This window comes from Gymnogyps californianus, chromosome Z, assembly GCF_018139145.2.
Source record: "Gymnogyps californianus isolate 813 chromosome Z, ASM1813914v2, whole genome shotgun sequence".
NCBI classification, from domain to species: domain Eukaryota; kingdom Metazoa; phylum Chordata; class Aves; order Accipitriformes; family Cathartidae; genus Gymnogyps; species Gymnogyps californianus.
The window spans coordinates 68,301,908-68,373,996 of record NC_059500.1 but is presented as its reverse complement, the minus strand read 5'-3'; the positions used below and the strand labels follow the sequence as shown (position 1 = coordinate 68,373,996).

The 72,089-nt window shown below is 39.4% G+C and overlaps 3 protein-coding genes across 6 annotated transcripts; all 3 read right to left on the bottom strand.

Moving 5' to 3' along the window:
* Window positions 1–10,074: 10,074 nt before the first annotated feature.
* Window positions 10,075–21,124, bottom strand: TMEM267 (transmembrane protein 267). The gene is made up of 3 exons (XM_050913148.1): window positions 21,017–21,124; window positions 18,621–19,008; window positions 10,075–11,406 (listed from the first exon to the last, which is right to left on the bottom strand). Exons 2-3 carry the CDS (start codon window positions 18,942–18,944, stop codon window positions 11,071–11,073), a joined length of 660 nt encoding a protein of 219 aa, XP_050769105.1. The 5' UTR covers window positions 18,945–19,008; window positions 21,017–21,124; the 3' UTR covers window positions 10,075–11,070.
* Window positions 21,125–24,515: 3,391 nt separating this feature from the next.
* Window positions 24,516–37,007, bottom strand: CZH5orf34 (chromosome Z C5orf34 homolog). Its single transcript, XM_050913134.1, is given in 13 exon segments — window positions 24,516–25,102; window positions 25,105–25,134; window positions 25,906–25,946; window positions 26,746–26,838; window positions 27,556–27,644; window positions 28,666–28,836; window positions 29,140–29,209; window positions 29,434–29,525; window positions 30,400–30,523; window positions 31,819–31,914; window positions 32,515–33,161; window positions 36,356–36,445; window positions 36,813–37,007. Coding segments are annotated over 13 exon segments (1,899 nt in total). The 3' UTR covers window positions 24,516–24,941.
* A 6,596-nt stretch (window positions 37,008–43,603) lies between these two features.
* PAIP1 (poly(A) binding protein interacting protein 1) lies at window positions 43,604–70,892 on the bottom strand. 4 transcript variants are annotated; one of them, XM_050913145.1, is made up of 13 exons: window positions 70,594–70,892; window positions 69,805–69,933; window positions 69,365–69,482; window positions 65,500–65,681; window positions 59,270–59,458; window positions 55,797–55,909; window positions 52,990–53,101; window positions 51,622–51,747; window positions 49,300–49,406; window positions 47,197–47,314; window positions 47,008–47,062; window positions 46,310–46,403; window positions 43,604–44,115 (listed from the first exon to the last, which is right to left on the bottom strand). In XM_050913145.1, exons 3-13 carry the CDS (start codon window positions 69,393–69,395, stop codon window positions 44,022–44,024), a joined length of 1,221 nt encoding a protein of 406 aa, XP_050769102.1. In that variant the 5' UTR covers window positions 69,396–69,482; window positions 69,805–69,933; window positions 70,594–70,892; the 3' UTR covers window positions 43,604–44,021. The 4 variants fall into 4 exon arrangements, with proteins under 4 accessions (XP_050769102.1, XP_050769101.1, XP_050769100.1 ...); XM_050913144.1 differs by having other exon boundaries at window positions 69,828–69,933; XM_050913143.1 differs by lacking the exon at window positions 69,805–69,933.
* Window positions 70,893–72,089: the final 1,197 nt, after the last annotated feature.

The following is a 72,089-nucleotide window of genomic DNA, read 5'->3' as shown; positions in this document are numbered from 1 at the left end:
AAGTCATTTATGTCGAAATCAACAAGCTGATTCATTGTCACCATTTAATTACAGTGAAAAATCTGTGTTAGAAAAGCTAAACCACCACGGCCAAAGCTAAGACAGCTCACAACACCTTTATTAACATGAACTTAAATAAGGACAAGACTATTAGCAGCATTAAAGTCCTTCAAAGTAGCATGAACAGGAACAAGCTAGATTAAAAGAAATACAGTGAGACAGGTGTTACTGGAGTAACATGTTAAAGAAACAGCTTCAGTCAGATTTTGTATTCCAGTGTCTGCTTGACACTGCAAAACAGGGTACTTTGTGTCCTTGCAGATAATTAACTAGTTTGTTCTGACAAATGCTTCACATGGGATCTCCAGATACAGTTTTAAAGGCCTGATACAGATTACAGAAGTCTCACCACAGTAAGAGTATGGAGTATGGGGAGCTGTAGCAGTGATGGGGATGGGGGAAGAACCAAAGCACTCCGTGTTTTTTAAGACTAGCTCCTGCAGTGACAAGTCCAAAGTGTTCCCAGGTGGTTGCTCAGACACACACACATGCTATGCTCTCAAAAACGCAGAGTAAATACAGGTATCTGCAGGTATTCATTTCTCTGCTGCTAGCAACAAAGTACAGCATACTGAATAAAATTTACTTTTTCAGTCACGTTACTCAGTTTGAGCCCAAGTTTTACATCTTACGTTCCCTCAGAGTTCATGGTGTCACTTATAGGTCCAAAATAAAGTAAATGTCTACTTACTTCAGTGGGAAAGTGTAGGAAGGAGACTATGATTATGTCAGACCCGGAACATGCTTTCCACTTTACGGAGGCTATATAACGTGTCAACAATTTAAAATGCTAAACCTATTAGAACAGGATGAAATGTAAACTGCGGCAACGACGCTGTTTTATGAGATTGAGAAATTAAAAATAAAAATAAAGCCAGGGAACAACAGCAAATATTGTGCTATGGCTCCACGTGAACGTGTGGGCAGCCATCCAGCTTACAAAGGAAGAACAAGTTAGCCAGAAATTCTTTTCCAAGAATTGCACTGACATAGTTGACAGTGCATTAGTTACAAGTACACCTAAAGGAAAGTTAAGAGTTTTATTGACATATTGACTTGGACTGTGTTCCAAGCTCAAGTGAAAGTGCAAAACTGCAGGCAGAAAGCGTTGCAAATGAGAAGGTAGTCATTACTCTATCCTGAGAAACAAAGCAAATCCTTGTTTTAATCTTTTTTGAAGTTCTACCTTTTATTTGTGAATGTAGGACTGCTGGAATGCCTAAAACTGACAGCTCTTTTAAACTGAGCCTTTAATTTTTGAGCAGAGGTTAATGATTGTAACTTCTTCTACATTAATATGCATTGTAATATAATACCTTTAGTTATATACCTTTCTCCAGTTACTCAAGCAGAGGCAAGAGTGAACTCCTTCCTTAACCCACTCCTTGCCCTCAGACAATCTTCTTTTGCAACAGGAGTGCTGATTACTGAAGAAGACTAAAACCACCAACTCAGTTTGTTAAAGCGGGGTAATTCACGTTAAAACAACTTTGGATCATTGCTGTCTCCAGCAAGACTTAATTTGATGAAGGTTTCTGACATACTGATAGATGCAATAGGCTTATCCGTTACTTCACTACATCCTATTACTCTGTAAATGATCATAATAATAACTCACAATAATTTTTTTTTTTTTTTCCTCGACTGGCTTAAATCATGAATGGACAGAGGACATAATTTACAATTATACTTGGGACTTCCTAGAAATGTCTCCAACTGTTTGTGTGGGTATCAAAATCCCAAACTGTAACCTCTTCAGATACCCCAATTTTAGACTGCATCAGCTGGCCCTGGGCCTACAATAAACCCCCAGACTTTAAAGTTCTCTGCATAACTCTGATTCAGCCTTCTGCATACCAGAAATTTATCTGTAGGCAGTTTCCTTTGGCCGGGGGCGGGTGCGGGGGGGGGGGGGGGGGGGGGGGGGGGGGGGGGGGGGGGGGGGGGGGGGGGGGGGGGGGGGGGAAGTCCAGCAGAAAAAATTGAGCTGTGAACATTTTAAATGGTTAATGCACTTGCTAAGAAGCAAGCCAGCCAGATTCAGTCCTCTGCCTGAGAGGGAGGGTATAGATACACCCACTTGTCAGGAAAGCTCCCCCGACAGCCAGCTAGGGCCTCAGGCGGGTACATTTTACATTCAGCACTACATCTTATTGATAAATAAAACAGAGAAGAAACGTGAGGAGGGACTGGAGCACCCATCTAATCTGATCTCCCTATCTTTTAAAACCAACATTGTGTGTACAGGGAGATAACAAAAAGCGACAAATGTTCAATGGAAACTCGTTAAATCAAGCTTAAAAAAAAGGTTGTTGCTCTTTTCTACCAACATAAATAAATACACAAATGTTCTGGTCTTACACTTGGGCTGAAAACATGTTTACAGTCGCAAGAAACTTACGCAGAGACAAGCGCAAACATAACTGCTACACGAGGTTATACTAACAGAAGGCTGTGTGGAGGACATGCAGCACTTTACATCAATGCATGAGGATCAACACCCTTGCACCAATTTTACAGGGAACAAATGTGATTCTCCCTCTTTCCTGACCCAAATTCACTCACTGTTACAGTGGCTTGTGAAGTCATTATTAACCCTGAACTATGATCTCTTGCAGCCCTTGTTTATACCAGGAAATTAAATTTTGTCTTATAAACCATCATGCCCATGTTACATTTTCATTATTTAGCTAGCACTGAGATTTTTATACAACTTCACATGATCTCATATCTGCCAGGTAACAGGTAGTCCCCTCACAGCTCTGAGGCTATGACATACTCTTTAGTCTCACATAGTATACTCAGTTTTTCATTCACACAGTTGAATTCACACTTTCTTTATGCCCAGCGTAGGTACGGAAGCTGGGAAAGAGGAAAAAGAGCTTCAAGACTTCTTTTATGCCTCTCATAGCCTGGGCTAAGAAATAAGAGGGTGGCTCTAACAAAGGATCTTTTTGAACGGGCCCCGTGGCCCACTGACCGCGAAACAAGAGTGGTGTGTTTTCACCCTGGGTCCTTGCATAAATTTCCTGTCAATGTCCATCCTGTTTCAGGAGCTGCCAGGTAGCTTGGCAGAAGTGGGGAAACTCACCATGTAAGGAGCGTTCATGCAGAACAGCTTCTTCCCCACACCTTTTTTAGTTCCTTTTTCCCAGAAGGGCACAAAAGAACTTCAGTATACAATTCCATCATGTGTTATGATGAGACACGGTAGGCAGGACTGCAGCTAGGTTAATTTCTACTGCCTTGTTTGTAGAAAATCTGATATGCCCTGCTTTTTAAAAAGGCTAGACTTTACCAACAATGGAAGAGATACATAGTAAATTTCTGAACAGTAAAATGATGCATGAGTTGGATATAGGTCCTCCTCATCCTCCTCCATGATGTCACTCTCTGTGGAAAATCTACTTAAGAATTTTTTTTAAAGAGAATTTAAAAAAAATAAAATGCGTGGGGCTATTCTTGGCAGCTATCTTTTTGCAATACCAGATGCATGAGTTTCACAAGTCCAAGGGGTATGAGAAATGCCAACATTTTGAAAACAGAAGTACTAATTTGCATTTATGAAGTCTGTTACTTGAAGTTAAACAAGATGAGAATCACTTCCTCTATTTTCATATTTTTATAGTTAAATGTTATCTATGTGATATAAAACAGATTATTTATATTGTAAGACTACTTGGGCAGGGACTGTCTTACTGTTACACAACACCTAACATAATGAGTGACTGAAACCTTCCTGCACTACCCAGAACAAATAAATTATTAATAAACATGTTGTTAATATGCCTGCTTCTGCAGTTCTCACTCACTAATACTGGGAAGGGCTCTGGTTGCTGAATTTGGCCTGCTTTTCTTTTGAATTCCACTTAAAGTAATGTGATGACCAAATATTCCTCATTTGCAATAAACGTTACGCTATGAAACTTGCATAGCGAAACAAGACCCTCTCTTGGCTAACAGATCGAGGCTGCACAGATGTAAGAGTAAAATTTGATCCAGGAAAATACACAGGATCGAATTTGCACTTAATCTCTTTTAGGTTATGTTAACCACTTGAAGCTGGGCAAGTAAATACTCCCTTTTGTTTCATCTCATCTACATTACCACTGACTGTGTGTTGCCAGTTAAAGATGGGCCACCCTGACTTGTCCACTCCTTCAGGGATCCAGTCTTTGAGTTGCAACAAAAACCAAACAGGAATAAGAGACACATCTTTGCAGTAAGTGCTGACTGTCCTTCCCAGGGATGGTTCCGTGCCCTCCAGAGGACGTTATGCACACTCTCTACCCGTAATCTCTTTCACTGCCTTTTTTTCAAATTATCCAATGGTTTCCAGTCCATCAAATACTTGGATGGAAGAAGAGTCCTGCACATTTGTATTTATTGACTAACTTGGGGCAGAGAGGCGATTTACTTTGGCAAGTCAATTTGGTATCTTAGTTCCTCATCACTATTCCAAAGCCTGTCTCCTGGCATTGGAAAGTTGTTTGCAATAACCTGCTCTCTTTTTGTAGTTTTAAAACCCAAACTATTTCATCACTTTAGGTCAGCTAGCAGGAAGTGACTGATACATATCATTTAACCATGAAACTCCAAGCTAGTAATTACACAGTTTGAAATGAGCTCCTCTCTAGAGCAGTCTTTTTCTTGAAAAAATACATTTCATCCTAACATTCCCCAGTCAGCTCTACTTCAGCTTTGAAGAATTTATCTTTGAACACACTTATCTGGCCCAGTTTCCCCACTTGTTCACATAAGACAATAAACCTTTTTTTTCCCCCGCGTAAACTAATTAGGGACCTAGTGAGATTGCATAATGCTTATAAAGCACTTTGGAGATAAACGTGAAATGCTACCACCTGGAGAGTCACGGAGATAGGAATACTAGAGGGAAGAAAACGAGTGTCAGTTAAGAAGTTTTACTTTGATAAATTATGAAGCGATATAACATTCGATAGCATTAAAATGTATTTTATGCATGTCACAGAACACTTCTGTTCAGCTGTTTTGATTTTGAAAGCCTATCAGTTACCTCCTCCAGAAAGCTGGTAAACCATTTTCTCCTGTAGGTACCTCTGCAAGTCCTTTCCTTCTCCATGAAGTAGACTATTCAATTATTCCTAAAGGCCTGCAAGTATAGGTTACTTTGGGATAGAAAGTAAGCAGAAATAGCAAATATTCTTTGTAAACATGACAGGAGAGTGTTTTCAAACAATGTCTTCAACACAAAGTATTCTGCTGCATTTTTTTTTCAAGTCTCGGTATAGTACAAACTCAGAAAATTTTAGTAGAAGCTGTTCTCATTACAGAGAAAAATCAATGTTCGTTACCTCTATAAATGTAATTATGTCAGTGTGCCAAATCAGCTGGAATCTCAACTGAAAACTAAAGCTTTTATCTCCATCAATAAAGTAACTCCTGCCAGGGAAACTGGAGTGATATCCCAGCATAAGGAAATATCACCAGTGCCAGGGAAATAACATGTTCTCTACCTTCAATCAATACTACTCCTTTGGAGAGATGCTTCCCCCCCGACTGGTATTGCATACCATCAACAAGTCAGGAACAGAGCATTCTGCTATAATTATGCAACTCACCTTCACCTGCGCACCTGAAACCTTTCATCTTTCATGTGAGCTTAGAGTATGTGTACACTATGTGGCAATGCGAACAAACTCACTAAAAGGCCAGTCCCTCATGCAAGCTAGGGAGGTAGAATAACCAGATGAAGAAAAAAGTAGAGCAAAGCAACTCTGTCTTCAATGATTTGTTTTTCAATAGCCTATTTTATGGTATCAGTTTCTTTCTTCCAGAGGAGATGCATCTACAGCCTGTTGTGTAAGCAGTTTGGACAGATTCTGATGAAATGCTCAGTGTATGCCTAGTCCGAAGCATTTTCCATCTTTTATTGAATACCTTTCGTAACCATGATAGGTGAATGTGAACATGTGCCAAAGGCAAAAAAGCTGTACTCAACGTTTCCAAACCTTTGTATCTGTTCACTATAAAGAGGGAAAATGTTCACACTCTTGATGACTAAGAAGACACTGCCTTTTTTGCAGAGCTAATCCAGGCAACAGAGAACCAAAGAAATGTGTCAATCCCTTTGAAATAGACAGCAAGAATGTACTTTGTTGTAAATCAAGTCACAGCCAAACTGGTTTTCTTACCTGAAACAAGTTTCCAAGAAATTTGATCATTCAACAGGACATTCAGTGGCAGAAATTCACTGGGAAAAAAAACTTTTTTTTTTTTTTTGAAACTCAGGATTTTGTTTTTAACAGAAGCAGGTTTTAACACCCACAGAAACTGCTGAAGCGTGGAGCCCCATACACCACATACTCAAGCCACGGTTTTCCTTAACTAACACTGCAGCACTCCTTCTTTGCACTGAGTGTGCAGATGGCAGCAGCAAGTAAAACCCACATCTCCTTGGTAGTGCTGGAGAATAATATCAGAGGTTTCTAACTGCAATAAACAGTTATCATGACAATAACTGGTGATCAGTTTTTATATATTGCCATTAAGACAGACTGACAGTACCTCGTCCAAGCTCTGCTGTAGGATACACAAGTAGAGCCTCTTCTAAGTCAACTTTCAAGGGAGGAAGAGGTGCAACACTTTAACAAATTCCATGTTCCTAGTACAAGTCCTCATACACTGGAGCTACAGCAAATTATGTTTTTCAAAGAAATGTAAACTGAAGCAAAGACTTAGCACTGAAAATTTCAGCCATGATAAATATACTAACTGCAATTGTTAAATCTTTTGAAAAGAAACTCCTGGCTTTGGACAGATTTTGATTTTGAGAAAGAAAATCACCTAATTTTACAATAAATGTTTGTTCTGTATTTTAAAAGTTACAATTCATTTAAGAAAGCTGATTATCCCTCTACTGAAATGTCAGTCTAGAAGTGATGTTAAGTGCCTTATGAGAAGTGCCTTCAGTTGTTTCACTTTTTCATGCTTCACATGTCAAAGAACCTCCTGGATAAATACTCCTTGGAGAGAGTTTCCTTCTCCAGCAACAGGAAATCATGGTGAATGATAGAAGGCAAGCCCAATCCAAAATCCCAATTTTAGTCAGCTACCATCTAGTTAGTAGAATCTGTGGTGACTAGAATGCAATTCAGTACACCAGAAGTAGACATCTTTTTTAGGAAGAGGTAAATCACATTTTAAGCACCACTGAACAGACTGACTAGCTACACACTGAATACAAAGGGACTCTGCGATGATTTGCTGTGAGACAGATGTCTACCATTTAGTCTGCTGAACCCAGCTGAGGTATCTGGGTCAGGTACATTGAAGCAGAAGCATACTTTTCATCCAACCTGAGGAAAGTCAAGCACCAAGAGAGTACATGAAACACTGCTGATGTCTCTGTAGCCATATAAAACTACTGCAATACCACTTGGTCAATATTTACATAGTCATGTAAATGCAAGATGCAAGATACAAGATGCAAGGGCACGTTAAATTGTTTTTACTTTGGGGAAAATAAATCATGTGCATACATTTTTATGGTATGAAGTTGTAAGCACATTTGCTTTGCTTATTTATGTTTGATGTAGAAGGCATATAGAACATTCACCCAAAAGACGCTGGCAAATCACTCAAACTTTCACATAAATAAAACATGCCTAGAAGAAGGGAAGATCTGTCTCTTCATGGCTGTTAAAATTAGTCCAGTTTAATTCAAACTCACCAGCATTTTCCTTGGAACACGGCATCATTTATGAATAATTCACTTATCAATAACCAATTAAAGGCACATGATACAATATACTTCACTGTAGAAAAAAGTAGTACCAGTAGTCATGTGAAAATACAGATTACATTTTAAACTAGAATATAAACTGATCAGAAATGTGTTCACTCTTTCTGTTAAGGCCACTACAGAATTAGGAGAAATTTTATCTTATTTCTAGAGGACTGGGGAGAAAAAAAAAAAATTCTAACATTTTTCTTTTAACTTGGTGATTATTAGTACCTACTTTTATGACAGCAATCCACTAAAGCAGGAAAAAAAGCAGCACAGTTCTAACAGAAAAGTCAGAAAAACCACACACTTTCTTCAACTTTGTAAGTAAAACTTAAAAATACGTGGAAAACATTTAGATTAGCATAGTAAATGAACCACTGAAATAACTAATATTTTAGTGATATGTATCACACATTGTGCATGAAATTATTAGCTTGAGTTTGTTAACAATTTTTTGTGTAAGTCACGTGCTTTTTTGTACTTCACATTTACTCTTTATTGTAATGCATGCAGTAAAGCAAAAATTCATTATGCTTTTAGTATCTTGGTTTATTTTTGCCATGGCTACACGTGGCAGGTATCAATGCATAGTTGGAAATATCAAGGAATTTGAAAAGTACATGAAAAACTGGTAAGGAATTGTTAAGCAATTCATTTGTAATAGGCAGGTGTATTTCCTAGGTGACATGGGTTGAAACAAATATTCAACCTCTCCTTTGTTCTTTAATCTGGCTACGCACAAATCACAGCATTACATGCAACATGTCTGTTTACCTTGAAAAGTTGTCAATGGCCTGAGCTAAAGTTGCCTAAATGTCAAGATGAGGCGTGAGACTACCATGTCTGTTTGGAGGGAAAGAGAAAGAAGTCACATGTCACAAGTGCTTGCTACTTTCCTAAATACATTTCTCAGTGGTGTTCACCTATTGCTGTGGTAGAACAGGTATAAGAACATGACCAGAAAAATAGTATTTTGAAATACAGCTGAAAATTATTGCAAAAACCCCACAAAAATCGCTAGAAATACAGAGAATGAAAATACGTGTTTCTAAACTACTGAAGATGTACCCTTAACTGATGCTTAAACATAGCTAGAACAGTACAGTACCAATCTTAAGGACTGTTGGTGGACATATAGTTACCAAAAATGCTACAGCTACAATCTAAGAATGAGAAAGTGTAATTCTCCACTTTGTTCCTATATAGATTTCCCTTTGCAACAAATCGGGATAAAGCACAAAATTATACAAATATGATACCATGAAACAAGAATGCAGAAAATTTTCCTCACACATTTAAGTGTTCACTTCTTGCACAAAATATATTCATTATTGGCATTTCATAGCCTACAGTTTAAAATACAGGTTAGAAGTAAATGAACAAGCAACACTCCTCCTCTACTAAACTATCATGCCTTTGGATAAAAGACAGTTCCTGCTCTGAGGGCTCTAAAGCAAGACATTTCTGATGTTGTTTCTGGGAAACTTTTACATACTATAAAAGACAGAAATCCACAGTATGAGGATAATCCTTTACGGAATCTTCTGCTTTTCCAATCTTCTTTCCAAGAAAAAACCTTTTATTCATTTTATAATAAAGGCTAAACAGGCCCACTGTACTGTCAGATAAGCTTCCATAAGCATACATTTCTAACATGAAGAACAAATAGGGCAGAGACTATTCTTTTTGTGGGAAGGCACATTTTAAAAGGGTGAAACACTTTCCATAATTAGCTTACTGTGCTGCAGAGAGCCTTTAGTACTTTGCAGCCATAGAACGTCTCTGGTACCCATCAAGCCAGCCATCCCAGTTAGTATTTTCCGTAATTTTTTTGTACTTTATACTAATACACATCTACTAACGCAAATGTGGTATGAACACATCCACTAATCTTTGCACCCTTTAATAACCTAAGTTCAGCACATGCTACCCTATATACGCTCTTCCATAAAAATAATCCCTTTTGACAGCTATTCATCACAAACTGGAATAATTAAGGCCCCATCTCCTTAATGGGCAATGGAGTTCAATGAATAGAAAAAAAAATCAACAAAACAATTATTAATAAATACTTCCCAGCTTGTACACTGTAAACTAGACAAAAGCTTAATTTTTACTTTGGGACTTTTTCTGAGAAATTTCTGTAAATGAAAACTGTTACTTTGAAGAGTTCACAGTGCAAATTACTACGTTATGAATCTGCAACATAATAACATTTTTCCTTAACGAACTTATTTATGAGGAAATTTCTATTCCGTATAATAATAATAATGCATTTTATTTTACAATAATAAGGCTGATATTGCACTTAATGGAAAATGCTGTTTACAAGTACAGTAGTAAGGTCTTTAAGCAAACTCACATTTTGAGCAATTTTGATTTTCTTATATCTTCCTGAATCTTCCCTAAAGCCTATGTTTTACTGTAATAAATAAGTTTGCCTTTACACAATCCTTAAATATTTACTAAAATTCCTTAGTTCCAAATTAAATAATATTCGTAATTAGTATATTTTTTAAATTAAACAATTTGGCCAACACACATAATACTGTAACCAAACTGTCTTCTCCTTTCTAACCACAAATAATAACTAGTAATTATCTGCAAATGGAGTACCAACCAACTACAGAGAAATAGAATTTAGTAGAAACACTATATGATAGCAGTGTTCAAAGAGGTGCAGATATACAGTTGCACATTGTCAAATACAAACAGCATTTCTTTTAAAACAGCTGAATACAAGAGTCCAACAGGAAAACAAATAAATTCAAAAGGATAACTGATGGTTTTTAGAAGGGCCATAGACTACTAAATTCTCATTAATACTTAGCATTTACATAGTACTTTACATTTTTAAAGTGCTATACAAATGCTACCTAAATGAAATGTATTATCTAAAGGCAAAATACAAATTCAAAGTGAATGGTGATCAGATGAACGGCACTGTGATAGTAAAATGTAATGTAATTACTACAGAGAGACTAAGTACTTTATAAATCAGCTAGCTATGCATGAACTATAATGGAAGACCACATATTTTACAAGGGAAATGTACAGATATAAAATTATTACCATTCATTAAATAGGTTTCTATGACCACAAGGAATTGACACAGGAGCTGTAACTGGCTCCACAGGCTTAAAATGCCTAACTTGAAGTCATAGGGAACATAAGGAAACCACTTCCGTGATAAGCAGCTTATTTCAAGTGCTAATACAACTAATCTTTAAGAGCCATCATTCTTACACATCAATGCGGATTCCATGTTTTATAGACATTAGTTCTCTAGTGCCTGTTAAATACATAATAAATGAACACAGATGAGGTAAAGATGCTGTAATTGCCACATACAGCCAATATGGCAAAGGAGGAGTTTTTCCAAACGGGCAGATCCAGAGGCCATGACGAATCCCATCACGGACGTGATGAGAAGTCCAGGATATGAACAACATCCAGGGAAGAAAGCACCATGAATCCTTAAGCCTGAAAAGGTGCATAATAAACTTTAATGTCAGAGCCACAACAGGAATCACAGTAGAACAATGAAGAAGTGGTCTCTGTGGAAGAGTCAGAGCAGCCTGCAGAAAAGAAAAATATAATTGGCAATGGCTACAATCGTGACAAGAAAAGAAATGTTTCATGGATGTTTACAGGTGTATTATCAAATGGCTAAGTGGAAGTGCAAAGAAAAACATACTGTTCCTTTCCACTGTAGTTGATCAAAATCAACAATATGACTATTTAGATGTATGAGAGCTGTGTGCTGCCCTGTCTCTCTATTGTATGATATGAATCATGCATCCTACTAAGCGTTACCGATGGCAAACAGCAAGGGAGAGGGATGAGGTATGCTATTTGTCATATGGTCATGTGGTATACAGGAACTTATATAGTCTGCTGCACTGATTATATGCATTTAATTTCAAGATAATTAAAAGGAAAACAACCATACCTGGTTGTTGAAATATTTAATATACTTTACTTGAAATATTTCATATGCTTTAAAACCATTTATTTTCAAAAATACATCCTGTATTATACTACAGTTAGCACCTGTGAAGTTGTTTTAGTTGGATTATATCTAAAACAGAACAGTAATTTCCAATACAACAAAAATATGATCTAAGTTACATGTATTTTGATTGCCTTGACACAGTATTCTTTATGGACAGGCAAAAGACAAGTTCAGAAGCCAATATCTGAATCATTTGTGACTGGGGTTTTTATATCAACAACTTGTTTAATGTTAACTCAGTTGAAAGCTTGATATTTGGTTTTAGTTAAGGTGAATGTCTAGCTAGTGAGATTAAATTTAGCCATTTTAAGAAGTGATAATTATCAATTTAATACACATACTTTAGAAAATATTCCGGGTGTACTTACTAGCAACAGCAAGAACTATCTCCACAAATTCAAAGATAGTAAAAAAAATTAAATAATAATATTTTGGATTTTTAAGCAACAAATAAGTAGATTCTTGTTTCTGTAAGCACAGAGGAAATGATAGCACATTACTAAAAGATCTATACAGGTGTTGATGTAATATTAATTGGCTCAATTCAGATACTGGTGAACACTTGAAAAGATTGTAATAGGCACCAGAGATGTACTCTTTGCACATGATGGTGCATCTGATTGTTATGTTGAACACATCCCTTGCTGCATCTACTGCAGAAAGCAAACAAAGCATCGCTACAAGACATCAGCCAGTAACCCGTTAATGCTTCAGTTGTGTTAATTGTTGCAGGATTCAACAGCTACGGTACCTGACAATGGGACTCTGGAATAGCTTCATCAAGTTTTCACAGACAATTTAGACAACTGCTTGGAACCCTGTCTTCTCTGTAAGGAAACTTTGATGTAGCCTTAGCCAAGAAATAGACAGATGGAAACTTACAGACTACCTTGGAATACAACAGCCTGTGCTTTAAACCAAAGCCAACATTAAAAGGCTTGCAGAAAGCTTTGCTCTAATAGCCTCCCACCACATGCTTGTCCATGACACTCTTGATCAGATGAGGGGATTAAAAAGCTCACAAACTTTTAACTGTAATGGTATGGATCCAATTCCTTAAAGTTGGTGCAAAGGGTGTATTTTCTGCAACTTCATTTCTGTTTCATACAAGCAGATTGTTCACAGATTAAAGTAGAAAAATCTTGTGATGGTGAAGTTGTTTATCACCTACCCTACAAAGAGTCAGATTTTTGTTACTGTCAGCAAGAGCCTAAAAAGTCCATACTAGCCTAATTTTGAAAAACCACCCTGGATGGTGATACATTTTGGCAGACATCCTATTGACTGGTCACTATTTCTGCACTTTGAAAAAAATCAGTGGCAAAGTCTAAATGAGTCTTTTCACTCTGCCCTATGGAGGTTAGGTGCCAACAGCAACATAGTGAGTAAGGAGAATTTGAATGTTAATTACATATGCAATTTATCAGTATTAGTGCCAGTCTTTATCCAGATTGGGGAGGTGATGCTTAAATTTTTTCATACAAATTTTAGATGGCAGGGTTATTCATACAGCAAACCTGAGCGCCCAATTTTACCAAAAGAAAACCCTATTTTGTAATTCCAGTACAGTCACTAGGCTTCTGAAATGCTGTTGCCCAAGTTCTGCGAGAAGAATAGTCTGTTTTCTCTTTTACATTCTGTAACTAGAGGAACACTTACATCCTTGAGTTTCCAAGCCCGAAACAGACAAGTAGTTCTATCTGGCAATATAAGCTGTTACACTCTTTCTCCTAACAGGCAAATTTGTTCGCCTTTAGAAATCACCAGATCTCAAAAAAAAAACCCCAAAAACGTAATACAAGCCTTTTCTGCCTTAAATCTCCTGGACAAAGATGATCATGGTTTGGGTAGATTTAGGGGACATCTACCATGAGAAAGATCAGGCTTCAGTTGCAAACAGAATTTACTCACAACACAAATTACCTTTCCATTTGCCTATGTGTTCAATCAGGTGCAAGATCTTCTTGAAGTTCCTGCTCCTCCAGCCCCTCTCACACACTACAATGAGCAACTGGAGACATGAGACAACAATCGCATGCAGAAGAACCCAAGCAAACTCTTGGCTTTAATGCTCAAAGCGACACCACGGAATTTGTGTAACAACATGGGCTCTCTCACTCATATTCCGTGACGCTTCACAAGCCTGAAGTCCTTAGTTTTGAGGTTGATCTATAAATTCAATGTTAAATTAATTGTGTGTGTGCAAAGCTTATTCTCCAATTCCAGAAATGCTCCTGTGCAGCCCAGGTTGGTCAGCAGTGGCACATTAACCAGCTGTGTTACATATGTTTGCCGGTACAATCTTGTTTGCCACCGACAGCATTCTCTACCCTTTTAGAAGCTGGTGAGTTAAGTAGCAAGCTAGCAATTTCTGCATGTCTGTTCTGCAACATGAGTGTTTGGGCTACAGTCCTGGGGGACACTGGGAGCAGCCCATCACGCTGTTCCTGTTTATCAGCAATGCTAAGTATGATGGCAGGCTGCAGAAACTTTCACCTTTAGAGCTAGTCAATGAGACAGATTCTTCAAACACTGATTCTTAGATTCTTCTACACTTGTGTACATATAATACACAGTAAAAAGTACGTGGAATACAAAGAACTACAAATTCTAAGTAGCAAAGTCTTTGTAGACTTTATACTTGTTGCAAAAATAATGTGGGCAAAAGGGCACATCACATGCTACTTGGTACACAATTATTTATCAAAGTAAACACAAATACCACAGGTGACTTTACCCTGAGTACTCCAGAAAAATAATGATGACACTGTGAAAAACAGCCCAATAGCCAAAAAATCCAAGCAGCGAGCTGTATCAGCAGGAACAGGAGTAGATGACTGGACTAGCATGAAGGTAGCAACTGGAGGTAGGAGGCAATACTGCCTTGTGCTGCATATAAGGGTTACTTCAAGAAACTACCCATCATCAGATTTAAGAGTGATGACAAACAGCTTTATAGATAATTGTGTAGAGTAATATGAAAAATACTATTGTTACAAATTAGTAATAGTGGTGTGGTTAGTTAATTAGATTTCTTATTAGTTACTTAGTAATGTGTTGCCTAAGCAGTAAACATTGTAGTCTCTTAAATCAGTTACTCTCAATCCTGCAATCTAAAGAGGAAGAATGGGACTGGAACTAACAAATACATAGTAAAAAAGTATCCCACAAAGTAATAAATTACCTAGGCAACAGCCTGAAATTATGACATGAAACTGAAAGGCACATCATATTAAGCCGAGGAAAGGAAAATCACGTATTAAAATCAGGTCTAGCTAGCCAGGCAATAACACAGAAGAAAAGTTTATGGGGATTGCATTGTATCACAAACTAAAAAGACTCTGATGGCATTGCAAGAAGACATAAAACCTGTAACAGATTTTTTTTTTTTCTTTTTAAAAGACAGAAGTGTTGTATGCATGTGACATTAAAAGGAATTAATCTATGCTATTTGGCTCAAATGAAGTCTCACCTAAAATACTATACACAGTTGGGGTCAGGACCCTTTAAAGATAATTTAGGCAAAAGGCAGTCCAGAGGAGACAAAAATAGTAAGAGGTTTAGAAAACATAAATCCAGGCCCTTCAGATTTTTTTGCAAGTCATCTAGTCAAGAAGAGACTTTTTGTGCAGCATAATGGTTTTGCAAGTTGTAAGAGTAATGCTGTTACTGATGTAAAGGTCAAGAGACCTACACAGGATATGGTTTACAGGTAAACACCCTTCATTAGCCCAGTCAACATATGGAAGGGGGAGAAAAGTTTGTAGGCAAATGACTATGAAAAAGCCTTTGGGCATCTTGCCTTCTCCTTACCTCAGTTAAGTAAGTTGGGCTACTAAAGGGTTCTTCTTCTACCTGCAACATCTTGTATTTCTCATTTGAAAAACATTTTTGGGGAGAGCACAGCAATCAGCTGTCTTTTGCAGAGAGGCCTTAAAGAATAAGAAAACAAGATCTAACTCTCAACAGCAACACTTTAGCCTGGATATTAGAAAAACAATTGCTAGCTGCTTAGGAACTCAAACAACACAGGAACAAATTAAGTCATGAAATTGCGATCATTTACTTTGTTTGGGATACTAGGGATAGGCTACACAAACATTCTCCATCATGAAAGTGTAAGCATATTTAACCTTGTCTCACTGAAGGCAGTAAAGAGACAGGTGACCTCCCAATTCTATGATACAATACTCAACTTTCTAAACAGACATTGGTGAAGAGTGTCATCTAGTGGTCATAATTACGAAAAAATATTGGTACTCTCAAATGCAATAAAAAGTAGCAATAAGATTTTAACAACAATTTCTAATAACTAGCCATTCATTACTTGCATTTACTGATTTTAAAACAAGAAAATATACATGAGAATAATTACAGACTTAAATGCTATACCAAAATGTTAATATTATAGGACCCATTAATCAACCAAACTAACTTTCCTTTTCTTTACATACTTTTATAATTTTACAGTATTTCCATATGTAAAAGTACAGAAAAGGGGAGAAGTAGGGACTACCTAGGAGGAACAACTCCAGGCACCAGTACATGCTGGAGGCTGATGGGCTGGAAAGCAGTTTTGAGGAAATTCAATTCGTTGCATAACAAGTTGAATATGAGCCAGCAACGTGATGTTGTGGCAAAGGCGGCCAGTGGTATCCTGGGCTGCATTAGGAGTGTTGCCAGCAGGCAGAGGGAGGTGATCCTTTTCCTTTCTCCTCCACACTGGTAAGGTCACCTCCAGAGTGCTGAGTCTAGTCCTGGGCTCCCCACTACGAGAGACATAGAGCTGCTGGAGACTGAGCCCAGAGAAGAGCCACTAAGATCAGGGAGGGACTGCAGCATCTTGTATATGAGGAACGGATGAGAGCTGGGACTGTGCAGCCTGGAGAAGAGAAGGCTCAGGGGAGATGTCATTAAGGTGTACCAATATCTGAAGGGAGAGTGTAAAGAGAGCAGAGCCAGGCTCTTTCCAGTGGTGCCCGCTGACAGGGCAAGAGGCAACAGGCAGAAACTGAAACACAGGAGGTTCCTCCTGAATGTAAGGATACATGTTTTCACTGTGACTGCGCATGGGAACAGGTTGCCCAGAGAGGTTGTGGAGTCTACATCCATGAAGATATTCAAAAGCTGTCTGGACATGGTCCTGAGCAACCAGCTCCAAGTGAGCCTGCTTCAGCAGGTGGTTTGGGAAGATGACCTCCAGAAGACCCTTCCAACTACAACCACTCTGTGATTCTGTGAAAACGCCCTCTTTGTTGAAGACAAATATAAGGGGGAAACTGACCAAATGCAAATAGGAAAACGTCTTTTCTCTACAACAAATAGTGATATTGTACATAAACAAAAAGTATTTTCCCATCGGAAGTCTGATTTTTACATCTCAACTATGAGCAATAATGCTTCTTGCGTTTAGCTGTCTCCTACATATTTTTAAAAAAATGGTAAACCATTTTGCATTGTTCTTCTTTAATTAAAGGATTACTAAGAACAGCAATTTTCCCTTCACCTCCTTCCTTCCTCTGCTTCCTAGGAGCTATTTCCTCTGTCATCCATATGAAGAGTGTAACACTATTATGAGCAAACTGGAGGAGGAGAAAGAAGGCAAGCTGGTCAAACAACTAAGTTACGCTCTGGTTGAATAGATAAAGGTCGGTGTCTTTCCCTTTTCCTGTGCAGGTCCATCTGTAGCTGGGGGGTACATTTCCGGGGAGGGGAGAGTAAGTAGCATGTATGTATATGTATGCTAGCAACACCAGCATAATCAAACTGTGAGGACTTGTGTTGATGAGCTGTGCAAATTCCTGGTAACAATCAGAGTGGCAGGGCTCTAGCTATGGGGACCCGGAGCTATCTGGGCGCAAGGAGTGTCTGCCTGCAGTATGAGATCTGGAGGGCAGTGTTAAGAGAACTATGGCCAGGGCTGGCACAGCCAGAGCTTACAGAAGGGGCAAATGTTTTGCAAAGTATACAGAAGAGATTGCTGTGGTCAGAGAAAGCTGGGTATATATGTTTGGAGCAGGCAAGAAGACAGGGATGGATGTATGTGTGTGAATGGGGAAGCAGGAACAGGACACATCCAAACCACTGGAGAACCACTGAAAAACAATGCCATAATCTGGCAGTACTACTCCTATTGAGAAACTCTGTCCTAACAAGCAGTTCTGTAAATGGATAATGATCACATATGTTCCTTAACAGCAGCCAGTTCAGCTTTTTACTTTTCTTAAGAAGTTTGACACTTGCCTTTTTTTTCTTTTTTTAAACAACAAACTATACTTAAGGGCAAACTCAGACTGCCTTTTTAAAGGTGACAGCTCATATATAGCTTGTTCGCGGGAGTAATATTTAGGGCTGGCTAAAACCAAATGTACTACTCAGTAAGACTGAATGAAATCAAACGGCACCTCGATTATTACTTTCCAGGTATTCCTACCCCTTATTGTAAACAGAAATGGAATTATCCACGTTATACACAAAAGGTGCATTGCAGTACTTAACTGTTTAACTTGGATAACAAAGCAACTGTGTGATACACATAGGATATCATGTACAAGGGCTTTCAGAACTCTTTTTTCAGAGCCTTGTAAGGGCAGAACTTAACAGCAGATGTAAAATATTTTTAGGCCTTTTAAAATCATAACAACTGCATAGAAATATAACTCCATATATCTATTAAAAAGTATCATTGGAACTTTTTTGTTTAGGATATGGTAGAAGAACAATAAATTAAACCGTGACGAAGAAAGAAAATAAACAATCACTGATCTGTTGACTTACCTTTAATGACAGGGAGCCAGCAAGAAAGAAGTGGTCCACATCAATGACGGAGGCGAGGAAGCCAGCCAGAGTGACCTCAGTGAAGTCACTTTTCTTCCTGAGTCCAATCACTATTGCCCAGGACCACATTCCTAGTATACCATGCACTGCATTATCAGAGAGGGCTCGGAGCCAGTCGTTTTGCTGAATGAAGGAAAACTGCAGAAGTCTGTCTGCTACAAAGCAGAATATTCCCAAACCTAAACTAGAAATAACTGAAGCTGTGCTGAAAGTTTGGAGAAGAGCATGGGCCTTTTCAGTCTCAGATGCCATGGCAAAAACCATGTCACAGCACACAAAATGTCATCAGGATATACACTGTGCATTGTCCTTTGTATCGTCAGTTGTTCTGTAAATGTCAGAGAACGGAAAGAAAATTATTAAAGAAAAAATCCATTAGCACAAAGCATTTGTTATCACAGCTACAACTGAGCATAAAAAAAACCCAAATTCAATGTTTGCACTTAAGGTTCTTTGGGAATTTTTTATTTCAGTTATGTTAATTTGTTGACTTGAACACTACAGCTCTGAATTAAAACACTTGTCCTGTTTTAATTAGAACAAGCACTTTTGTAACATGGAAAGCTCTAACTCCACTTTCTGAAATCTTAAATTTTACAAAATAATTTGAAACATGTCTATGATAATACATTGACTATGTTTCAAGATTCCTCCTGGTCTTAAATACATGACATTCGTCAAATTAAATCCTTTACACTGTAACAACAAAAAAAGATTCAATTTGGAGGATTCTTAGGACTGAGGCTCAAAAATCCCAAATCTCTCTATGCAAGAACTGTTAAAACTGAGTTTCTAATCTATAATCCAAAACCAATTTTCATTTACATACTTTGTAAACATATGTATCATCACCCTGGTAGCCCTCTCTAAGCAACTCGTTGTTTAGCTTGGATTGGCACATAGAATAAGCATTATGAAAACCAGAACCACTAAAATATCTTTACTATTTATCATAAACACAAAGACAACAACCATTCAGTCAAGCAGAAGTAACCAAAACTAACTCCTTACAGAGGAAAACTACATATGCTTTTCCTCCATACGTGCTCCAGCAGCAAACTCTACTGTTACTTTTAGCACTTGTCTATTGTCTGCCACATTGCCTTCATAACAGCTCGTTTTGCAGAAAAAAGAAAATTAACTAATCCCAGTCATTTTACTTTTCAAAAGTTGACCGTTGTAATTTGAAAATAAAGGCACTGTTGTTAGCATTAATAACCACTTAAAAGTCCCTAAAAACTATTTATGTTCTGTAATTGTTATGAAACTCTCTTGTACAAGGTTTCTTGGGAATAATTATTGTCCTTAAATAGCTGCTTGACACCTCAAAAGAAACTCCAAAAATAATTCAAGATCTTAAAGACACCCCCATCCCACTCCCAAGAAGGAATCATAGGATACCCAGATTATAAAAGCAGAGTACTTATTTCTGTGATAACATTAAAAAGAACACTTCTGAAATAAAAATCCTCATATAAACGACGTATTCCCTAGCTTCGTTACATTAAACGCACTGAAAAGCAGTCTTTGAAGGACAGTATTAATTCTAACTGTCCCAACTGTTACACTCTTCTGTCTTTTTGGGGAGCCATGGAGATAGACCACAGTTTCAAACCCTATATCCTATCTAAAAATTGATTCTTCCCAAGAGGTTGCTATTTCAGTGCAATATATTAAATGTTGATAATCCTTCTTCACACAGTTCTGTCAGGTAAATTTTTATTCTAAATGGGCTTTTCATGTGTGTATTAGACTTCCTTCAAAAATGAATACTTCTAAGAATGTTGACACATAATAGTTTATGATTTTAAACACATTATTGATTATATGCCCCAGAACATATAAAATGTTTATTCTAGATTATTTACATGCCTGTCTATTGTAGAATTATCCAGAAGACATGACTACTGGCATTGATCTTTATAGAAAAAGAGCTCACTGAATCATTTATTTGGAAAATGTTAAAAAAAAGAGAAGCAAGCATGAATATAACATGAACTTTGCACACAGATGAAAAAAAAGTGGGTCAAGTTTAGAGTCTGTTAACCATGACTGTGCCTTTTCTGAATGAACATGTAGACACAAAGTATTTCCTGAAACACTGGAACTGCCATTTTCTGGTGGGTGACTTTACAATATACAGTACATTTCTGAATAAATTTCACTTTAAGGAACAAATGGTGATCTCCTCACAAATGTATCTTCCATATAACCATCATGTCAAATTGGATTTTATTTAAAATTACCATAAAAATCTGTGTAAGAATCCAGTCTGTGAAGAGCTAATGTAGCAACATACCTTTAAAAAGCACACCGTTATTCAGAATCAAACTTACCCTGGGACTAGGAGAACATATTTTTTCCATTGCAGTTGCCTTATTCCAGTAGCAAACGTGGTCTATGCCTCAGCGTTGAGCCTCTGTGCTTGCTGAATACAGTCTGCCCAGTCCAGTGCAGGAAAGACCAAACACCATTTGTTCCATCCTAAATAAATCGAACCAGGCAGTAGTAAGCACTACACAAAGGTCTTCAAACTCTCTACAAAACATACATGAAAACTGAACAACAGTAAAAAATATAGAAAGAAGCAACATCTTTTTAATGAATTCCTGAACAAATATGATTGAGCTAAAAGCAACGTCAGCTAGAGCTTAGAAGCTCTGTTAAAGAAAGCAGGAAAAAAAGACCATAAAACAAAAGAAGGGCACAAATAAAGATTGAACAAGATAATAATTAAAAGATAATAAAACTCAATGTCATAAAGTCAGAAAAGGGTACTTCCAGCCTTCTGTTTTAAGTAATTGCATTTCAAAATACACAGAGATCTATTTTAACAGATTTTCCCTTGTAACTGTGTGCCTGAAAGATTCCCACCTAATGAAACATTTATGAGTCAGATTCAGGGATCTCTTTTTTAATTACATCCTATCAATTAGTGACCTTGGAATAGATAAACAGAGACCTATAAATTCAAACAGCAACACAGGTCAGTGTCAGTTCTGTGGTAGGCTTACACTGCTTTACGATGGACATTATTAACACGTGCATAAAGTACACAGGAAAAGTATCACTACAGACTTAACAAGAATCCAAAATGAGTATGATTTGAGAATTATGTATCATGAAATAAAGGTAACAATGCCAACTGGAAAACAAGGACAATATGTGAATGGGTGTCTTTGAGCCAGAATGAAGAACAGGAAGGAAAAATGTGGCTTCAGGTTACCCTTAGTAAAGAGCCATGTCCATGGCATAACTGTTCTTTTTAAACAGTCTGTCTCTGCCGTCTTTTATAGACAAAAACGACTGCTGTCTGTGTAAAAATCAAGTCACATTCTCACGTACAATGGCATAAGTATAAACATTCTGCAGATCAAGAGTGAAATCAGACTAGAAAAAGCAAAACTCTGTTCAACCAAAATAATCTCCAACATTTAAATTTTTAATATAAAACTAGAAACTGTATTTTTTTGTCTGAAAAATTATGATTTTCAGACTGTTTACAAAATATCACAATAACATGTCATAGGTTTTTACATCCTATAAATCTCAGAAAGCATATTTGTGGAGCCTACATTCTTGTTAAAACAGAACAGTGGGAAATAGATGTATTACACAAGAATGCTTAGAAACCTATGGGTGGTCAGTCCAGTTAACATACTGAAGGAAAGATTTAGGTTGAATTTACATAAAGCACATGCACACAACAGCTGATAGAGTACAGTGCTTAGAGTTGTGACTTCTCATGACATTTTTATATGAGATAAAGCATTACGCATAATCTCCACCTATATCTATAAAACGCAATTTTGCTGATATATATAATTTCTTTTAAGGAAATTATTAAAATAATTTTAACAAACGCACAGTTAACATTGTAAATTATTGACACAAGAAAATATTTAGATCAAAGCTGTAAATATGCATTTGGGGAAATATCTGACACTCAGAGGCCTTTCAACTCATGGTGTAAGAGGAGAACAAAAATCCAATGGCTAAAATTATCATTTAGAAATATTGCTCTCCAAATTTTTGCCCCAGTTTTGCAAGAAGTTATCGGGTACACAAATACATATAGGAATTTAATGCATAAAATTAGTAGAATTGTGCACTTTATGCAAGAAGACAAAACATCGCAGTAGTCCCTTATAATTCTATAATCTCCTAAAAAACACTATTTGATATTGGATGTTAATTTATATGAAAAACTCCATAAAGTACAACTACCATTTAAGACACAAGCTCACACCTTTAATGTATTATCTCATGGAAAAGCAGATCCGAGCCTAAAACAATCTGTGAAGAACTGATAATGCAAATATTTTTGTGTCAGATAATTATAATGCATTATTGGGGTTGGAGGGTGGAAGGAGGCTGAAGAGGAAAGAGGACAAAAGCACGCAAGAAATCGTAGGATTTTACCAAGACACTGAGGAACAAACTGAATTAAACTCACAAGGAAATTAAGAAAAACAAACGAACCAACCTACCCCCCATAAAATCAGGATTTAATTAAATTATTTATTTCAGGGACCATAAATTAAAGTGTTTGAAAAGAGATACCAAGACACCAAAATGCAGACCTTCTCCTTAATGGGTACTTTGTAACCGAGATGTACCTAAGAGTTGAAAGAAATATCCTAAAAGTATTTAGTAACTAGAAACAGACCACAGTACTATCCAGTAGAAGGAAAAATCATTTGTCATCCTAGACAAAAAAACAAAAAATAAAGGAAGAAAAAAGCACGATCAGTTTATGTATTAGCCTCATTAATGACAACAGCATTGGGATCACAAACAGCTAATCCAATTTAAAATACAATCAGTATGTATAACTAAAGAGAGGGACGAAGGACAGACAGGCATGCGGCAGACAGACATGTAAAATTACAGAGATCAGCAACAATTTTTATGTCTTGAGGAAAGGGTATAGCTTTGTCTCAACACTCAAAGCCCCTCATCAGCCATCTCCTCAGTGATTAAGAAATAAAAATGTACTGTCATCTTTACCACAAAAACGGAGCCAAGAGTGTTAGGGGGCCTTACATCTAAGTGACATGCCTGGCTTTAGGTAAAGCACCGCATTACCGTTTCTTACTTTAAGACCTGACACGACGTATGGGTACCTATATTTAATAAAACAGGAATTTGACGCTGGCTCCTGTCAGACTGCTACGACAGTCTTCCCCCGCTTTAGCTTCTTCTCAGTAAAATCCATTGCATTGTAAACGCCCCGGGTTCCCTTACCAACGGATCCCCGAAACCCCAACGCCGCGGCAGTCAGCCCACAGCCCTGAGGAGAAGCCCGCGTCTACCCGGCCCGGGCGGCGGGCGGCTTCCCGCCTCCGCGGAGGCGGGAAGCCGCCCGCCGCCGCTCCCTGTGCCCAGCCCGCTCCGCCGCCCTCCGCGCCCACCTGAAGTGCTGCCGCCGCCAGCCGCCCCCTTCGCCCCATGAGGTGAAGCTGAGCCTCCGCCCCGAGCCCCGTCGGCGCGGGGCTAGGAAGCATGCGTGGCCGCGGAGCATGCTGGGACCGCGGCCCGCCCGCCGCGGCTGAGGGAAACCCTCTGTCTCCTCCCCTCACTCGCCCGGTGCCGCGGCGGAACCGGGGCTTGGTTCTGAAGCAGAAAGTTTTCTAGAAATATTAAAAACAGGGTTAGAGTATTTACAACAAGATTAAATAAAGCGCTGGAAGAGAAACCAACGCTAAAATGCTACTATTGTATCACTAAGGATATGGTGCACCACCGAGTGACAGACCACAAAGCAGAACGGGCTGAAGATGCTTTAAATAAGTACTTATTTACTACAAAACACTAGAGTAGAAAGCGTTTGGGAAACTTTTTATTCAATATTGGACTACTTGGTGTAAGCTTCTGAATAAAAGCACATTTTTTACAGTTAAAACTGCTTATCCATATCCTAGTCACTTGAGCAGTTAAGTTGCTTGCACAGTCCTGTATAAAATTAAACAATTCAAACAAGACCTTCACACATTTAAAAGCAGCACTGTCAGGTCAGCCCTGATATATTTATACAGCTGTGTTCTCTTATTTCACCTATTCTTTTTGCCTATCCACAATATACAACTGTGGTATTATAATGGCAACTGATAGACTTTGCTGGTCTGCTGTGGTATTACAATGGCAACTTCTCACTCTGCCTTCAGCCTTCATTCCTCTTGCACCTCAAAGCCTCCTCAGACGTAGCTGGGACAGCTCCTATGAAGATACGGAACACAGGTCTTCACATGCTACGAGGCTTCACTTCCCAGAAGCTGCAAGCAGAGATTCAATATCCTGAATTACTTTAGAAGTTTTTTCCAAAGCCTCCAAGACGCACCCTTCGCTGATTTCTTCCAGCTCACTCCTGTTTTCTGTTTTTCTGACAGTAATACCAGATGGATTGGTTTTTGTGGCAGATGTCCTTCCAGAACATTGCTATTATCCAATAAAACTAGTGTTATTTTGTTAAGAAAAAATATCAAACTCTTCCTCCTAATGAGAAAAATACTTCTCCATATTTGTATTCATCATTCTGCATTGCAAAGTCTCCATTTCATAGCATGGTAATTACATAAAGCTAAAGAGTATATTACTTAAAATGTCTACAACATTTATAGAAAATGTCTTTACTAAAACTTCAATTTATCCCAAAGTTACTTTAAAAAGGAAACTATCTGATGTCACACTGCACAATTTAACAGCATGCACTTTTCACACTAATAAAACTGGACACAGGCTTAAAGACAATTATAGAGTGGCTTTAAGGACTGCACATAGCACACTTTTTTGAGCTGGCTGAACGCAATGGAACAACGCTGAGGTAGTTGATAAACAGAAAGGTGTTGTACTGCAACAACAAGCCCAAAGGCAACTGCATCATCCCTATTTCAAGAACAAATCAGCAGATGAGTGTTAGCAAAACTAATCCAATACCTATTAAAGGGCTTCCTTTTTTTGGTGATGTTTTTATCTTCGTTTTGTACTCTGCCACTGTTTTTGTTTCTGGTGCTGTGATGCAGAAGTTGGACAAGATAAATGATAAAACAAAAATGGTAAGAAAACAAAAAATGGCTTAAAAAGCTGATTTTAAGAAGTGGGTAAGACAGTAAAAGAAGGTGAGAACAGGATAGAGAGCCTTTGATGATCTAAAACACAGATTTGAATATGCAGATGAACAACAGAATATAAAAGTAAAAAATCTTTACAACTTTCAAAAGGATACAGTTAAATCTCTGTATTTTTTTGAGCTCAGCATCAGCACACCTGCCCAAGAAAATAAAGATTAAACGATTTAGTACCATAAAAGGTTCTCAAATGTATTTTCTACTTCACATTTTAATTTTTAGTAGTTTCCAGCAATACTGAAAATGAGATGAGCAAAATACAAGTTAAGAAAATGTTTTTTGTCTTTCATATCACTCGTCAATGGCTGCCATCTGTCAATCATTTGTTTCTCTAAAAATCAGGGCTCTGTTCTAAGAATAGTCTCTTCGCTGTACGTATGTATAAATATAATTTTCATTTAATCAGCTATTGAATCTGCTATAATTTGAATAACAAGTGCAAGTGTAATTGATTTCAATTAACACATTTTTAACACCCGAATATGTTTGTATATGATGTCAGCAGACCTTTGGTCAGTAGCATGTATTAAAAAGGACAAATATATTAGCAAGAGATACAAGTGTCATTTAGCAGTTCAAAGTACTATTTTGAACTGCTTGGTGTTCTGTTAAAAGACACCTGCCTTAGTCTACTTTCTCTTTTTCACCTTGCAAGATACTATCTCTGTAACATTAATCCTCCTTTGGTAAAGTCACTATAATTCTGATTTTTAAGTAAGGCAGGCAGAAGCGCAATGAAACAAGCTTCACCTAGAACTCAACTTACCTAACATTTTAAAGACTGAAAGAAAAATATGAAACCACACAAAATAAATGGACTTAAAATTTTCATTTTTGACCCTTAGGAAATGCAGTCTATACAATTCACAGTTTATAGTCTCTTTGAGTTTTATTTTCAATGTTATTTGTAGTGAATTATTTAGGATAAAGATGAATACCAATTTTCTTCAGTTACAGAGTGTGCAGTATATTCAGGAATCTCCTTCCTTTCATTCAAACTTCTGCACCATTCTATTGCTGTTCTGATGTACCTATGTTAACATGAAAATTCACAAAAAAGTAGTTATTTATATGAGAAATACACTCTATTAATTCAAGCAAAAAGTTGAAAGCATTAAGCAGTGCACCTGGATCTGAAAGAAAGCACCATGATTCAAAATCTCGCTTCTTCTCTAGGTTTCCTTGCCATTTTTTATTCTCACTTTTTGTCTACAATCTCCTTCATGTTTACATCTATGCAGTTACAGAAAATTATAACAAAGCTGTATGATTCGTAATGAATAGCGTACAAATGTTAATTTTTGTTTGTGAATATCTGCTTACTAAAATGCAGCACAGTAAGCTTCTGATGATTCCCATAATGAGGCTGTAATTAGAGCAAGCAGATTAGAGAAAGCAATCTGCAGGCAGAGGTCAGTATCTGTAATAAAGCAAAAATTGGATAAAGTGCTACCCAGTTCTATGTACCAGCTCTATATAGCACAAAGATTTTTTTTTTCCTTATCCACTGATGTAAGTACCAAGTTGCAGCTCTAGCTTTTTTTTCCTAAAAAGACATTACTGTAACAATTACAATGGAATGACAGCATGCAGTGGTCCTGAATCTTCGCCAGATGTAAGATGGAGCTTTTATCATTACGTGTTTGGTTCCCCCCCACTATATTTTCAGTAAATACCATTTCTTCATATAAAAGTATTTGTACAGAATTCTTTCATATTTAACTTCAAACTGTTTAAACTACTTATACCTTTCATAGATTCCAGGATGACTAATTTGTATTAGCTGCTGTACCCCATCAGGAGTAGTTAACTTACACCAGCCTACATCTTCATTCATCTTAGAAGAAAAAAAAAATTACAAGTATTAATTTTCTGCTGCAGTCTGAAGGAAAAAAAAGCAAGTACAATATGCCAATTTAAGAATTAAGTATCTATGAACATTCCACTTTAAACACTTGTGTTTTGCTAAGGATAGAGCTTGGTATAGTCTGCTATGACAAATGCGGGGGGTGGGAGGACGGAAAGAACACCTGGCAAGCCCCAACACTCATTTTGTGCTATTCAAGAATAAATTATTTTTAAAAGTGTGTAGAAGTGTTTGCAAACCTGTAGAATTTTCAGTTCTTCCTCCTTTTATCATGAGTGAGTACACAGATTTGAGCTAGCTCACATCAGGAAGCTATACTGTATCTTTTGACACACTGACTATCATATTTATACGGTTTGTAATAGAGATATCCTCAGACACTTCTAACATCTTTTTTGTGTCTTGTCACAGCAGGGTAATAAGCAAAGACACAGAAGCCAAAAGTCCAGCAGTCCACCCTGAATCCCACACTCACATAATTTTATCTGTAGTGCCATTTTGCAAAAATCAACATAATCTTTTTACTTCTATAATAAGTAGATTTAAAAATGTATATGGAATACCGTATGCGCAAGGTTACTTTTCTGAGTAATTTTTCACTAGCCATTTGCTAAATTATAGATAATGTGAAATAAAAAAACAAATACTCCCTCCTTTGATCAATGTGAGTGACTTCTTAAAAGGACAAAGTTTCATTTGCCTCTTCAGGCATCAGTTAAGCACTAAATATTTTTCCTCCTTGTTGCTGGTTAAAATACTGGCAATACATTAACTGTGGCGTTTGCGGATAGTTCCTATTTTCACTTAGACTACTATACAAGCCCAGGAGTAAGCCACAGCAGCAAACTGCTGTGAGTTATGAATCTCTCAAAAGACTTCAGTTTGTATATTATAGGCATCAAAACTTTTGTTTTGTTTCCTCATTCATTTCCTAGTAACACTTTTTCATGAAGACTTTTAAGAATAGTCATTCCTCTAACTCATGAGTTACCTGGATCTTACTACAGGAAGCGCTGAAATCCCAGACCATATTCAAGGTCATCCCATCCCAAAAAGCAGCATGGACTTTATGATCCGAGTACACGACGAATCTTCCTATGCTGGGAATAACCTTTTCATACAGCAAAACTGGCAACATTTCTCGTCCATCTGTCTCAGGTACCTAGAACCAAACAAATACATTAAAACTTGAGGAAAGGTTACTTACATCATTACAGCTGTTTGTATCTCTCCCAGATTTTCAATTCACTTGTTTTTCCAGACAACAACTAGCGCTCTATCATGCAATTGCTTTCTGCTTCACAAATGTACCTTTACACTGCATGCTTTTGGTTCCCAAATATATATACCTTCTGATCTTTGAGCATACACTCATCATTCTTCCCTCTAGGTTAGCTCCCATTCCCTATAGCCTGTATAATCATCCTTCTAACACTGAAAGATTTATAAATCTTCAGCTACATACCATTTTCCAGCAGCAGAGATAATAGTTATGAGTTAATGATAGTTTAGTCTTGTAGCAGTACTGAAGTATTCTGAGGAGAAAAAAACCAAAATAAATATTAAGCATTTCATACTTACTATGCCTTCTAAACAGTCACGACCTTTGTTCTGTATGTTTATAGATGTCCTCAGTGCTAATATAATTTCCTTTAATTTTTATACTTAATACTATAGTAAGTATTATGTGTAATTTTAACTACTGTCCTTTCAAAGTCAGAGGAATTAATGTAACAAAGATTAAGTAGAAGAAACTTACTTGGTTGCCTGAGTAATAATGGAGGATATAGAGTACGGATTTCCTGGTACATCTGGAGGTAGGCTGTTTACTGAATACATCTTTTCTTCTCTCTGCAGTAAAGAGCAGAAAGGAGCTGAGTTAGTTACAGGTACTGTAGCATGAAAACAGCATTAAGAGCTTGCAAGATATGAAATTTCTGACATCCCAGAAAGCAACTATAATCACATTTAAATTTGTCGCAGAACACGTGTAAATATCTCCTTGAAAAAGTAAAAAAATGCAGTTGTATCCTTTACGCCTACTTCTGTGAGAAGAAACATTCACAGTTTCCATACACTCAGCATGGAGCAAGAAGTTCTCTTATCAGACAGTAGACTGTAGTTCATTATTGAAAAACTACATTTGACTACAAATTAAAGACTAGGTTCAAAGGGTACAAAGTTGACTCTTAATTCTGCTTTAAAAATACAAAGCACTGCATAAGCACTTGCGAGGATCTCTACTCTGGGGAAACTTAACAATAGACAAGACACAGAGATGCAAAACCACTTCTCCAGCACTAAACAGCTGGTCCGTGGCAAAGCCAGAACAGAACCTGCATCTTCTAGGTTCTGCCTCCATATAGTAAAAAAGAAAACACTTCCAAGTACATAAAGATTAAACTCTAATCAATATACTAAAGACTAAACTTCTCTTCTAAATTAGTGAGAAACGGTTATTGTAGACTCTTACTGCAGTACATACTTAAGCTTGTGAAATAAATGTTACAATAATAATATTTTTCTTACTGTGTCTATAATTTAGAAAAATACATTCTGAAACAGAAGGAATAATCTCATTTTTTCATGATTGATTGCTTGATTCAGTCATTATAGTAATTACCAATGTAGGGACTTCACTATAGACTGCATAGCCAAATGTCTTAAAACTAAGCAAACCACTAACTTGAAGGAATTTGGAACATATTTTAAGATAGTTTTATACCTTTTTTGTTCCTTTTTTGATTGCATAATGTACAAAATAGTTTCCCAAAAATGCTCCCTCTGACTTGAAAAATGAGTCATCACCAGGATAAATTTCTGTGATGTTTGTCCTACCATGGATAAATCTAAGAGAAAAAACAAGATTTTTAAGAAGTATTTAAAATGCTGTGTCACTAGACAAGCAAAACAGGTTAGTACACTTGAATAAAGCACTAAGCAGAAACACATTTTAAACACAACTCTCACATGAAAAACTTTCTACTGTTTCACAAACAGCAGAGTGTACCAATTATTTCTTTTAACCCAAAAGATTAGCATTACCAGGCTCCTTGTTTGCATGTGTGCATGGGAGGTGGGAGTTAAACAAGCTAAGGAAAGCTTTTTTGTGTTGAGGTAAACATCTCACAAGACCTACTCATTCCACCGACCACCAAATATAGTGATTCTAAAGAGAAAAATCCAATTTTCTTAGTGGACCAGCCCTACCTAGAAGACACAGAGAACTGCCAGACCGAACAATTCCTGAACAACCTGAAGGTCTTCACTTCCACTGCAGCTGTGTGTTTTTCACTAAGATTAATGGTCTTTTACTTGTGATCACACAGTAGCTTGGAGCCTAAAACCCATTTAATGATCCAGTTCTGCAACTCTGTGGTTAGATGCCTGGACTTTGGCAATGGGACTTCTAAGACTAAGTATGGCTACTCACCATACTTCCAAAGAAATGAGGTATAGTACTGAAGAGCTGCTAAACATTTTGTTCAGATGAGATGAAAATTTAGGAACTACACTGAGAAGAATGAAGAACACTGGGCAGAAAGATTAAAGCTTTAAAGACAGATTATGCTTTTATCAAGGACTTTTAGATGGTGACATCAACTGTAGCATTTTCAAAGTTTGTATAACAGATTTGAAAGGACAATTTTTAAAAGAGTTTTGGGGGTTTTTTTAAACCATATGGACAAGGTGATTTGCCAGGAAAATCCACAGTTTAGCTGCCTGCAACATGCAAATTATGTAGGTGACCAAGACAAACATTTCTAAAGTGTGAAATCTTGAGCATCAAAAGGAGCAATGTAATTTGCAAAGAAACCAAGCCCCGTAATTGTCAGTGAAGTCTGTGGGAGCTCCAGCTGTCCAGTAAACCTTTAAGAAATCAGATAATCAGATCAATTCTTTAAAAGCCTTAAACATGATTTCAGATTGATTGTTTCAGACATACCCACTTTCAGACCTGGAAATATACTGTACTATAAAATCTGAAGTCCAATGAACAAACAGCAGAAACGAACAGACTCTTACATGAAAACTGTGTACGATGTCTCAAAGAGTGACAAAGGGACAAAGTCATCTCATCTTAAAGCTTAATTACCATACCAATGAAGTCTTCCAAAGATGAAATGCATGATCTCCTACTTACCTATAAAAAACACCTTGGCACCATACAATTTGAATTAGCTGAGGGCATGAATACTTTTCAGTATCTTGATTCTGAAAGAAGTCACAGAAAGTCCACCTGTATAAAACACAGTAAAAGATTCAGTAAGTCCAAAGGTCGGGGGCGGGGGGGTGTGTGGTTTTGTGTGCTGGTCATCATTTCTGTACCAAGAACAGATGCATGCACAACTATTCAAAGGAAAAGAGACCACATTTTTCAGTCTTCTGATTCCTTAGTTACCCACATTAGTTACTAAATCGGTTTTCTCAAACCTGCAAAGGTTGTTTTGATTATTTTTAGTGGTGCTGACAGAGAACGTATGCCACTGGCCCACCTCAGATTATATTCTCAAAAATGAAAAAACCCCAAACCAACCCAAAACCTGTGTTCTTTTTTCAGTATTCTCTTTTTCATTTACATATTTATACAGCATGTCAGAAAATAAAATTTATTTTTCTCTGGACTAATTACTATATATTCATTACAGTAGGATACAGAACGTTGGCTTCACAAATTTCATGTTTCAAAAAGTTCCTAAAAAAAAAAAAAAGGAGAATACAATAGTAATTTTTTAACGTTTTATAGCTAGAATTCAGTTATTTTGCTAGAGGTTGAAGTTCCAAATTGCAAAACTGTAAAACATATGTTAACAACTATGAAGTAAACAGCTTAAATTACCTGTGTAAATGTGGGGCTCTGCAGCTGAGTGGCAAAGCTGTAGGTAAATGAGAAACCGTTTCATGTGTTTCGTGGTCTATTAAAACATCAGCTTCTATAGATGTATGGTTGTTTTTCGCACTTGTCTTCATTACATTCTTAACAGTACGTAAGTTATAGCACATCAGTGCCAACGACAAAGGGTATTTCCATTCTTCAGGGTAGGAGGAAACAGACCAACACTGTGTAACCCATGTGTATTCAGAAGAACAATTTGTGCAGAACAAAGGGACTCCATCTCTGTCTTTCTGGTCCTTTGGTTTAGCTGGTTCTCTGTATTTACCTTCAGCACAACCATGTTCATTCTTCTTATTCTCTATTCTCGTTTGTTGTGATGACATTTCTGCAACAGAATTTTTACTTGATTTTCCATACTGATCTCCGGTTTGATAGTTGCTGTTCTTTTGAGAGGAGCATAAGGATGCTGTAGATGACTGGCTGACTTTGCATAAGAACTCCACTGTAAATTCTTGCTGCAATTCTGAGAGGTAAAGGTGAGCATAACCATCTACTGATGAGATCTTCACACTGCCATTGTCTATACATCTTGTCAGATCAGCCGTAGCAGGGTCAGGCCATCTAATTTCTATGATATCACTGAAGAGAATCTAATACAAGAAAAAGCATTGGAATGCACGGCAAGGTAAGAATGACCTGCTTCCCAGAAATTACAATGGAGGATTTACACTTAAATGAATTCAGTCCTTCTGCAAGGTGATGTATGACAAGAAACTTTACTCTGTATTTATTTGCATACATGAACTCAAGAGGAAGCAAAATATCTAACCTTCATATCTGCTTCCTCCTGCTCTAACAGGGTTCTATCTAGCAATAATGTTTTTATTTAATATGCATTCATAAACGAGTAAGGCACATGGCCAAATGACCAGGCACAACTGCCCACAGACAGTAGATATTTCTGTTTCCAACTGCTTCTTAAGAAACACTGAAGAGAAAGCCTAAATTCTCTTGATCATATCTGTTATCAGTAGACTTCATGGAAAGCCCACATTAAAATTGTGTACATTAAAACCCCATGTGATCTGAAATCTTCTCTTTATTTATAAAATTAAAATAAGCCTGTAAAATGGCATGTAACATGTATTTATGTGTTCTTACCAAAACAGAAATTTATTGAAAATGTTTCGCAGCTAGGTGGGTAATCTTAATTCTGCAGCACCGCAAATTAAGTTACAGAGCTATTGCTAGGATGTGGATAAAACATATTTCTGAAGAAGAATTTAAAATATAATGAAGATTTTAGACTTCAACAATACAACATTTGGAAAGTCTCAAAAGAATAGCCTCATCTTACTACCACGACATTCAAGTACAGACTGCTACTTCAATCAGCACTTTTGTTCAAAACAAACAAAAAACATTTTACAGCATATGCCCTTGTGCTACCCCTTCTACAAAAATGAAGCAGATGATTCTCAACAAATTACTCCAAACAAGCACTGCATTTACCTCAAACCCCAGATTAAAGCTTTGCCCAAAGAGAAGATATAGTTTAGAAAATGCACTAACCACTTTCTAAAACTAGAAACATTCTGTCAAGATAGAGAATGCCTTTCTAGCCATCTGCAGAAGTTCTGCCCTAAAATGAGGTATTTTCCTTTGTACTGTCCTTATACCTGATCACGACACAGACTAATATCCTTAGTCTGCTTTCAATTGAAGACTCCAGGTAAAGCACTGGATCCCAAATAAACACAGAAATACAAACCCTCTCAAATAAGGTGTGAAAAAAACTTAGCAAATGAGTATTCACACTCCTCATAATTTGTTTTATCTCAGTTTAATCAGATTTGTCTCATGTGACTGACCGTTAATCAGATATGTTTCCGCCCTGATCATACTTTGGCCCAGCACTAGAGAAGTCTGGAGTTCAATAAAAATTAAACATGGCAGCACTAGTGTCTTAGTAAGGTGGGAAAGTCTGCTGAAGGTATTTGGGGCACTAAAGATGAAAATTTACCGTAAAGAATTGCAAAAGGACCCTAAAAAAAAAAAAAAAATCAAGTGATCAGACAATAAGGCTGCAGATAAAAATTCAGTGGAGATAAACGTAACGTGCCAGAAACGGGGAAAAGCAATCCTAACTTTACATATACAAGGATGGGCTCTAAGCTGACTACCACCACGCAGGAATATGATCTTGGTGTTATGATTGACAGTCCCATGAAAACATACTCTGTGTGAACTGCTGTGTTCACCAGCAGTTTAAGCAGTGTATCAAATGTTTGAAAATTCTAGGAAAGGAACAAGAACAAACAGAAGATATAACCATACCACTGAATATATTCATGGTTAACCCGCATTTTGAATACTATTTGCAGTTCTGAACAGGCCACACCACTGACAAGATCCCCCTCGTCAAGCTGTCTAGAGATGTGGATGGTTAGTGCGGCCAAAGCAGAGCCTAAGCAAACCGTAGTACTAGGTTGTTTTGAATTCAAGTATAAGGAAAGTAATACAGTGTAACTGTAGCAGTGTTTTTGTACCCAGTGGCCCAATAAAAGCATTGTCACTGCTAGCAACAGGCCACAGGCCTTATGTTAACTGTGCACTGCCCCAGGCTGGCCTGTTAGGCTCATTACCAACTTGTTATGAGAGCACGCTGAGCAAACTGGAGCTTGATAACTGTTATCTCGTTATAATGGACTGCTGAAGTGTGGGAAATAGCAAAGGCCTTGAAAATATGGGCACTGGTTGAAAATAAAGGCCACAGAACAATAAACTGATAGTAAATTACTGAAGAAGTACAATCCCAAGAGCTACAAAAGACTGCTTTTGCTTTAAGAAAAGCAGCAGCTGATAAACAGAGGCGGGGGGTGGGGAGGGAAGAGAGAATAAAAAAGCCAAGCAACAGGATAAGGCACTTGCTGTGGCCTGGGAAAGTTATCCCTCAGCATCCTGAAGCAGGTAGCCACAGTGGAAGCTGCAAGTTAGAAACTGTCTAGAAACCCAGCCATCTTCCAGAAGCACAAGACCCTGGGGGAGGGTGGAGGTTTCCCACTAGCGCTAATGACAGAGCATCAGCTCTGTGCTGCAGTACCTTGCAGTGAATGTACGGTATGACTGTTAAGGACTGACTGCTGTGTTTTCAGCAACTAAACATTAGCATGAAGTGTGTTACTAATGAAGTGTCAGTCTAAAAGTTTTAAAATTTCCCTGATGTATCAGTCATCTTAAGACCCCCACCACAGTGCGCACACGCTTGCATGCATTCAGTGGGAAGACCAGAGGGATGCTGATGAGGAGTAAAACTCCTAGAAACAGCAAATGGGGTCTCTGGATGGACCTTCAGCCTGACCTGGAGTAGCCATTCCCCCAGAGTGACACTCCGCCCCAGTGCTCTCGCAGGCCCCCATAACGGACTCATAGAGGTACTTCAATGAGGACGCAATGGGACTTTGAACTTGACAGCCTCTTGGAAAACACTGTCCGATTTCACCGAGTCTTCCCTGAAAGGTGTCAAGTGCCGAAAAGTGACAAGATATAAAACAGCTCGTTCTATCATATGTACAATACCCTAGCTTTTAGTCCTACTAAGAGTAAACAAGCTCTTTAGTATTCGGCTACAAAGGATATGCATAAATAGAGGACTAAGTAACAGTTAAAACCGTCATTTAAAATGGCAGTATTCTAATCAAGCTGACAACTGCATTAGCCAAACTGTACTCTGTAGATCTTCAAGGCCTGTACTCATACACACGCATGTAAAGTTCTGTGAGTTCACTTTGTCAGACTACTAGGGAAGTTTATTTTACAAAAGCATTGCACGTGCAACTCTCACCTTTTTTCTTTCTGGAGGTATAACACGTGAAGGTAAGTACAGGCGAGAAGAAAACTTGTTCCGGAAATCTAGAGCTCGCAGAAGTTGTTCCTATTGAGGCGTGAAGAAAAACAAAACACCACCACAGCCCTGTTACATCACCGGTTTTTCTATGCAGCGGTAAGGCTTTAAGCTGATTTCATCCTTTTCTTTTCTGGAGCAGAGGCTAAGAAACCCCCTCCATCTTACACAGAGGAACAACAATTTCGTTTTTGCTGTGGAGCGGCGGGAGCAGGCCTCCCACGCGCCGCCGGCCGTTACACGCCTGACAGGAACGCGGCGGCGAGCGGCGCCACTCCGCGCGCGTCAGCCCCGGCAGCCCGCCCCAGGGCCGCCTCCTAGAACCCGCACCGTAACAGCGGGCACACCCCACCTCGCCCGTCCCCACAGGGCCTGACAACGCACACCCGCCACGTACCCTGTGGGCACTGACGACGAAGGCGACCCGCTGGCGGGTGGTCTCCGCCGGCTGGAGGGGGTGGGCAGCGGCAGGGAGCGCCGCTTCGTACAGGTACTCGCAGCCGCAAGGAGACAGAAGCAAGCGGGACCCCCCCGCGTAGTGCACCTCCACCGAGTCGTCCCCGTACAGCACCATCAGGCTTTCCGCCTCCATCTCCCCGGGAGGCCGAGGCGGGACAGTGAGGAACCGACAGGACGGACCCACGCTCGGGGCGAAGCAGCCCAAGGCCCGCGCGGCCACCGCCTCCGCGAGGCGGGAAGCCTCGGGTGGGGCGGGGCAGGGCAGGGGGCCGAGCTCCCTCCCTCCCCTCGTTGCCGGTCGCGCATACTTATGTTTGGTGAATTGCCCTTATCTTCCTGCTAGCAGGGAACAGGTCGAAAACGTGGCCTGATTTATATACACATTTGTAAAACAAGCTAGACGGAAATACCATACTGTGTCTTTTTACTTCAACTTTTTTTTAAGTTTTTATCTGCTGGAAGCAGAGGTGTCTTTTTTCTGGCTCCAGAAATGAAAATTACCAGTACAAAGGCCTAGATTATAGGAAAAAAAACATTTCCCTGTAACGATGCTTCTTTCAGATACACCTCATTCAGCAAGTGCCCTGATGCAGAGCACGGCTGCTGGGAGAACCACTGCAGCAGCATCGGCACGCTCCTCGTGCCACCCACGCAGCATGGCAGCGGCTGTGCAAGACGGCGTTCATTCCTTGCCTCCCCACGCGAGCACCTCTGGAAAATGGGGAGCAGGCTTAGGGGGCAGAACCGGGAAGGCAGACTGCCGATCTACAACATATCCCAAAGGCAGATTACAGATCAATAATTCTCTTGTGACTGCTGCTTTACATTAATGCCTTCATAGGGCAGGGAAATCTAACAGATACCTGTGTACTTAGAACTGGGTCACAGAAGCCCTAGCTGAATAGACTGAAAGATTAATTTCCCAAAGGCCAATTTAAAAATTACACCTGGTTGCCTTTTTGGAAGATACAGACACTCCCCTGCCCCCAATATTTACAGTTTAATCAAAGCTGTTTTAAGTGGATTAGCAGTTCACAGTTAAGTGACCATTTATTATCAATTCCTGCTTAAAGCACCAAGCAAATGTAATTCAAGATCCTTTGCTATACAGGCCACACTAGATCATACGGTCTCCTCTAACTCTAGCAATCGTTCCTTACCTATGGAGGTACAGGTTTCTCAAATCAGAATGCAATCACGGAGGAAGTGCATTCAGTACAACTTTCCATTGTCTACAACTACTTTCTCAGCAAGTAGAGAGTAGATGAACATCCAGTCAAGTGGCTGCGGACACAGCCATGCGTCAAAATAAATCTGGTTCTGTTTGCAATACCCTTTTTAATGGATATTATTCTGCATAGTACTTGCGTGAACCAACTTTCAAAGTATCTATTTGGATAAAGAATCCTTTATTACTTTTTGTTATTTATGGACAATGCATTGTGTTTTGCTGGCAACTTCACTGCTATGGTTGGAACCGTCAGTGTAGGAACTGTGGAAGTAGGTCACGTAGGCTGAAGTAGAGGTGGCAAATCAGCAATTCACAGACTGCAAACAGTGCACTGTCTCCCCTGACTTTTGGCCGGAATGTCATTTTCTGTTCCTGTATCAACTACTAGAATCCACAGGCATAAACTGGACGATGAGAACTATAATTCAGTCAGAGAGAAGTTGCAAACTTGAGCTATCAATAATTGAATGAGTTCTGTGCAGTAGGAAGGAAAGGCAGAACGCGGTATGGAAGTACCAGCCCAGAGAGAAATAAAAATGACTATTACAAACCAGACTGAGTGTCACTAATACTCAGTGCCATAACAGATTATTCTAGTTAAAAAAAATAAAATCCCAGCTATGCATTATTTGTGATACCTGACGTAGCTGAGCCAGTCTTGCTTCTTTCTGTAGTGCTACTTAAAACCAACACTCAAAAACCCAGTGACTATCCCTTTTCCTAAAGAAAAAAAAAGTAGGCCAGCAGCAAGAAGTTCTTAACAGATTTGAAAGGAAACTGAAAGTTGACTTAATTTCTGAATATGTAATTCTCACTCAAACGCAAAGAACATGCAAAGCAGCACCTCTTGCAGCCTAGTGTGAAATTACTTTACGTGAAGTGTGACTTTCAAATACTAAACATTTTCCTTAAATCACAATTGATTTGTCAAAAGTGGCAATTATTGTGCATACTGTTTCTGATGTGTGAAGCTTGGTCATGTGCTCAAGTTCAAATGCAAAGTATGTTTCTTTTCAGAACCAGTGCTAAATAAGTTTACTTCACTTCTCCCCCAAAGTTTGCTTTCCACGTTTCTGTGCCTTCACTGGCTTACCATTATGCCACAAATAAAATAGATCTTTTTAAAGGGTTGTTTATCTGCAAGGTACTGTTCAGAAACTTGTAGATGAAAAACACTTTCACACAGTGCACTTTTGTTGATTTTTTTGATAATTCTGACATATGTCATTCACAGAGGCGAAGGGTGGAATGTGTTGGGTTTGTGTAGCGGGTGAGTGGCTACAGGGGCAGCTCCTGTGAGAAGCTGCTAGAAGCTTCCCCAGCACCAAACTCGGACCTGCCTCTGGCCAAGGCTGCACCCATCAGCGACGGTGGTAGTGCCTCTGTGATAGCATATTTAAGAAGGGGAAAGGGCTGCTGAGAAAAAGGGTGGAGGAAGAAGAAGAGCAGCTACAGTGAAGAGTGGGATGTGAGAGTAACAACCATGCAGACACTGTGGTCAGTGAAGAAGGAGAGGGAGGAGGTGTGCCGGCGCAGAGATTCCCCTGCAGCCCGTGGTGAGAGGGCAGGCTGTCCCCCTGCAGCCCATGGAGGTTAACGGCGGAGCAGAGATTCCCCTGCAGCCCCTGGAGGACCCCACGCCGGAGCAGGTGGCTGGGCCCGGAGAAGGCCATGGCTCCGTGGGAAAGCCCATGCTGGAGCAGTTCATGGAGGACTGCCGCCTGTGGAAAGGACTCGCCTTAGAGAAGCTCGTGGAGGGCTGACCCCCGTGAGAGGGACCCCACACTGGAGCAGGGGAAGAGTGTGAGGAGTCCTCCCCCTGAGGAGGAAGGAGCGGCAGAGACAACGTGTGATGAATTGACCCAAACCCCCATTCCCATCCCCCTGTGCTGCCTGGGGGGGAGGAGGTAGAGGCATCGGGAGCCAAGCTGAGCCCGTGAAGAAGGGAGCTTCTGATTTGATTAGTAACAAATTAAATTGATCTATTTTTCCCCAGATCGAGTCTGTTTTGTCTGTCATCATAATTGGTGAGTGATCCCTCCTTGTCCTCCTCTGGACCCATGAGCCTTTTGTTGTATTTTCTCTTCCCCATCCCGCCGGGGGGTAGGAGTGAGCGAGCGGCTGCATGCTGCCAGCTGGGCTTAAACCACATTTGTAAATGCTAAAATTCAGGTGAAATAATCTTTAAACCTCTCAAGACTCATCTCTATCGTAAGCAGAACTATTGGCAGTTAAAAGCAAGCAGATAAGCAGCAAATGGCAATTATGACAGCGCGAAACCTGCTGCTTTCTTTTGCTGTCTCACCTCTCATTCCACCATCACTAATTTGTATTAGACTACTTTGAGATTTAACGCAAGTAGGAAAGACTGTAAGGCAAAGATTATCCTGTCTTCCCTACTCAGTAGCGCAGAGTTAAAACCAGTTTTTCCTTACTGCAGAACAGGCTTAAAGCTTGTGGCGGGTTGACCCTGGCTAGATGCCAGGTGCCCACCAGAGCCACTCTATCACTCCCCCTCCTCAGCTGGACAGGGTAGAAAATAAAATGAAAGGCTCATGGGTTGAGACAAGGACAGGGAGATCACTCACCAATTACCATCACGGGCAAAACAGACTCGACTTGGGGAAAAATTAGTTTAATTTATTGCTAGTCAAATTAGAGCAGGATAATGAGAAATAAAACCAAATCTTAAAACACCTTCTCCCCACCCCTCCCTTCTTCCCAGGCTTAACTTCACTCCTTATTTTTGCTACCTCCTCCCCCTGAGCGGCACAGGGGGATGGGAATGGGGGTTTGGGTCAGTTCATCACACGTTGTTTCTGCCGCTCCTTCCTCCTCAGGGGGAGGACTCCTCACACTCTTCCCCTGCTCCAGCGTGGGGTCCCTCCCATGGGAGACAGTCCTCCAGAAACTTCTCCAACGTGAGTCCTTCCCACGGGCTACAGTTCTTCACGAACTGATCCAGCGTGGGTCCCTTCCATGGGGTGCAGTCCTTCAGGAACAGACTGCTCCAGCGTGGGTCCCCCGCGGGGTCACAAGTCCTGCCAGCAAACCTGCTTCAGTGTGGGCTCTTCTCTCCACGGGACCACGGGTCCGTAGGTCCTGCCAGGAGCCTGCTCCAGTGCAGGCTTCCCACGGGGTCACAGCGTCCTTCGGGCATCCACCTGCTCCGGCGTGGGGTCCTCCATGGGCTGCAGGGGGACAGCCTGCCTCACCATGGTCTTCACCACGGGCTGCAGGGGGATCTCTGCTCCTGCGCCTGGAGCACCTCCTCCCCCTCCTTCTTCACTGACCTTGGTGTTTGCAGAGTTGTTTCTCTCACATCTTCTCACTTGCTCTCTCTGGCTGCAACTGCTACTCCCCTGTAACTTCTTTTTCCTTTCTTAAATATGTTATCACAGAGGCGCTACCACTGTTACTGATGGGCTCGGCCTTGGGCAGCGGCGGGTCCATCCTGGAACCCGCTGCCCTTAACTTTATCGGACATAGGGGAAGCTTCTAGCAGCTTCTCACAGAAGCCACCCCTGTAGCCCCCCTGCTACCAAAACCTTGCCACGCAAACCCAATACATTCCACCCCTTGCCTTTGTGAATCACATATTTAAGAATTATCATTAAAATCCACATTCATCACACAGTCTTCACAAACATCAACAAAAAAGAATTCCCCACACCAAAATCAAAATAACATCGTCACAACACTGAACGAAAGTGGACAATTTACGCACAATCCACCCCTCGTCCCTTCACCACAATTACAATCAAAATTCCCCACAATCATTCCGCTCTCTAACATTATTCAGTCCATGTTTTGCCCGTTACCTCTCCCAATTACTATCCTTATCTCGAATTCCTCGTGCCCCACAAAGCTTCATATGTACAGAGAACACAAACTTCTCTACTTGGAACACAAGTCTCACTTCCTGTTTTTTCAGTATTTCTGGCGGAGGACAAAGCTTATTTTGCTAACCTTGATCTGAATTGCTTCATAGATACAATTCCTAGTTCCCACCATTTTTGTACAGGATGACTTGGCATATTTCTTATCTACATGTAAGACATATTGTCTCCACAAGCTGATAGAGTATACACGTGAGTCTGACAGCTACTTCACAGAAAAGACGACACACTACAAAAGATGCAAAACTAAAACATGTAGACCAGAGTCCCTTGAAGACACTATTACTTTACTATAATGCATATATGAATGCTTGTTCCTTGGGACTTTAAGTTTTGAGTAATTATGTTTTCCACGAGACATTCTGCTTGTAAAGTCAGCAGGAAGTCTGACCTGTATTTGGATTAAAAGTTTTGTATGAAACATATGCTCAACGTTACAGAACGTGTGTGAAAGTAATCTAATTTAATTTTCACTTTTCTAGTTTCTGGATTTTAGTCTAGAGGCTTTGAAATGCTAATACAGTTCTTATACCATATTGCCCTTTGATAAATTTTATTTTTCCAATGAGTATGAAAAGATAATACTCTCTGCAATGGTGTACTTCAAAGAAAAAAAAAAGGGGGAGTGTTAGGTGAAGGGGAGATAGAAGGACCAAAAAAAAATTATTTTTTTTAAAGCAAAAAGACAAGGTAGTGAAATTATACCAAAGGAAACAAAGCTAGTTAAATTTTATTTTCCAAAACTCCAACCTAAATAAGTATGTTAAATAAACATCCAGAAAACAGTCAGTGCTCACTCTTATTAGCAGATGCACAAGTTATTTAACCAAACAAATAACAGTGAAATATTAACAGAATTATTTACATGCGTATTTACAACATGTGTTCTTTATAGTAGCTAACTTTTGGGAAATATTTCCATTTGTTTTTGGTAAGGGGTTCTACTCAGTGTAACCAGCAACAGGTAACAGGAAACCATACAACTGAGTTTGGCCAACAACAATGGAGTATCCTAGGTAAACTAACATGATTACATGGAGTCAAAAAAGAGCAGCTGGCTTCAGAATGTTGACATTTATGAAATATATGAATTTACTCCAACTACAAAATTAAATCAAACTACATAAAATTAGAAGAATGCAGAAAGTTACAAGGGTTGCCGGAAGGTTAGACATGTTAGATACATTAAAAAAAAAAGTATGGACTACTGCACATACTCCTGAGAAGCATGGGTTAAAACATAACTATACTCATATAGTCTTGAAGAACACAACAAATTAAAGGGTAGTTTTTGCTTGTTAAAGTTGAAAATAAGCTTATCTGAACCAAAGGTCTTGAAAGCACCTGACTTCCAAAATACCGCTTGCTTTTTCACATATCAACATAAAACACGTTTATTCCAGAAAAGAAAGTCCAGACCTCACCCATATGGGTTTTGGAAGAGGAAGAAAAAGCCCCACACAAAACAAAACCTTCACAAACCACTTCTCATGATTGTGATCTACAGGGGAAAAAAAAAAAAAAAAAAATCCATACTTGGATCATACTCTCCTTAGCAAAAAAAAAAAAAAAAAAAAAAAAATTATTAAATACCAGATATCTTGTATATGGTAAAAAGGATGAGTAAACCCCAATATATACTAAAACAAGCAAGCAAGCAAGCAATTAAATTTAGATCAAGTTATTCTTCCCCTTTCTCCCTCAAGGGAAATTTAATGGGATAGTTCCCCATTAAATTTTAATTTCAATTATGATAATTTTTTATATCATTTTTATTGCAGCCAAAACATTGTTCATATACCTGTACATAAAATAAACTATGATATATACACAACATTTTAAGTTACAGGGCATAAGTTTACAATTTTTGGCAGTTTCTGTTAAACAAAATGGAAATTGTATAACTTTAGTACTTGGAGAAACTCAAGTTCCTTATTTTGGTACAAATGTTTTGTGTTCCCCTGTATTCTAACCATACCTAAACTGGCTTAATAAACTAACATTAAAGTGTAACATCTCACTGTTTTCTCTTATGTTCTGATTCTAGACAGAATTTTTCATATGCTTCTTCAATTTCTGGATCCATCTCGTCATCAATGTCATCAAAATACCTAAAAAAAAAAAAAAAAAAAAAATCACCTAAGTTGTTAAGTTTACATACAGATTTTCAGAAACATTTATATAGATGTCAAGAATAAAACAGAGCTTTATAAACAGCAGTTAACTATGACATTTTCTTAAAGGGAATGAAGAGGAAAAAAATCATGGGTACTAGGAAAACAAACAGAAACCTCAAAGCAGCATAGATATGTACAAATAGCTACAGTATCTGCCACCATTTTAGATCATCTTATGTTGTCCACAGTTTAAAAGACAGAAGTAGTTCCTGAGATGACAGAAAATGCAGTAATGCAATCAAAGCTTCCCAAAATTTAATAATGCATCTGTAAGGATCCGTTTGCAAAAAACATAACTAGCATCATATTAGCATAATTTTTGGTTGGTCAACATCCTAGCTCACGTACTGCATCAACTGTCTTGGTTGCGCACTAGTCAAACAATGTATTTATATAGAAAACCTGCATTCCTATTTGTTGATATATGAAAGAAGGCAACCCTAATTCAACTCCCTATTGCATCTGCATTATATTACCTTCTTATTATATGATAACCAGTCTTTCAGAAAAGATCTGTCTTATTTAGGTCACAGAAAAGACTGGATCCCGTTAATGATAACAAGCATTGCAGAGTGTGGAGACTACCACAGAGTTTCAAAATAAAGCTGGGAAGTGATGGGCATCACTTCAGCTTTTTTTTTTCCCCACAGTTATTGGGAAGTAACTTCAGTGTTCCTTGTTTTCTCCAGGTCCAACTGGAGCGTTCATCACCATAAACTAGGACAACGGAGTTGTAGCTTGAACATGATAGTGTATATAATTCTAAACAGCCTTAAAAAAAAAAGTCAGTAGCTACTGACTCTCAAAAAGCACGCGTTAATTTCAGGTACTCAGTTTATTATCTTCTGTGCCTTAGTTCAAAACACGGGAATCAGCACGTCTCATCTGCGCAGAGGCCATAAATGTGTGTTTCATACAAACCCACGGTAAGTGCCACAGAAATGTATAAGGAAAGTATTTCTTCTTCAGCATTGTGCATTGAAGAAGCAGTCTACATACTTGTTTTATTTGTTCCTCCTTTCTTGTAGAAGTGTAGACTTGAGAAGGGACTCAACACAGAACCCTTCTCCCTGATGTCAGTCATGAGAAATAGCTCACAGAGGATCAGTGTACATTTGTCTAAGCTTTTATTAAGCCTTCAACAAAGAACGTTTCACAGTCACCTTGCATGAAGGTTGACTCAGTTTTCCACATGTCACTCTTCAGATTTGCTGTGTTTTTTAACTACTGTTTGTCTTCATTTTGCATTTAATTTGCTCTTCTAAGCACTGAAGTTCACAGGGGTCTTTTTTTCCCCCTCCGTATGAGCTTGTTGATTTCTGATGACATCTCTAATTTAGCTTCCAAACTTCTTGCCACTCCCCTCAGCTAGGCGTGATCTAAAAGTTTTCTAATTTACTAACAAAAATATCGATCCAGGCCAGCACTCTTATCACACATAAGCACAACACTGAAAATGTTCTTAGGTATCAAATCATGATCCAAAAGTCCTCCTTCAACTAGGTGAGTACAAAGCTTACAAGCAATTTATTTTAGACCATATTTCTTTTACTGGTTTCCTATTAAATTCTTACAAAACAGTGTCAGAAAGTCAGACTACATTCCCATCTATTGCTTCCCCCTTTGCCATTAGGTTGCTTTTCTTGTTCTACAGGAATACTGAATAGCCATTTAATTGAGGGAACACTACTCATCCTGAGGAGAGAAACTTAACAACCTCCTCCCTTTGAAAGACTGAAAATTTTGTAATCATCTCTAGCTGGGATGTGTATGCGCATCAGTCAAATGAATTCAGGTTGCCTCACTACCAACACTTGGAAGGTCTGGTGCTTCATTTTGCCTGCAAATTTTTTTTTTTTCTTCCCCCCAAAGGCAGAAGAGAGTATGTTTGTACATGTGCATAAATATCTGAAATTTAATTACCCTAGTCAGTTAGATAAATACAAAATTTGTTTCGAACTTGTGTGATTACAAACCACCTTACACCCAAACAAATATGTAACTTCCATTGTAGAGCTAAATAATAATTGTATTATTTAGTTTCATTTTTGTAAAGATTGGATTCCTAAGTCCGCAGTAAAAATAACTAGTACAAAAAAAAAAAAAATCACTCAAGAAGAAAACATACGGATCTCCAGGTCCTGATAGATCTGTTCCATTTTCTTCATAATCTGGGAAAAAATCCTCTCTTTCAAGCAGCTCTTGGTATTTTTCTTGGTAATCTGGCAAAGTGAAAATGAGACTGAGTAATACATAAGACTAGTCCTCTAAATTAACATACATCTATAGAGTTTGAAAATAGCCTATTTAATGAAACCATAAACAGCATGAAACATATTATACAAAAAACTCCTGCTACAATATTTTCTCAGGCCATCAATCGACCAAGAACGATACCTATCTTCCCAGAGAACTGTACAGGTAGTCACAGATGTCTTTACCTCAAATCATGTCATGCCACATTGTGCTCAGATTACAGAAAACAAAGAAACCAAGGAAGAAGCAAACCCTTTTGCTACTAACAACAGACAAACAAAAGAAGACTTGAAGATTTCTGGCTCCCTGGAGAGACCAAGTGCTGAGGACTATGGCACAAATTCTTCTGAACTATATGAACTCAAATACATATTCTCCATTTCAAACATTTACCTTCTTTTAAGGCATGTGTTACACAAAGCCATGAATTCAGACATAATTTTGTCTTTTAAGTTGTACGAGTTTCAGACGTTTGAAGAACAACTTTTTATGTACTTCCACAGGACGTAAACTTAATTACAACTTTTTAAAGAAGACTGAGAAGACAGGTATACTAAGCTTGTGACGTACCTGGATCTGCTGCAGTGAAAGGAACACCATCAGAAGTGTAAAATGTTGGCTCATTCTAAGAATGAAGTCATACAGAAAGTTACATGCATTCAGAGAGACAGCTGTTTGTAGTTTTCAGCAATGTGATTGTCTATGAATCAAATTAAGTCCACATTAAATTAAGGAACTAAAGTGTCCGTACATTCTTACCATAAAATAGTTCGGGTCATTTTCAGGGGTAGCTTCTGTATGTGGAGAAGTTCCATGAACTCTACCCCAGTTACTTGATCGCAGTTCTACTAGTTTCAGAAGCATGTGTTTCACATCTCTGAAATAATGAGAAGCACTACAAAAGTTAGAATGTTTTGTGCTAAGCAAGAAATTAGGCCTCTCTTATCTTGCAAACACTAAATAGTTACATCCCTCCAAAAAAAGCTCTAAAAAGGACAAAATTTGATCCAGTCTGCAGATAATTCTGAGTTAATTTTTTTCCCCCTGCAAGTCTAGATGCTTTATGTGTCAATTATGAGATACCCTCTCCACTTCCTCTGTGGTAAAGTAAGGAGCCCATATGAAACAGAAATTGCTATTGTTTTTATCAAGACACCAAACCTGCAGCACAAGTTGAGGAACAAATCCTCTTCTGATAAAAGGATAGTACTGGGAAAAACAGAGGGATGGTCTTCAAATTGTATTTTAATCGTCTAATTTCTGCTCCTAACTTTAGCCCTCTTAATCACACTGAAATTTTGCAGTCAACTGTGAGAAGTAATGTCTCCAATACATTAGATACCACCACCCATTTCATCCCTAAATAAGAGAAATTCTTGTCTTCTTTTAAGCAAGTCCATGGAGAAGAGTCTCATTAAGGAATAAATAAATAAATTCTTCAGTTGTTTCTCTATTAAAATAAGTCAGTGCTTCTGTGTCTTTGAAGCCTTGGCTTACGCTATCAATTTTCTCTGGTTCCTGAAGCAAAATTTTCCTCACCCTCCCTGGAGGCAGCTCAATTACAACCCACAGATGCTCTGAGCTACCTGCTGGCCTCCATCCATATGGCAAGAGCTCAGGTCACAGTGTCTGAACCCTCTATAGGTTTTTAGTAAGTTTCAAGAAGCTGAGGATGAAGTACAGCAGAATCAGAAAACATCATGCACGCAGTTGATTGCAAATTGAGAAGCAGAACACATTAGCAACCACTCATTTTTTTCCAGACTGCAGTAAGACCCTGCCAAAAAGGTATGCTCTCCAGAAAAAAAAAAAAAAAAAAAAACAGATTCAGATTTAAAAGTATAAACTATGAGATATCGCCACTATTGTCTCTTTGTATATATACTTGCTCTTAGAGCCTAAAGCACTTATGGAAGATTTCAAGACCTAAAAGGTTTAAAAAAAAAAAAAAAAAAAAAAAAAGAACCAACAATAATTAGAGTGGAACATGCATCTCTATTAAAAGATTGCCCTGGTTTTGGCTGGGATAGAGTTAATTTTCTTCTTAGTAGCTGGTATAGTGCTGCGTTTTGGATTTAGCGTGAGAATAATGTTGATAACACACTGATGTTTTAGTTGTTGCTAAGTAGTGCTTATCCTAAGCCAAGGATTTTTCAGTTTCCCATGCTCTGCCAGCAAGCAGGTGTGCAAGAAGCTGGGAGGGAGCACAGCCAGGACAGCTGACCTGAACTAGCCAAAGGGGTATTCCATACCATGGAACATCATGCTCAGTATATAAACAGGGGGGAGTTGGCCGGGAGGGGCGGATTGCTGCTGGGGCATCGGTCAGCAGGTGGTGAGCAATTGCATTGTGCATCACTTGTCTTTTCTTGTTTTTTTTTTTTTCCTTTCCTTTTTTTTTGTTATATTCCTTTTCATTACTATTATTATTATTATATTTTATTATTATTACTGTTAGTATTATATTTTATTTTACTGCAGTTATTAAACCATTCTTATCTCAACCCATGAGTTTTACTTTTTTTTTTTTTCTGATTCTCCTCCCCATCCCACTGGGAGTGGGGAGGAGTGAGTGAGCAGCTGCGTGGTGCTTAGTTGCTGGCTGGAGTTAAACCACGACAAAGATAAAATACAAAAATGAAAAAAAAAAACCCCAACCAAAAAACCCCCAGACCCCCTCAACTGAAAATTACTTTTTTTTTTTTTTTTTTTAAACATGGGAAGTGACCCAAACATCACCTTACTTTTCAGAAATAAAAGTTTTGAAGATAATGTTTTGGACATTTTCGTTAATCTTGAAGATTTTTAAGGTGTTCTGTTTAATATAAAAACAAAACACTACACATGAATTTATCTTCTCACCTGCTACAGTTTGCATCCAACACAACATTTTCAATTCTCTGAATCATTTCCTCCATGTCATTCTTTCCTTTTTCTTTCCAGGCATCTTCTAAAACTGAGCCTGTCAACTAAACACAAGGGATTAGGTTTTTTTGGTTTTTTTTTTTTTCAAGAAAATTACAGAACTTTAATAAACTGCCAACAGAAGAGATTCTGTAACAATTCACAATGTTTAGATGCATTGTGTGACTACCTGAGGGCTGAAGCTCCCAATTGCCTACATCTTTTTGCTAGATAGATTAATAGACCTTGTAAATAGTTTATTTTAGACTACAGACAGTATGGTAGCTCTATGTCCAATGTTTATGTTATCTTTCAGTCTTGAAATATGATTTTGAAACAACTCTTCAGTGACATTTGTTAGATTTACTTGATTTAAGTACATGCTATAAAAAAGGAGACCTTATTTTTGCAGATGATGCCACCAGCTTACCAAATAGAGAATAACAAACGGTTTAAAAAACTCTAGAAACACTTCAGTCAACTTAGCTAGCATCAGACATGCCAGAGAATTTCATCTGGGTATATCTGAGAAGAGCCAAGAATTATCTGACCAAGCCAGCCTGAATTTTAATACATAAAATCAGTGAGGCTGAAGCTGCTGCTGCGAGAGCTTTAGCAGCAGACAGTCTAGAACTGCCATTGATGAAAGCCTTTTATATTAAGAATAGGTACTTCATTGCCCAATAATTGCACAGTAGGAGTTAAATCAGAAAAAATTAGTTTGCCACTATGATGAATGTTAATAGCAATTCCTGATCTACTCAGCATAAATATTACATGATCCAAAATGCTTGGAATGGGACCTGATGATACAAAGGAATAAAATGCAAAGATAAAAGCAAGCAACTTAGCACTTGTTTGGTATTCCCAGTTTTCTACTGCAGTCCTACCTTGATCCTAGATAACAGCACTAAGAAGGTTTAATTAAAAATAAACATACTGCAAAGCAAACAGGTGAAAAACCTGTATCTATCACTATATTAAATGGAAAAGACAACAGGAGACATTTATTGCTTCAGTAGTGAAACCAAAGTTTCATGAGGTAGCCCAATCTAGCTACACATATATTCCAACATTTGTAGATACTATAGGACATCAGAAAACATTTGCATTAAAAAAACCAACCCAACTCTGTTCTGTAACACCTTTTAGATTTAGCAACGTGTCATAAAATAATTTAGATCACTGTCTTTTATTTTAGAATGGATGCTGTGAAGCCAAATAAATATTCCAAGAATATCCACAGAAACAGTGAGACCTCCACCTTCTTTGGAGAACGATTATAAAAAACAGCAGCACTGGAAAGCTTCCTGATTTGTGTACTGCCTTTTTGAAAGGTCCTATCAGTGGGCCTTGCCTCAGGGAAGCGCTGCCAACATTATGACTGACCACAGGAGTGAATGTGCTGGTTGAACACAACCTCACACTTGCTATGAAGCAACCTGCTTAAACATCCGAACTTCAAATGAAGGGTTTAAATTGGAAGATGTAAAACCTCTCTTCCCTATTTACCATATCAAAATAAGCTGCCAGAATTGGAATTCAAGATAGAAGAGTCTGAAAAATAGTGGAGTGGGAGGAAGGGGGAAGAATGAGGAAAAACAAACCAAACAACCACAAAAAATCAGAAACGGAACTCCAGAAAAATACTGTTTCGCTTTTAACCTTCTTTCCTAAAATAAACTGTTTTCCCAGCTATGAGTATAACCACAGCTAGTGAAGATAAAAGCTTCTCCCTGCAAGAGGCTAACAATTTTTTTTAAGAAAAAGTACAACTTAAGAGCAAAGAGGTTTGTTTTCATCACGAAATATATATATTTCTACAGTAGTAATGATGCAGACCATACCGTATGAAATAACTGATATCAAGAACCTTTTGCTGCAAAAAGTGGTAGACCCTAACTGCTGAGTGTCCTTCAGAACAGAGAACATACCCAAACCACCACAATTCATTCAAGCTGGATACAGTTTTCTCCCACACCAGAAGCAGCAAAAGGAGACCTGAAAGGACTGCTTACTGCTTTGCAATTTAGCTTCAGTTCTATTGCCCTTGTATGTACACAAATGGCCTTGCATTTTACTTTTAGAGCAGTACGTTACTTTTTTGTTGGCTCAATTTCATAATGGTACTAAGGAAAAAAAAAAGTACAGCTTGCTCTGCTAATCATGTAATGCATAAAACCGTATTAAAACTTCCTCATTTGCAGTTTCCCCCACTGCTCCCAAAGGCAGGAAGGTTAAAAAACTTGATTATTTTTTCTTTTAAAACTAATGTCTCACCTTCAGCAGTTTCACTGCACATATCAAATTACTGTCCACAGGACTAGAGAAAAGCGCATTTAATAATTCCCGAAGGCCTTCTTGAAGAATTTCCGCTCGCATTACCTGTCCCTTTGTTCCTCTAATCTGCAAAATATATATTACAAAAACATTTAAAAGACTTAAGTTTTAGAAATTAATTTAGTCACATTTTCTCTCTTGAATGCTGTATGATTTGGTTTGTGATCAACATAGTTGAGCTCTTTAGTTGGAAGAACATGCCAAATACTGTAACTATTTTAGAACACAGACTAATATCCTTACAATTCTGACATATACGTAACAATGCATGTCTAGCATTTTGTTTCTTTGCTAATAAATTGCCAGGCATTTGGTAGCTTTTCTTAGCAAATGGTGCACAAAATCCCAAATTCCCAGAACCCCATGCTCTTTCCCATACTACATTCTGTATTCTCTACAGCTGTAGTGGCTTACTTCTGGAAGGAACTCTTTATGTATTTAAAAAATTATAGAAAATGGTTTAAAAATAAATGGTACAACTCCCCCTCCCCCAAACTCTTTGCAAATCTTCCTTTTTACTTCTAGCAAATGAAAAGCAGATTTCAAGGCCCACTTATGAACAGAAATGGAAGAGTCAGAGAATTATTTTCTTTCCTCATGCCAGCAGAACATTTTTATAATGTCTGCTTAAATCAAACCATTGAAATAATCCAGTCAAAAATATATTTAATTACACTACAGCAGTTAGTGAACTTACTGAACTCACAGATACAAAAGTCAAAGTTTTAAGTGTACATACACTTTTTTGTACATATCAGATACAAAAACCCAATCTAAATACAAGATTTCATGCTTCATGCATAAGCCAAGGACTCAACCTTCAGAAGAAATATCTTTAAAGGTCTGCATTTTTAATTGCTCATTTTGAGGATTTCCACATCTTCCTCAAGGGTTTGATAATAGCTCCTATTAGTGGCTGAATACTGAATTACATGTGTTATTGGTCCTGATCTCCTTCTGCTAGGTTGTAACATTTCCTATGCTGGTTAAGTGTAGTCATCTGGGGGTTTTGCCAGTCAGAAAAGAATACCAAAAGCTTCATTCCAAAGGTGCTTTATGGCTGGTTCTTTTTATGAATTCTTACACTTTTTTTTTTTTTAAACTTTATAAACTTCTCTTCTAATGATCTTTTCTTTTTTTGTTTATGTGTTTCTTGGACACACATTATAATGAAACTGTTCTAAAGTTCTTTTACTTTATTCGCCTCTCCCTTTAGAAAAACACCTCAAATTACATTGCATTTTAGTGTTTACCTAAACACAACAAAAAATTAATGAAGAACCACCTGGCCTGCAACTTTCTTCTTACCTCTAGGTTAAGGTAAAGTTCAGCTAAGAACAGCACGAAGGCATGAAATTGTTTTCGAGTAGTCTCATCTCCTTTGGTAGCTTCATCTCTGTTTTCATACTCTGTTCGACACCTGTAAGCATTAAAACAAAATCATATAATCTATAGACATTCCAACATATAGAACACGCTACTTATTTAACAGAATGCTAAGAACTTACGAACTGCATTAAAACTGTTAAATGCTGAATGCTGGGAAGTATGATTTGTGAACGAAATGAAAAGACTTCACAAAGACACTGTGGATTTGTGTCCTTTTAGATGAATACACATGATTATGTTTTCAAGCACTGAGATAAGCACTGAGATATCTGAGACAGCAAAATGAAACAGAGCAAATTACAACATGTAAAAATTAAAAGACAGTTCACAGTTTATATATTAGAATATGGGTCCAGGAAGTTTAACACAGGCAGCCAAATGTCCACAGCGTTAAGGTAAATACGCTCTGAAAGACATTTTCCCCTTTTCAGGGTGCTGCCCACGTCGTCTTAGATGCCTTTACACTTATTCAATAAATTCTTTATCTCACCATTTTAAGTGATAGTGATTCATAACACCAAGTTGAGTGGTGCGGTTGATACTCTAGAGGGAAGCGATGCCATCCAGAGGGACCTTGACAGGTTTGAGAGGTGGGCCTGTGTGAACCTCATGAAGTTTAACAAGGCCAAGTACAAAGTCCTGCACCTGAGTCAGGGCAATCCCAAACATGGATACAGGCTGGGTGATGAGTGGATTGAGAGCCGCCCTGCGGACAAGGACTTGAGGGTACTGGTGGATGAAAAGCTGGACATGACCCGGCAATGTGTGCTTGCAGCCCAGAAAGCCAATTGCATCAAAAGAAGCATGGCCAGCAGGTTTAGGGAAGCAACTCTGCCCCTCTACTCTGCTCTCATGAGACCACACCTGGAGTACTGCATCCAGCTCTGGGGCCCGCAGCATAAGAAGAACATGGACCTATTGGAGCAAGTCCAGAGGAGGGCCACAAAAATGATCAGGGGGCTGGAGCACCTCCTCTATGAGGACAGGCTGAGAGAGCTGGGGTTGTTTAGTCTAGAGAAGACAAGACTCTGGGGAGGCCTTATTGCAGCCTTCCAGTACTTAAAGGGGGCCTAGAGGAAAGACGGGGAGGGACTCTTTATCAGGGAGTGTAGCAATAGGACGAGGGGTAATGGCTTTAAACTGAAAGAGGGTAGATTTAGATTAGATATTAGGAAGAAATTCTTTACTGTGAGGATGGTGAGACACTGGAAGAGGTTGCCCAGAGAAGTTGTGGATGCCCTCTCCCTGGAATTGTTCAAGGCCAGGTTGGACGAGGATTTGAGCAACCTGATCTAGTGGAAGGTGTCCCTGCCCATGGCAGAGGGGTTGGAACTAGATGATCTTTAAGGTTGCTTCCAAACCCAAAACATGCTATGAGTCTATGATTCTATAATTCAGATATAAATACAAATGCAGAGGATTAAGGTAACATGACAGATAATTTTTCTAGTATTCAACAACTGTGCCAAAAATATACAAGTTTACATAGCAGTTCAAAAACAGAATTAAAAAATATTTGAGATAAAAGGAAAGCCAGACAACTTCAAATGTATTCTCAATGGTTAGGTAATGGATTAAGAAACACCAGAGAAACTGAAAAATTTAAGGTAGAAACTTGGGCCAAGAAACAGAAGAGGACCTCTCTGTGGTCATATTGTTAGATTGTTTATCCCCCCTCCCCCCACCCCCAATTCCATCCATATAGTAATAAAAACATAACCACTTTAAATTCATGGCTTCAGGGTGCTAAAATAAATGTTATCTATTGGGTTGGCTTTAAAAACCAGGAACCAACATTAACAGGGATTTCCTTCGTGTTCAAGTAACAAACATAGTTAAAAAACACAGAAGATAGAAGTGATAACTTTGAAGGCAAAAAGGCTCATCTGCTTTGAGACAAGGGAAAAAAATAAATATTTTCCAGCTTCTCCATAAGGTACCATTCCTGATAAAAGATGATCAGAATGCACTGCTGTTAAAGTTTATCATGCTTTTGCTCCTAAATATAGGTGGACTAAGTGAAACTTTTAAAATAAGAAGCAAGCCTGAAGCTTAGAAAGCCAGAAGTCCTTAAAGAAAAAAAGGCTAATTTCTAAGGAATTCTGAAGAATTAGAGTGTACTACTCCTCAAATGTCATGCAGTAAGATTTAAAAGGAAATATATCCATTTAAAAAATGTTGCATTTTTGCCAACTACAAAGTCTAATCATTATTAAACTGTAAGCCCCCAAAACTCTGTAGTAACTCAAAATTGAAGAAATTTATCCTTCTGGATTTTATGTGTCTGCTTCACAGATAAAAGTCAGTTAGCAGATCAATGAATAAACCTTACACAGCAACTCCAGCTGGAAAAGTCAAGAAAAAACAACAATGAAATAAGTCCTGGCAAGAGTCAAAGGATAAGGACAGAACGTATATATGCATTTAGTATACTTTTAAAGTTGACTAGCTTTCAAATTTACCCTGTAATTTGGAATCAGTCTAAGATACTCAGTTCAAAAGAGCCTACAGAACTCCAAATGGAGTCCTATTTTCATATTTAAAAATATTAAAATATTTAAAAATATATGCACTTGATATCCAGTGTGTACCTGTGCTTTAATAATCCTCAATCTAAATTTCTATTTTAAATATATACCTCTTTGCACACGATGTTGTTACATACAAAATAGGAAGACATGTAACCTGAGAAAGTAATAGGCTTAAAATGACATGCTGATACTGACCTTTGAAGTAACAACTGTCGGAAGTTCCCACTTTGTGGACTAATGGTTAGACGGTGAGATAGATAGTTACACAACCGTGCTCCCATGTAGGAAAAATTTGGGACAGATGTGGCCTTCCAAAATAAAAGTTGAAAAATAAATTATTCACAAAACTCATGATTAGGCTATCAGGAAATATATTTAAAAGCTTTTTTGAAAACGGTGTTTAACAACAGTTGATTAGACAACTGAAGAGCAGAAGATTAATAATTACCATTTGTCATGTTAATTTTTGTATCTCATCAACACTTTGCTATATGCATTTCAGCACTTAAAAGTTCATTATACTGTGTTTTTGTGGCTTTAAGTAAACAACCACCATTATGCCATGTGTCCTCAACTCTACTTCTCCATTGTGACCTACAGCCAAAGAGTGTCTGAAAGTCACTTACAAACTGTTTATACAAAAAAATCAACAGTGGACATTAAGACATTTTTTCAAGGACATGCACTCTCTCAAGGAGCAATGAGTACATTAAAACAAAATTTTAGAAAGTCGCCTTCATTCAGTCTAAGAGCTATTTATCCCAGAATCTATTTTTGGCAATAGTGAATGCCCAGGGAAAGAGTACAAGAACATGGCAAGTAAAGATAAATACTTTCCCCTGTACATGCTCCAGCAATCTGCAGAATAGTAAACTCCTGATTCAGAGGTTAAAACTGTATCATTACACTTCATAGCTCTTGATGGGTCCTTTTTTCTAAAACAAGTCCTGTTACTGGTGAACATTTACACTTTTGTCACCTAAAAACAGGTGGTAGCAATGAAATTCCACAATGTTAAGTTATACACTGTCTGAAAAATATTTTGCTTTAAATCTGATACTTCAAAATTTCAAGAGGTGGAAAAAAGTAATTGGGAATTCAATAGTGTCTACATTCAACCTCCCATAGAACTTAACACAGAACATCCACTTATTTTGGCAATTTATTACTGTTCACTTGTTTGAAACTCTCTTCTAACAACACTGGAATTTGAGATTATTTCTCAGATACAGCTTCAGTGAAAAGAGGCTCTGTTGTAAATAACTCCATCAGTTCTGCCAAAAAGAAAACAGAGATACTAAGAACTCATTAAACTTCTCCTATGGCTTTATCATCTTTGAAAATTCCTTTTACATCTTGATTATCTGTCAGTGCTATAGATGTGCTTGCACGCTTCTGCTTCTAACATGTTTGAAAAAAGCATCTTGCCATTAGCATGTCAATGCATTATAGCTAGTTATGTTCTACAGGCAGAGAAAAATATGCACTCAATGTAACTGTACTATGTGTGTCTTTGGAAGATACAACAAGTTTAAGTAATTAAGATAGTCAAATAGAATTTAGTTTCCAGTAAGAGGCACGTGAAATAGCTAACGAGCTTTTTGGTACTTTGGTTCAGTCAGTTGCTTGCACTGTAAGAGGTGCCCCCTTTTTTATAAGGCAAAATACATCACTTAAATTACACTTCTCTTTTCTAACAAAAAAAAAAAAAAGCCACACCGAACACCACTCCCCTCCCTCCCCCTCCACCCCCCCACCTTACATCTTCTTAATAACCAATTATTACAGCGCAATATCATCTTCCCTGCATTATTAGTGCTGGTAATCCCAGTTTATCTCCGACTCAAGAAAGTCACAATTTAAGCATGAAGGTTAATCTACCAATACGTATCTTGAGAAATTTTAGTTGCTGTCACAGGAACAATCCACTGTATTAACTATACAACAGTCAAGATTCTTAAGCTATGAAGTCAGAGTGTTCAACTTTTGAAAAACAAGAGAACTAGCACTTCACTCTGTCCAGAGACACAAATGGATTAGGAAGAACAGGGGGAAGTATATAATTAATACTTAGAGACAGGCTAAGATACCCAACACACAGATGAAGGGAAGACTGTACAGGACTTGAGTTTCCTTCATTTTAGTCTTTTTCCTTCACAAGCCCAGCATCTGTAAATCTGCTCAGTTGGGTTAAATTAACATCACTGAAGCAGATGCTTATAAATACACTTCAGCAATTTTAATTGTTTTGTGATAAGCCAGGAAACACAAACACTTGAATCTCTCCTCAAGACAGAAGGATAATAAGCACAGTTGACTTGCACTTGAACACTATCCTACCCTGACATACAACAAAACCAAAATCAGATGCTTTTGGATACTAGCACAGCTTTTTTGCACTAAGTTTTATTTTTCACATACTTTCAGACTGATAACACTCAATGCTTCTCAGTTGAGGAAGGCACAGCCAACCCTAACACTGGACTTGTTTTTAAATAAGGGGAGAGAGGAAGAGGCAACATGGTAGACTTACATTAAATGAAAGTCAGTATATTTAACATATACGAAGTTAAAAATGGGACAAATTCCTCTTTTTTTCTTCCAATAAAGTTATATGGAATATGTTAATCTTTTTTTAACTATCCTCCATGTGTTCAAATAAAGGATGGGAAAGTAATCTTAACGTCTGACTAAACTGTTCTGAATTAAATGTGCATCAGTTCTGTATGATAATAAGAAACTTGAGACTCTATAGTTCCGTACAATGACCAACCAGTCATGCAGCTTCTACATTCCCCAGATTAAAATATTCTGCAAGTATCTACACTTAAAAGGTGAATAAGAGTTTGCATTCTTCAAGGTAGAATCTGAAAGCAACCAACCCAGGAAAGTGAGAGACACCCAATGTAGTAAATAGCAAGCACAAGTGTGACTTCATTCTCTGCAGCAAGCCCAAAAGACAGGAACAGCACCCCATTTGCTAATCAACACATATTAAGCTGTTCTTTCCAATGGCTCCCCCAATTAGCACAGAGTTCAGCTCAAGGTCTCTGTCCTCATTTCCATGGCCATCAATGGGACTGGACCTAGTTACCATTAGACAAGCTTTCCTTTCCTCCAATTATGCTGTTCTGAAATAGGTATATTCCAAATGAATAAGAAAGCCTGTCAATAAAGAAGCATTTCCCAAAGGGTGATGCGTAGAGTAGGCATAAATTTAATTTTTTAAAATACCAAGGAATTAAAAGTATCTTAGTATTACGAAGAAATTTTTTTGCAGGATAGAATAAAAATGTACAACTCTAACATTGCTTTAAGAGTTGTCTTCAATCTCTACTATATAAATACAGCAATTCAAATATAACTCCCTTTAATTAAGTGCTGTAATTTCAACTCTAGTATGTGACCCAGGAGATCCAAATAGACAACAAAGGAAACAGAGTAAATTGATGAAATTTATCAACCATCCAGGCATCCCACACCTGAGCCACCATTTCAATTTATTGAGCAAAATCTTTCCCTATGTGTTTCAGTCTAAAAAGAAAAATTCAAACCGTTAAAATACTACTTAGACACAATTACATAACAAATAATACTGGTATGCATATCTTGGAGACTAGGTAACAGAGGCATAATATCCATGTTATAAGACAGAATACACAGGCTACCTGCTGATAGATGAGTTCAACGAGTTCTTGTAAAGCTTCATCTGCAGTGAGCCAGCCATTCAGTGTGTCGGCAAACTGCTCTATTTCAGTTTCAAAACAACCTGGTTGCTCGGTGAGCTGATTTAGGAAGTCTTGTACATATTCTGCCAAAGTCAGATAGCCATCATATCTATCTTCAAAGGAAGAATCCTATAGTAGTGAAAGAATATACCAACCATTTAAAAGGAACCTAAAATAATGTTGTTACTATCTCCAGAAGTAACCATATAGCCCTTAGAGTCTTGAGTCTCTGCATACTTGATAGTGATCTTTATTATTACACAGTTCACCTCAACATTTTTAGAGAGCATAGACCTCAATGCATCAGAAAGCTTCAGTAGTCCTATCATCTTAAGAACTAGGTAACATGTTTTTATAGAGATTAGGGTGTCCCAGCAAAACACATTGAAAGACAAATTAAAAAGAAACCAAACAGTTTGCCAAGTTGGGTGCAAGATTAACTAACAAACTAATAAGTAAGTGTATCTGTTAAGAATAAAACTACCAAACTGAAGGTCAACACCCATTCCCGATGCACACACAAACTGTGCTGCAAATACATCAACCGTACAAGGAAAAATAACTGAAAATTTGAAACAAAGTATTTTTGGGCTTACATAGAGTGTAGTGCTCCAAAATATGCAGAAGGGGGAGAAATTACAGAAATACAATAAATACAGTGTAGTGTTCCCATGTAGAAAGTATAGCCAGGAAAACTGATCTTTTAAAGTCAGTAAATTTGCATCTCTTGGCAACAGATGAAAGATTACAAGGCATGAAATGAAACTATTCAAACGGTATTGCATTAATTTGCAGCCACTGAGGTTAAAAACCAGACAGTAAACACACCTGCTCCCTAAAGAAAGGATGAGCTAGCACAATACCACTTTATCAACGTTTATGCTCCCGCTGATGGAACAGAAGGCTGCTAATTTTGTCCATTCAGAAATGAATGTATGTAACAGTATCTAAAGTCAATACTGTTCTGGATGATTATACTGCTAGTATATGAGGGGAATAGCAAGGGAAGCAGCATACTTTGTGATGTCACTAGTAATAACACAGTACAAATAATTCACTTTGTCACACTACACAAAAGATTGTCAAAAGCATCTCATATAGATTTCAGAAGTGCAAGAAGGAGCCTGAAGAGGGACTGCTAAAAAAATTACTTATAATTAGCAATTCAAGACATAAGGGTAACATACAGAATATCAGAATTCTCAACTGATGTACTATTTAACAAGAAAAAGGTTTAAAATATATCTACTGTAATGAAAAATTGAGCTAAAAATGATAAAACACTTTTTCTTTACTTAGTGGACATACATACATTGATAAAGTTTATAATTATATTCTCCCTCTCCCCACCAACCCTCCCTTAATGAGGGGATGTAGTTTACTTTCTGTCTTCAAAATGCCTCAGTCTGTCCTCTACTGTGAAGCAACATGGATCTGTGAAACATTTTTATCTGGATATGAACTGTGGAGAAAGACAGATACACATTGCTGAAAATCAAGTATTAGACATTAATTGCATGACCTGTGAAGAATGTGTGGGGAAAAAAGCTGATTTTCCAAAATTCTTCTCAAAGACCCATGTTATAAGGGTAGACAACTTAAGCTAACGGGGGACACATCAATCTAACAAAAGAAAAACTAGAAAGATTTCCTATGATGTTTAAGAAGAATATTTGCCCAGTGAATAATATTACAGACAAAGTTACTTAATGTTGCCCATCAGAAATAGGAAAAAAATATGGGTTTATGGAAATGGTGGCATATTGTTACTACTCATGAGGATAAAGCCTTCAACAACCTGATCCGAGTTTGTTTTGCTTCGAGTTGGGGATTGGAGCAGAGGAACTTCAGAGGTCCTTTCCAACCTAAGGTATTCTACGATTCTAATGGTTTGGAGCTCATAAAGCCGAAGAATAAAGGCTAACACGCCTATGTGTAACTTGCTAAATATTCTATTTCTCTAAAGGAAATCAACTTTTACTAGGCAATTTCAAATAGCCCAGTAAAAGTTCTGTACAGTAAACTTAAACTATTTTGTGCCTCAGAACTATGACATCATTGTGCAACAACTGCAGCTTAATCACATACAGCTGAAGTAGGGTCTCTCCAAACAACCTGTCTGAAAACTCTCCAGCCAGGTTGCAGAGAATGCAATTGCTGTGGCTAGTAAAAGAAGCTGCTCTTTCTGACAGCCATCAGGTTGTTATGAGATCCTCATTCAGCAGAGAGGAGGGTATCTTCCTCTCATACTCACCTGATGAGAATTCAATCTTGGAGGAGAATGTCCTTGTTTTGGAAGGGGCCCCAATACCATTTGGTATACTGGTGTCCCTGTATTCATACTCCTCTTCTCATTTTGTAATTAAGAGGCTAAACACAGAGGCTAAACTCTGCACCACGTTCATCTACCTGTACAAAATATGCAACTCCAAAGGCAGTCTAGGTTTTAGTAACTATGCCAGGGAACAGAACAAATGAGAGAGAAAAATGAATAATTCAAATATTATAATAAATTTGTATATTGCTAAATTAGTAACACTTGATACTTTAAAAACTAATTAAATTTAGCCCAGTAGCTTCTAGACATAAACCACCTGCATTTCTCATTGGCAGATTTTAAGATTTAACAGAGAAGATAGCACCACGTACTGTATCAACTAAAGGAAAACAAAGCAAATCCCTCTTGATTATGTTTAAACAGCAGCTGGCTAACAGGAGGTTATAAATTTACACATTCATTACAAATTTATGATTCAAAGCCACGAAAGTCAACTAGAAATTTTCCATTAATTTCAATGATTTCTCAGTCAAGCCAACACTATCTAATCCTTCTCCTTTATGTTTGAGCGCTACAGGATGGGATCCTGGATTATTCACAACAAAAGAGTCACCGATTTAAGGATTATAGATTTGCCTCTCTTCTACTAAAAGTCAGTTCATGAGTTTAAAGACGTAACAATGAAAAGGCTAAATAGGTACAAAAACTCCTCTGATTTACATAAAGATAAAAACTAGACAGTCTATAGATAGGATCCATGAGCCAGCTCTGCTCTCGGACTCTTGTTTCTGTAGATGTACCACCTTCCTACACCTGACAAGTATTGACAACATTTCCACTTAGGAACTTAGTCACTAGTAATTTATCATTGATTTGATTTCTCTTCAGACTTCTTAGGAACAAGCTTTTTTCTTTTCAGATTATATGCACTCAAGAAGTTTACAATAAAGTTATTGCAAACTTAAGTACAAAGACACTTGCATATACTAAATCACCTATCCATGCTGTACGAGGTTAAGGGGCACCCTCATGCTTGGCTAAATGTATAAGACCAACACTGAGGCTGCTTAGCCACCTTTAGGAAATTAACTGAAGATTAAAAAAAAAAAGTGGGGCAGGGAAGTATTCCACCTAAGATAATACAAATCTCACTCCTAAAACTATGAAGTGAGAACACCATTATGCCCTTCTGATGGAGTGACGGCCATATTATTATCATACACCCATGCCAGAGAACAAGTCTGACGTTTCCTACTGGCCATCCAAATCTAAATCTTGTCACCAATTCCACTGCAGACATCCACAACTTGCGATGGGATGGACATCTGTATGCGAACAGAGAATTCCATGGAAGTCTTTCTTCCCCAAAGTCCTGGTAAAGTTTTTCTGAAAATTCTAGTATGCCTTGTATGCTCTACCTGTTAAACTATCTTCACGGGTAACTGATAGTTTTGAGTATCAGAACTAACTGGAAATTAACTAATCTAATAATCAAATATTTATATGGACACACGTAGTAATTACAATAATGTACAACTGTCCTGGTTTCGCCTGGGATAGAGTTAATTCTCTTCTTAGTAGCTGGTACAGTGCTGTGTTTTGCATTTACTGTGAGAATAATGTTTATAACACTGATGTTTCAGTTGTTGCTAAGTAGCGCTTATCCTAAGTTAAGGATTTTTCAGTTTCCCATGCTCTGCCAGCAAGCAGGTGTGCAAGAAGCTGGGAGGGAGCACAGCCAGGACAGCTGACCAAACTAGCCAAAGAGATAATCCATACCATAGAATGTCATGCCCAGTATATAAACAGGGGGGAGTTGGCTGGGAGGGGCGGATTGTTGCTGGGTCAGTGGGTGGTGAGCAACTGCATTGTGCATCACTGGTTTGGTTTTTTTTCTCCCCCCCCCCTTCTTTTTTTGTTATGCTCCTTTTCATTACGATTATTATTATATTTCATTATTATTACTGTTAGTATTATATTTTACTTTAGTTGTTAAACCTTTCTTATCTCAACCCATGAGTTCTACCTTCTTTCCCGATTCTCCACTGGGAGCGGGGTAGGGGAGTGAGGGAGTGGCTGCACGGTGCTTAGCTGCTGGCTGGGGTTAAACCACGACAACAATCAAACAAGAAATCAACACTTAATTTCTAAAAAAAATAAATGCTTAATAGCAAAATCACTGTGTATTTTATAAGAGAAATGCGAGTTTTCAGATCTAAAAATTCCAGGGAACATTATAAACGAAAGCTAAAAAGTATTAATTTTAAGTCAGAAAAACAGAAGTTTCTCAAAACTTTGTTTTGATTCCAATTTTAGAACTCATGGTCAAAATCTGTATAATAGTAGTGTGCTAAATTTCTTATTTTTATTGCAAGTGAGCCCAGTTTATGAAATTAATTCAGTCATTGAAGTAAAAAAAACCCAAATTTTGTCATAGTGAAGGATGGAAGTCTGAAACACCACTATTCTATGCCTAGTATATTCTGATTAGATTAAGGTCCCTGCAACATACTTCCAAATAAATGTTGTAGGTTTTGCTAGCATTTTAAGAGGCATTTTTATTAATAGATGAGTCACATTCATAGCATACTCCTCCAACATAGCAACCAGGAACTCCCACATGCTTGTGTGTTTTTGCAAAACAGTTGAAAAGCAACATTGCTGGCCTCAAAACTTTGTAATTGTAAGTATGTATTATGTATGCCATTCCAAATGGCGTTTTTTTTGGTCTTGAAACTGAAATCCTTTATGTATAGAAAACATGTAACATGTTCTGGGGCAAAGAAGTTATTTTTCCCCTAGATTATCCATTCACTGAAGCAAGTTTGTGTTGACATTTTGTTAACAGTTGTATATTGGCTATGGGCTTGTATTATCCAGGACAGTAATTATATTCAGTAAGCTGGCAAAGCTGGTAACATTAAGATAACATCAATTTTACTGGTGAGGAAAAGACTTCAAAACACCAGACCACCACAGTTAGCATTCAAATCAAGTATTTTTCTATAAGTTATTCAAAATCTATTTGTTTCAGTATAATTGTTTTTTATCACTTGATTGTATTTGTGAAAGTAATAGTTCCCACCTGTTTACATATAGTACCAGAGTTTGGCTGCTTGCATAACAAAAGGATATTCCAAGAATTCACACAGATCTTCCCTGGAGTAGAATTACTGAAGCAATAACATGGAAGACAATGGAGTGGAAAATAAGAAGTACCAACTGTTATTACATGATGCATCTACAATACTGGTCTGAGATCACCCTTAGTCTGGCTGCAAATGTGTTTCTTATTAGGTATACGGGTAGGTAACTGCTAGGAATGAGCCTAACCCTACTTTTTTGCCCTTTGGTGATACAATACCACTGAATGAATTTGAAGACACATGATGGTACACTGAGTTAGGCAGTCATGGCCAATCATACCCATGGCACAGTAAATTTAGGAAAGGTAAAACCTGTGCTCAGAAAAGCTAAAGTTCAAGCCTTCTCCCACACTTGCTTCAAAAACCTGTGAAATCCGCATAAAAGTGCAGCTAAGCCTTTACTTAAAATGCAGCATAGATGTAAGTACAACAGAGGCAGACGCCAAAAAGACAGCCTACTCTGATGTTGGGTGTAATCAATGCTTGCTGTAATCAACAAGGAATGTTATCATCTTCAGCAAGCTTTAGCAAAGTATCCCACACTAAAGGCTCTCACGTACACCGTAATATTCATCCATTATCACTTAACATTCTGACTGTGACTCTGGAGGTTATCATCAGAATTTTTGGAATCTCTTTGGCAAATGCAGCATTCAAGTTATCTGATATACAAGATCTCAAGAAAACATTGTTAATTTGAATATAAGTAAATTGGCATATACTAAGAAGAGAAGATAAACACTCACTGTGAAGTTCTGATTGAAGTTCTGGTTGTATCCTGATGGATAAAACTCAGGTGCTTTAACAGACAACTTTGATGTTACTACAGGAGCCACAGCCACCTGAGGTTCAGCCACTTCTGGTCCAGAATCAGGAACTGAAACTTTATCTTGTGATCCAGATGGAATTCCTGTCTGTTGCAGGTATTCTGAAAAGTTTTTGTTAAAAGCTTTTCTTAGAAATTGCTAAACTAGTATGTATTCACACAGAGTACACACAGAATACACCATTTTTTGGACTTTAAATATACTTTTACTATAAATATACTTTCAAGTTTACTTCAAATACATTTTTTTATCGTCTTTCTTAAATATGGATAAAGTTTGCACTTTAGCAAACTCTACATATCTTTCTACATGACAGAAAGTAAACACAATGTTCACGTGAAGGTGACCAAAAAAGAGGGAGAGGAAGGAAAAAAAGAAAACACAGCTCTCCTCTCCCATGAAAACATGTTTTCTAAGAAAAGAGCTAACCTGAGAAATTAGTAAATCTGCTTGTGCTATGCTTGCTCATCTTGTGGGGTTTTCATAGATTTCAGATACAAATGCAAGACTCTGAAGGTCAATAAATGGAAGGTATCACTAATTTTTAACAACACTAATTTTTAACATAATCCTCAAAGACACTTCGCTATTGTTGTTCTCATACACCATTTGCCAAAAAATCCAATGAAACAGTGTTTTTAAAACTGTATTTTCCACATCTTCCAAATGAATCTTTATAGATTAGCTCCTAAGTTTACTGAAAACAGAACTTGATACCTACCTGAAAAAGCTAACCAACAAACAATGCTTTGTGTTAACGCTGAGTTTATTTTTTGGCAAACCTTTAGGCTGGAGTTCTTCAGATTAACAGATGGATAAAAGGCACACACAGATGTGAGGGCACAGAGAGGGGGAAACGGACAGAGAGGTGCTGCGAGCAGCTGCAATACAACATCACCCCTTTACCTGGGCACAGGCCCATAACCCAGAAACGTGACCGCTCTTCTGATGAAAGGTGCAGGTGCCCCTACGCGGCTCATCTCAGTGCAGTGCCGAGAGGAGCCAGGCAGGTGCCGGGGCTACGCAGAGGAACGGCCCTCGGGCCGCGGTGACTTCTCTGCCCCTAGGTGCGGGGCTGGGAAAAAGCATGCGTTCGCGCGGCCAGGGCGGAGAGAGGTGGGGGGGGAAGCCGCACGGCTCCAGCCTCAGTGGGACGGCAAAGGATGGCGGGGGGGGGGGGGGGGGGGGGGGGGGGGAGTCGAAGCGACAAACGAAGCAGGAACAGAGCGGTGCGAGCAAACGAGCGGAGCGCGGCAGGCTTCAGGGGGCTGCTCCCCGACACCTTCGACACCGGGGGCCTCCAGAGGGGCGGGGAGGGGGCCGCTGCGCGGCGGCCCGTACCTGCGAGTCTGGCGCCCTGCGGCGCCGTCTTCGGAGGCCGCAATGGTTCCTGCTGCTGGAAGAGGCCGCCCGTTTGGTGCTGCTGCTCTTCGGCCGACCCTGAGCTGGGGGAACCGCTGCCCCCGAGGCGAGCCCCGCCGTCGCTCTCCGACGCGCCCGCGCCGCTGAGGGGAGCAGCAGCACCTCCTCGGCCCCGGCCCCGGCCTCGGCCGGCACCAGGAGCTCGGTCGAAACTCTCCGACATGCTCAGGCCGGGGCGGCTCAAGCGCTCATGGGAGGGAGCCGGCGAACGGCGCGGGGGTAGGCTGGGGCACAGGGGGGCCGGGCACAGCGCGGGCCGCTCGGTCCCGCCTCGCCGCGGCCCGAGCTCTTCACTTTCAGTTTCACCCCCCCACGCACCGCCACGATGGTCGCGGCCCGGCGCGGCTGCCAGCTCCCCCTCGCGGCTTGGCCACGCCCGTCGCCATAGCAACCTCGGCGCGGGGCCGCCGCCGGCAGGGGGAAGAGCGCGGCCCGCCGGGCGTCCGCGGCCCCGCCGCGCCGGGAGAGCCCAGGCCGCCCCGCCCCGGGCGAGGTGTCGGCGAGAGCTGCCACCGCCGAGGCAGCCAGCTCGGCTGCCAGGGGTTAAAGGCTCTGGCCCGGATTTCGGGCCGCGTTGCCAACCTCACGTACTCAGAGCTGATGAGTCAGCATCCCTCCCCCCGCCCCGCCCCAGCACAGGATCGACTTCCAGCAACCGGGCAGCGTGGCGTTGGTCTGGGACATCAGCCGGTGCTGGGGCCGCGGGACGTACCCGAGTCACACCTCCCTCAAAACCCATGAAAGCTTGGAAACGGCATTTTCAAAAAGACAATATTCTCTTGTAATTGCTTCCCTACAGGAACAAACAGCGCGTGGTCACCGTAACAGGACCAAGACTGCAGCTACTCTTAGTAGCTGAGACCTGTAGCTACAGGTGCACCATGCTACTCTGTGCATGTACAGCTGTTTCCACAAGAAAGGGGTTTCTGTGGAAAGGCTGCAGGCTAAATTCTAAATTTAAGCCAACAAAGTTAGGCCTCCAACGTGACAATATTATTGTACTGTTAGGGCTATCTAACATAAATATGTTTGTTCAGAATAATGTATTTTCATGTATAATTTATGCATGACGTGACAACAAGTGCTCTTCTGATTTAATTTTTAAAACCTTCCATGCCTACAGGAACTAACTGAAGGAGACTGCCCATGTAATGCATTTTGCTAATATTATCGCATTCACTGCAAATGATTCAATTCACATGCCCATTCACAATTTAATTCACCTGTTTCTGTCCAATTTTAGTCCAGAGCCTTGCTCTGCTTACTCTGCAAACTCCAGATCGCAATCCGCTTTCAAGGTGAGGAAGGCAACCGAGATCTGGGGTGCCCAACACACACCTCAGCTGCCCCTGCTGGTGATGTTTGTATTTTGCCTCCCTGTACAGCCTGGCCTGCGCTGGCCTCCCCACTGGCTCCTTCCACAGCCAAAGTCAAAGGCTGGTGTGGTGTTGGGTCAAACTCTGTTCATCACTCATGAGGGGATGAAAAATACGCAAGTGTGTATGAAACATTATAAAAAAATCTCAATAGCACTGTCTTGTATTTAAAAAAAATCCCAACTGTATTGTAAAACAGTGCCTTCAGAAGTTATGTTCCTATTTGGTTTATTATTACATTTTATCATTTTTAATTATTAAGGGGGGGGAGGGTGTAAAATATTTGTTACTTCTCCAAGGCATGAATTGGACTGATTTTTGGTGAGAGACAAAGTTGGCCAGACAGTAAAGGTGACACAGTTAAAATTAATTAGGCTCATGGGAAAACTGTTCCTAGGCAACCCTTACCAAAAGTGAAGACTGGTAAACTAACAAATCTATACTCTGCAACTGAAATGAGAGCAAACACAGGAGATTTTGATGAGTATTCAAAAAAATCAGAAGACTTCCCTTGTGTAAACACTTGCCAAAACTACATTTAAGCAGTATTACCAATCCTTTAAAAATCACCAATTAGCTACTAAAATAACTATATTAAAAATATTCAGTGGTCTTGTGTTATTTCAGCTCCAGTTTTAAAGCCTATATGGTGACCTCTGGTCACATCTGTAGACTTTACCTTACGAGGAGGAGAATGAAAAGTTTACATTAATGTGAAAAAGGAAGTTGAGATTCTCAATCACTAGTCTCAGGATCCTGAGGCTTTAAGAAAACCATCATTATATACTGGCATCACTTTTTAATATGCCAATCTTTCAAGAAAGCAAATCTCATTCTTTAAGGTATACACCTATGAGGAATTAAATGCCTCAGGTTATCATTATTGAACCAGACAACTTTTCACCTTTTGTCATAAATGTGAATTCTTTTCACTTAGTGGAGGTTCTGTATTATCTTAATTTAATGACTGTTTGGCAACTACTTACCGTTTAGAGTGGAATGTGAGCCCAGATCCATCTTTCCGTTACAGATGCACTACTGAAGTTTGCATGAGAGCAGTTGTGTTTGGTTGGGAACCCAATTTCTCCTCCCCAATGTAGACACCTAAACCAAAAATTAAAAAAAGAATCTGTCAGGCAGTTAAATCCAAAATTACAATCCCCAAATACTACCTACAATAGTCAACCCCTTTAGACAATGCCTAAAATTCTGCTTAGAATGTTCTGGCCTGAGTAGCTGAAGTTCTGTCAATTACTTCAATCCTCTGAGACCAAACAGCAGAAAACTTGAGATAGCTAAACTAGCAAGACGTATCCTAAGCACCCAAAGACTGGATTAAAACTTCCACCAAATGCAGTTACGACCACTTATAAATATCCACCACAGGAGTCACCTGCTTCATCCTAAGTGTGTTGCTAAAACTTACTTCAGAAGCAATACTGCACACACCTGCAGTGCCTGGTGCTGAGAAACTGCAAACTGCAACTTTGTCACTATTCAGAATACAAGCACTTCTACAAGTGTTTTTTTTTCTTTTTAAGCTGACAACGTATTTCTGGAGAGAGAGAGAACAGAGAGAGCTGGTTCTAGCTTTTAAAACTGAATATATTCTTAATAGTTGGAATTATGCTGATCCCTACCAAACTGATGAGGTACATTGTTGCACTAGTCAATGGTTACTGAGCCCAAAACATAAAGCACATATATTACCACATAAGCTCTAACTCTAAATGGAATCTTTCCCACAAATTTATCTAAAAGCACAGTAGTCTCATGAACATCTAGTAGTAGGGTATCCTATAAATTACTCTCAGAAACTCATGTTTTCAGTGCTTAACTTCACTTCTAGTCATAATTCATCAGCTGTGAGACTGGGAGCCGTGTGACGCCTCTGACAACATGTATTTTGCAGGACCAGTCCCACCGATGTAAATAAATAAATAAATAAGCCTAACTCATACCTAGAAACTACAGATCGTGTGAAATAAGACAACATATACAGGCAATGGGCAACCCGGCAAGTTGTCCTCTGTAAACTGTCTCTTTAATAGCATATTCTCTTTATTGATTCATATATTATTTATACAGCTGCCAGAGTTCCTCTTTTTCTGTTATCCTCCCGTATTGATCTACCACTGTAAGTCGAACACATACACCAGATCACCGCTTTATCACACATTTCAAGAAATAACGACAATAATAAAGAAGATACCACCTGTATTTTGTGGCGTTTGTCCACGTGAAGCAACCACGTTTCAGGAAGTCTCTTCGCAAGTCGGCTGCCTCGACCTTCGCCTCCTCGCCCGAGTCACTGGCGGCCCGCCACGGCTGAGGCACGAAGGCGCCAGCGGCTGCTCGCGCCCGCCTGCTGCCAGCGCCCAACACTTGAGGGCTCCCCCAACGGTCGCGACGACTTCAGTCCTGACAGCGATACCTCAGCTTCCCTCGGGAAACCCGTCGCCAGAGCCGGGGCACCGGGCAGAGCGCAGGACCGGCGGGTAAAGCCGCCACCGGGGGAGCCGCCCGGCCGCCCCACAGCCGCGCGCGAGCGCCCGAGGCGCGGGCACGGGCGCGGGCGCGAGCGCGAGCGCGAGCCGCCGGCGGCACGCAAGCACCACGTGACGGACACCCCCCGCCGCCCCCTTCCAGATCGGCGACGGGGACGCCGCGTGACGCGACCGCTCCGGCCTCCGCGTTCTCCTCACTCCTTCCGGGTTGGCGGGCAGGCCCCCAGTGCGCGCTCCGCCCCCCGCCCCGCCCCGCCCCACCCCGGGACTGCCGCCCCGCCTCGCCCCAAGGTCGGTCAGTGCCGCGGCGGGGCCGGCGCCGGCGGCGCGGCTGGTGGGTGCGGCGGTGTGCGGTGTGGTGGGCCGGGGGGGTGCGCGGGGCCAGGGGCGGCGGCACCTCCGCTTTCTCCCGCCGTGGGCGGGGGCCGTTGCTGAGGAGAAGGCTGCGGTGTCCCGCTCTCGCAGCGCCCGGGAGCGGCGGGAAGGAAGGGCGGGCGGAAGGACGGACGTGTGGGAGGAAGGACGTGTGGAGAAGGCAGGTGGCGCGGGAAGGGGCCTCCGGGAGCGCTCCCAGGCGGAGAGCGGAGAGGTGGCGGCTGCGGGCATCCCCCCGGGCGGGCGCGATGGCCGCCAGCCGGTGGGGCGGCGGGGGACGGCGGGCCCGGGCAGCGGAGGGCGAGCCGCCTGCCCAAGGTCAGTCAGTGGCCGCGGGCTATAAATAGCGGCGGGAGCGAAGCGGGGCCGCTGCCTTGTGGGTCGGGCCGGCGGGGAGCGGTGGGCCGCCGCCGTGAGAAGGGACGGGATGAGGCGGGACGGGACGGGACGGGACGGCGCGTTAGAGCCCGGCGGACGGCGGGATTTCGGGCGAAGAGCCTTTCCCCCCGCCAGCAGCCGGTAGCCACCTGCTAGTGAGGGCGGCCCGGCTCCCCTGCCCCGCTCCCCGCTGCCCCGCTTGTCTCACTCCGAGTGCCTGCTTTGGTATGTCTCCTGAGCGCCCGTAAGCTGCAGTCCCACTCGCGGTAACTCCTTTGGGAGCTCTGGCAGGGGTTTGAACTGTTTGTCTGGTTCCTTGGGGTGGAGGAGGTTTTCATGTGTCAGAGTTGCTTGTTTAGAGCAACTAAAGAGAACTACTCTGTAAAGAGAATAGTCTTGAGTCACCGAAGTACGATCTCTAGGTCGACTTGTAATGTCAGTCCTCCCATGG

Bases quoted from the DNA above. Each gene is read 5' to 3' on its own strand.
- TMEM267 (XM_050913148.1), bottom strand. From the start codon at position 18,944: ATGGTTTTTGCCATGGCATCTGAGACTGAAAAGGCCCATGCTCTTCTC. The intron at 11,407-18,620 runs GTAAGTCAACAG...TCTTTTCTGCAG, and splicing joins CTGGCTCCCTGTCATTAAAG to GCTGCTCTGACTCTTCCACA.
- PAIP1 (XM_050913142.1), bottom strand. From the start codon at position 67,165: ATGTCGGAGAGTTTCGACCGAGCTCCTGGTGCCGGCCGAGGCCGGGGC. The intron at 47,315-49,299 runs GTGAGAAGATAA...TCATTATTTCAG, and splicing joins TTGGATGCAAACTGTAGCAG to AGATGTGAAACACATGCTTC. The intron at 46,404-47,007 runs GTACGTCACAAG...TCACTTTGCCAG, and splicing joins TTTCACTGCAGCAGATCCAG to ATTACCAAGAAAAATACCAA.